Here is a 69821-nt window from a genome sequence, read left to right as displayed (position 1 = left end):
TTTGGCAAGCTCGGTATGATGACTACTTGATAGTTTAGTTCGACATGCTTTATGGCTTGGAACCGGGACTTCAAAAACGTTTTGAACACCACAGAGCATATAAGATGTTCCAAGAGCTGAAATTAGTGTTTCAGACTCATGCCCGAGTCTAGAGGTATGAGACCTCTGACAAGTACTTTTCCTACAAGATGGAGGAGAATAGCTCAACCAGTGAGCATGTGCTCAGAATGTATGAGTACTACTATCACTTGAATCAAACGAGAGTTAATCTTCCAGATAAGATAGCGATTGATAGAGTTCTCTAGTCACTATCACCAAGTTACTGGAACTTCGTGATGAACTATAATATGCAAGGGATGACGAAAATGATTTCCGAGCTCTTCGCGATGATAAAATCAGCGAAGGTAGAAATCAAGAAAGAGCATCAAGTGTTGATGGTTAACAAGACCACTAGTTTCAAGAAAAGGGGCAAAGGAAAAGAAAGGGAACTTCAAGAAAGAATGGCAAGCAAGTTGCCACTCCCATGACGAAACCCAAATCTAGACCTAAGCCTGAAACTGAGTGCTTCTACTACAAAGGGAATGGTCACTGGAAGCGGAACTAGCCCAAATACTTAGTGGACAAGAAGGATGGCAAAGTGAACAAAGGTATATTTGATATACATGTTATTGATGTGTATTTTACTAGTGTTTATAGCAACCCCTCAATATTTGATACTGCTTCAGTTGCTAAGAGTAGTAACTCGAAATAAGAGTTGCAAAATAAACATAGACTAGTTAAGCGCCAGGTGACGATGTGTGTTGGAAATGATTCCAAGGATGATAAGATCACCATCGCACACTCCCTTTACCTTCGGGATTAGTGTTGAACCTAAAATAAATGTTATTTGGTGTTTGCGTTGAGCATGAATATGATTGGATCATGTTTACTGCAATACGGTTATTCATTTAAGTCAAAGAATAATTGTTGTTCTATTTACATGAATAAAACCTTCTATGGTCATACACTGAAAATAAATGGTTTATTGAATCTCGATCGTAGTGATACACATTTTCATAATATTGATGCCAAAAGATGCAAAGATGATAATGATAGTGCAACGTATTTGTGACACTGCCGTTTAGGTCATATTGGTGTAAAGCGCATGAAGAAACTCCATGCTGATGGGTTTTTGGAATCACTCGATTATGAATAACTTGATGCTTGCGAACCATGCCTCATGGGCAAGATGACTAAAACTCCGTTCTCCGGAACAATGGAGCGAGCCACTAACTTAATGGAAATAATACATACTGATGTATGTGGTCCGATGAGTGTTAAGGCTCGCGGCGGGTATCATTATTTTCTGACCTTCACAGATGATTTGAGCAGATATGGGTATATCTACTTGATGAAACAAAAGTCTGAAACATTTGAAAAGCTCAAAGAATTTCAGAGTGAAGTAGAGAATCATCGTAACAAGAAAATAAAGTTTCTATGATCTGATCGCAGAAACGAATATTTGAGTTATGAGTTTGGCCTTCAATTAAAACAATGTGGAATAGTTTCACAAACTCATGCCACCTGGAACACCACAGCATAATGGTGTGTCCGAACGTCAAAACCGTAATTTATTAGATATGGTGCGATCTATGATGTCTCTTACCGAATTACTACTATCATTTTGGGGTTATGCATTAGAGACAGCTGCATTCACGTTAAATAGGGCACCATCTAAATCTGTTGAGACGACACCATATGAATTGTGGTTTGGCAAGAAACCTAAGCTGTCGTTTCTTAAATTTTGTGGTTGCGATGCTTATGTGAAAAAGTTTTAACCTGATAAGCTCGAACCCAAATCGGAGAAATGTGTCTTCATAGGATACCCAGAGGAAACTGTTGGGTACACCTTCTATCGCAGATCCGAAGGCAAGTTATCTGTTGCTAAGAATGGATCCTTTCTAGAGAAGGAGTTTCTCTCGAAAGAAGTGAGTGGGAGGAAAGTAGAACTTGATGAGGTAGTTGTACCTTCTCCTAGATTGGAAAATGGTTCATCACAGAAATCAGTTCCAGTGATGCCTACACCAATTAGTGAGGAAGTTAATGATGATGATCATGAAACTTTAGATCAAGTTACTACCGAACCTCATAGGTCAACCAGAGTACGTTACGCACCAGAGTGGTACGGTAATCCTATTCTGGAAGCCATGTTACTAGACCATGACGAATCTATGAACTATGAGGAAGCGATGATGAGCCCAGATTCCGCGAAATGGCTTGAGACCATGAAATCTGAGATGGGATCCATGTATGAGAACAAAGTATGGACTTTTATTGACTTGCCCGATGATCGGGGAGCCATTGAGAATAAATGGATCTTCAATAGGAAGACGGACGCTGATAGTAGTGTTACTATCTACAAAGATCGACTTGTCTAAAAGGGTTTTTACAAGTTCAAGATGTTGACTATGATGAGATTTGCTCACTCGTATCGATGCTTAAAGTCTGTCCGAATCATGTTAGCAATTGCCACATTTTATGAAATTTGGCAAATGGATGTCAAAATTGCATTCCTTAATGGATATCTTAAAGAAGAATTGTATATGATGCAACCAGAAGGTTTTGTCAATCCTAAAGGTGCTAACAAAATGTGCAAGCTCCAGCGATCCATCTATGGACTGGTGCAAGCATCTTGGAGTTGGAATTTACGCTTTGATAAGTTGATCAAAGCATATAATTTTATACAAACTTGCGGTGAAGCCTGTATTTACAAGAAAGTGAGTGGGAGCACTACAGCCTTTCTGATGAGTATATGTGAATGACATATTGTTGATCGGAAATGATGTAGAATTTTCTGGAAAGCATAAAGGAGTTTTTGAAAGGAGTTTTTCAAAGAAAGACCTCGGTGAAGCTGCTTACACGTGGGGAGAAAGGAAAAGGAGAGGAGGAAAAGGAAAGTATGAAGTAGGACTCCTACTTCCTTCCCCTCCCCCATCCTTCCTTTCCCCTTGTCCAAATATGGTAAGGGGGCCGAATTGGACTAGAGGCCCAAGTAGGATTCCTCCTACTTGGGCGCGCCCTAGGCTGCCCCCCTCCCTCTCCCTCCTTTATATACGTGGGGAGGGCACCCCTAGAACACACATCAATTGTTCCTAGCCGTGTGCGGCGCCCCCCTCCACAGCTAACACCTCGGTCATATCATTGCAGTGCTTAGGCGAGGCCCTGCGCCGGTAACATCATCATCACCGTCACCACGTCGTCGTGCTGACGAAACTCTCCCTCGGCCTCAACTAGATCAAGAGTTCGAGGGACGTCACCGAGCTGGACATGTGCAGATCGCGGAGGTGTCGTGCGTTCGGTACTTGGATCAGTTGGATCGCGAAGATGTTCGACTACATCAACCGCGTTACTAAACGCTTCCGCTTTCGGTCTATGAGGGTACGTGGACTCACTCTCCCCGCTCATTGCTATGCTTCTCCTAGATAGATCTTGTGTGATCGTAGGAAATTTTTGAAATACTACGTTCCCCAACATATTGATCATTCAGTTTATTGCTATTGCTTTCTTCATGTCAAATACATATTCCTTCGACTATGAGATTATGCAACTCCCGGATACCGAGGAATACCTTGTGTGCTATCAAACATCACAACGTAACTAGGTGATCATAAAGATGCTCTACAGGTATCTCCGAAGGTGTTTGTTGAGTTGGCATAGATCGACATTAGGATTTGTCACTCCGAGTATCGAAGAGGTATCTCTGGGCCCTCTCGGTAATACACATTGTAAGCTTGCAAGCAAATGACTAAGGAGTTGGTCACAAGGTGATGTATTAAGGAACGAGTAAAGAGACTTGCCGGTAACGAGATTGAACTATGTATGAAGATACCGACGATCGAATCTCGGGCAAGTAACATACCGATGGACAAAGGGAATTACGTATGTTGTCATAAAGGTTCAAGCGATAAAGATCTTCGTAGAATATGTAGGAGCCAATATGGGCATCCAGGTTCCGCTATTGGTTATTGACCAGAGAGGTGTCTCGGTCATGTCTACATAGTTCTCAAACCCGTAGGGTCTGCACGCTTAACGTTCACTGACGATATAGTTTTATATGAGTTATGTATGTTGGTGACCGAATGTTGCTTGGAGTCCCGGATGAGATCACGGACATGGCGAGGAGCTCCGGAATGGTCCGGAGGTAAAGATTGATATATAGGATGATATGGTTAGGCCAAGGGGTAAAGCCCACGGGGCTTTAGGTCGGTGCAAAAGGAGTTTTGCGGAGGCCAGGGGGCTAAATGCTAGAGACCTTGGCGTCTAGCCCTGGGCCAGATGCCGAGGCCCATGGCATATGGGCCAGACGCCAAGGACTATGGCGTCTGGTCTTGGAAGTCCGAGAAGGACTCTTGCTAGCGGGCAAACCCGACTTTGAGGAGGCTTTTACTCCAAGTTTCGACCCCGGGGCTCAACATATAAATAGAGGGGCAGGGCTAGCACCCAAGACACATCAAGATACACCAAGCCGTGTGCCGGCAACCCCGTCCCTCTAGTTTATCCTTCGTCATAGTTTTTGTTGTGCTTAGCGAAACCCTTGGGAGATTGTTCTTCACCAACACCATCACCACGCCATCGTGCTGCCAGAACTCATCTACTACTTTGCCTCTCTTGCTGGATCAAGAAGGCGAGGACATCATCGAGCTGAACGTGTGCTGAACGCGGAGGTGCCGCATGTTCGGTACTTGATCGGGACGGATCGTGAAGGTGTACGACTACATCAACTGCGTTGTTAAACGCTTCCCCTTAGCGATCTTCAAGGGTATGAAGATGCTCTCCCCTCTCGTAGCTATGCATCTCCATGGATAGATATTGCGTCTGCGTAGAATTTTTTGTTTTCCACGCAACGATTGCCAACAGTTAATGGGTTATCGGGTCCAAATCGGAACCTGATAGCTTAACGGCGACCCGTTACGGTGGATGCCACATGTCGGTTACCCTTGACGAAAGCAATTCTATGATGTGCGATTTATCGTCATGGAAGTGGACACTTCCGTGATGGTAATTTTGGTAATGTCATGGAACACTTCTACGACAGCACAGGTATGACTATCTTGATTCTGTCATAAAATCGTCATGGATGTACATGCATGATAGAAAACGTGACCTACTATGACAAACACGTATCATCATGGAGGTGTATTTTTTTGTAGTGCATGCTCTACTCTTCCTCGCTGTCGGCGGCGCCCGTGGACATGTCGAATTCATGGTCGTGGCGGCGGGGCGCAAGCATGGCAGAGCTGGCAACAGTGTCCTCGTCCTCGCTCTTGTGTAGACTTCGTCCGCCACCTCATCGATCTCCTTGAAGGCGGCTTCTAGCTCCGCTTGATGCTGGCAGTACCGCCAGCGGTCGCGGTAGCTGTCGAGGCAGTGCGATATGAGTTGACCAGTGCCGACTTCTCGGTCACGTCCACATCCGGCGTGATCGCCATGTCGGCGACGAGTTGCTCCCCTGCTCGTCAGTGCTCGTCGAGGAGGCTGAGGTTGTACTCCTGGTCGGCATGTGCCTGCCGGAAGAACGCCTCCCTCTCGGCCAACACCATTTTGATGTAGTGAGAATGGGCCTCGCCCATGGTGATGCCGGCATGGACCAGCGAGGAGGGTGGCGCCCGCTCGTTGTTGGCGCGTCCTCCATTTGGACGTCCGTAGGGCCGCCTTCGTCTGCCTGCCAGCCGGCAGTAATGGCGGTGATCTCCTTATTTTGCTTGGACGAGAGGCTGGCCCAAATGGCAACAAATTTGATCCATATTTAAACAACCCGAACAATATTCATCCATACTTAGAAAATTTTGTTATAAAACCGGATGGTTTTCTACATATTTGAACTAGACCGGACTCTAAACCTAGCCTAAAATGGCTCTCAACGCCCGTTCCACATCTTCGGCCGGCCATGAGCCCCGAAAAATGAAGCTCCGCATTCGCCTACGCAGCCTGCCAGTGGCTAATCGGACGACGATGACGAGCCCTTCAAGCTTGGCTTCAGCGGGAGTGAAAGAGTGGTGGCCTTCCTCGGACCTAAGAGCGGATGACCTCCCATGCTCTACTCTTCCTCATTGTCAGCGGCACCCATGGACGTGTCGACTTCATGATCATGGCAGCGGGGCGCGGGCATGGAGGAGCTGTCAACGTTGTCCTCGTCCTAGCTCTTGCATAGACTTCGTCCGTCGCCTCATCGATCTCCCTGAAGGCGGCTTCTAGCTCCGCCTGATGCTGGCAGTACCGCCAGCACTCGCGGCGGATGTCGAGGCGATGCGATGTCGGTCGACCAGTGCCTCCTGCTCGGCCACGTCCACGTCCGACGTGATCGTCGTGCCGACAACGAGTTGCTCCTCCGCTCGTCGGTGCTCGTCGAGGAGGCGAAGGTTGTACTGGTCGGCATGTGCCTGCAGGAACAAGGCCTCCTTCTCGGCCAACACCATTTCAATGTAGTGAGCATGGGCCTCGCCCATGGTGATGCCGGCATGGACCGAAGAGGAGGGTGGCGCCAGCTTGTCGTTGGCCGCGCCCTCCATTTCAATGTCCGTAGGGCTGCCTCCGTCTGCCTGCCAGCCTGCCAGCCGGCAGCAATGGGGGTGATCTCCTTACTCTGCTTGAACGAGAGGCTGACCCAATTGGCTTGCGAGTGGTTTGAGAGCCGGTGTTGGAGATGCCCTTACTACATACTTCCTTCCTTTTTATTTAGTCCGCATATTAGTTTTGTCTAAAGTCAAACTTTATATACTTTTTTTTGTCGGAAAACTTTCAATGTATTCATCTTCAATCATGGCAGTACAACGAACACCAGAAATAAAAATTACATCCAGATCCGTAAACCACCTAGCGACGACTACAAGCACCGAAGCGAGCCGAAGGCGCGCCGCCGTTATCACCCCTCCATCGCCAGAGCCGGGTATAAGTTGTTATAGTAGACAGTCGAGAAGTCGTCGTGCTAAGGTCCCATAGGACCAGCACCCCAGAACGGCAACCGCCGCCGATGAAAAATAACGTAAATCGGAAGGATCCAAACCGAAGACACACAAATATAGACGAACAACGACGAGATCCGAGCAAATCCATCAAAGATAGATCTGCCGGAGACACACCTCCACACGCCCATCAACGATACTAGACGCACCGCCGAAGCGGGGGCTAGACAGGGAGACCTTTATTTCATTTTCAGGGAGTCGCCATCGTCTACTTTATATACTTTCAACAAGTTCGTAGAAAAATATATATACACCATCAAATATATATCATTGAATTCATTACTGCATATATTTCAAATCATATAAATGTGTTACTCTAAATGTTCATATTGTCTTTTTCAAACTTGGTTAAGCTTTATAAATTTGGCTTCAATCAAATCTAATATGGGGAGTAAATAAAAAGAGAGTGCTACAGTACCTTCCATCGGCCTGTTTCTTTTTTCGTGTTTCTTCCGTGAAATCATTCGCCCGAGACAGGGCATGTGCCAATGAATGCGCCTTTGATCGATGCAAGGTGCACATGCAACACGGCTACACGAGGCCCCGCGGGCGGAACGCATAGTCAGCATGCGACCACAAAACGACCCTATATCGATCAACGAGTAGTAGTAAATGCGTAACCCGTCAAAAGCATCAGCAGTAAAAGTGTAAAACATCGTCTACTCCACCAGTTCTAATCTGATCCCTGGGAGTAGTACTACCGTAGAAGGTACTTAGCGCATTCTAGTACGGCTAGTTATGCTAATAACCGCTCGACGTTAACCTAAAGGTTAATTAAACGAGACGATCTCTCATCCACCAATGAACCAAAGTAGGAACGCAGAGTGTTAGAGTAGGTGGCATCGCCTGGCACCGGATAGCACCACGCGAAATAAACTGTGTGATAGCAAGATATGATATGTTTGATCCCAAGGCTAGGGGGTGATCGCTTCTACGTGTGCCATCTTCAAAAAGCTGTACGGGGGATGCGCGCGGTTGGCCGAGCACTTGATTGCCGATTAATATAGGTGCGCCCCCAAGGGCCCGTTCTCCGGTGGATCCGATCGCCACGTACGAGCTGAGCCGGCGTTGTCCGTCAAACGGCGATACAAACTCGTGCTCGCGCATGTGCTTGTGCTTGTGTGCATCATGTGCCCACTTTTTTTTGCGAAAAATGATGTGCCCACTTTGGCGGCACGTAGTACGTACGAAGAGCTTAAATTATTTGGACGCGGCGCGCGCGTGGAGCACGACCCGGACGGACCACGTTGCTCGTCGCGCAGGAGCTACGCGGCGGCAAGGGACGGAGGCTCCCTGCCCACAGAGGGTCCACACATGCATCATGCACGCCGGCTACCCCCGCGTGTTGCACGGCGCTACATGGAACCCGTTCCCGTAACCACCATTGGGTTGTCAGTTTTTTTCTTCTAATTTCCAGATCAGCCTATGGTCATCTTAACGCTGAGATTAGGACTCACTTGACATGGTACGTGGCTAACTATTATCTAGATGAAATTTAACTAAGTCTCATTTAAGACGTGTTTTATTTTTCTTCTTTCATTTTTATTTTCTTTGTAGTTTTTTTTTGTTTCCTGATACGTAAATATTTTTTTGACTCCCTCCATTCATCAAATCAAATATACTAAATTAAGGATGTGGCTGGCTGTTATCTAGATGAAAATTAGCTAAGTCTTACTTAGGATATGTCTCTTCTTCTTCTTCTTCTTTCATTTTTATTTTCTTTATATTTTTTGTTTCTTGATATGTAAATGTATATTTACGTATTGTGTTTATTTTCAAAAAAATACATAAATGTAGTTGTGCTCAGCCCGCGGACACGCAATCGGTGAACATGCGGCTACAGTACCGGTGGACGACATGCGGTTACGGCATAGGTACACGAACATGCAACCTTAGTTGCGTGCATCCGATGGACAGTGGTGGAGGCAGGGGTGCCAGCAGGAGCCTGGCCCCCCCTAACATCCTTGAATTCAAGCTAATACGCATGTCAATAAGTGATTAATTCCTGCTAAAATAGTGTAATTTGACGGGCCGGCCCTCCCCAACAAAGCTAATCAACGCTTGGCCCCCCTTATTCAACTTTCCTGGCTCCGCCACTGCCGATGGATATGCAGTTGCGCATATCTAACGGACATGCAATAGCAACTACGCATCTATGCATGGGCGTGCAACTATAGTTGCATATGATCGGTGAACATGCAGTTGCTTACAAATTACGGAAGAGCAATTGCAGTTGTACGTAACCAATGGACGTGTGGTTGCGCGTCACAGTTGCACCTCGCTACACAATTGGGTGCTGCTAGGCGGCGTGAAAAAAGACAATAATGGAAAATAAACAATAGATGAATGTGGAACTGTAGTTGTGCCCGATGTAAAAGTCGACAAACATAAGATCTAAATTAGAAATGGAAATAATAAATCAATCCAAAAAATCGCATGGATCTTTGTGTAAAATAAACTAGTGTAGAAGTTAGATGAGACTTTATTAGTTCTTATTAAATCTGATAATTTAAATAGTATATAAGACCTTTTTTACATCAAAATACTCTTTATTTCAAGGTGATCATCATAGTATCTTTTACAAGAGCATCAACAATCTCTATAGATGAATCATCCATTCACCCCACACACATCTAATACAGTACTCGTCTGTTTGGGTCGGTGAGTTGGAGTTGCTCAGCCGTTGAAAAGGACCATGTTATACACCCGCAAAAAAGAAGAATATGTTATAGAGGAGCAAAAGTACTCCTTTAAAGGGTACTCGGCCGTTTCCTCAAAATTTCAGGGGATCGGTTGGTGACAACAAATTCAAACTAGAAATTGATCTTCTCCAGACTCGAAAAGCCGCTGCTAGATGTAGCTTCACATACACAAACCCAGTGCACAGAGTAAAACGGATGGGATGGACGTCGCAAAACTAATGCCAAGAAAAATGGGAGGAAGGCCACTCCATGCATCTCCCAGCTGCCCGCCTGTCACCAATCCATCATCCTCTGTAGTATGTACACAATCGTAACCGATGCATTTGTCTTGATGGCACAATAATCAGCCCACTGCCATCCCGATGCACGCAGCACATACACACTGAGATCTTATCTTGATCCCCTGAATTATCAAATCGAACGGCCACTGTAGACCCCGGCCGGAATCCAACGCCCACAGTGCTCAGTCACACCCTCCCTCTCGCGCAGCGTCTATAAATAGCCTCCGTGGTGCTCTCGGAGCTCTCACACACCAGCACCACTGACCACAAGCGTGCCACAGTCAGCCCCAGAGTGCCCCCGTAGATCGACCGAAGATGTTCGGCGTCGGCGGCATCGTGAGCGACCTGACGGGGGGCCTCCGCGGCCCTCACCTCAAGGGCTCCGTCGTCCTCATGCGCAAGAACGCGCTCGACTTCAACGACTTCGGCGCCACCGTCATGGACGGCGTCACCGAGCTCCTCGGCCGCGGCGTCACCTGCCAGCTCATCAGCTCCACCCACGTCGACCACAGTGAGCACTCGCCACTCGATCCATTGATCTTCCCACGTTGCAATTCATAGCTCGTTCCTACATAAAAACGGCAGATCACACGAACGAAATGAGTGAAAAGCAGAGGGTAATTGAACATCAGAAGAGAAAAATGACATGCAGCATCACCATGTATGTATGCTTGACCTTGAGAGAGACGCGGGCAAAAACGGACTCCACACTCTTCTTGAGATGAAGCAGAACGATATAGATATACTACTGCTCAAGAGTACTTTATGTCGTAATGTGACATGACGCACGCATTTAGTAAAATTTTAACTGATAAGAGACGTGTAATGCAGACAACGGGGGCCGCGGGAAGGTGGGCGCGGAGGCGAACCTGGAGCAGTGGCTGCTGCCGACGAACCTGCCCTTCATCACCACCGGCGAGAACAAGTTCGCGGTGACCTTCGACTGGTCGGTGGACAAGCTGGGGGTGCCGGGCGCCATCATCGTCAAGAACAACCACGCCGCCGAGTTCTTCCTCAAGACCATCACCCTCGACAACGTGCCCGGCCGCGGCACCATCGTCTTCGTCGCCAACTCCTGGGTCTACCCGCAGGCCAAGTACCGCTACAACCGCGTCTTCTTCGCCAACGACGTGAGTATCCCATCTCACTCTGAGTAGTATCCATGATCCCATGGATTTTCCTTGCTCATTCTCTAACTGGCCGGCCGTGTCCGTTGGGGAGCGCAGACGTACCTGCCGCACCAGATGCCGGCGGCGCTGAAGCCGTACCGCGACGACGAGCTCCGGAACCTGAGGGGCGACGACCAGCAGGGGCCCTACGAGGACCACGACCGCGTCTACCGCTACGACGTCTACAACGACCTCGGCGACACCCGCGACGTCCTCGGCGGCTCCAAGGACCTCCCCTACCCGCGCCGCTGCCGCACCGGCCGGAAGCCCTCCGCCACCAGTGCGTCCCCTTCCTTTCCCCCGGTAATTAACGTCTGTGCAGTGTGCACTTGATCTGACGATCCGCATGTATGGCTGGCGCAGAGCCCGACCACGAGAGCCGGCTGCTGCCGCTGGTGGGCAACGTCTACGTGCCGCGCGACGAGCTCTTCGGCCACCTCAAGCAGTCCGACTTCCTGGGCTACACGCTCAAGGCGCTGGTGGACGGCATCATACCGGCCATACGCACCTACGTCGACCTCTCCCCCGGCGAGTTCGACTCCTTCGCCGACATCCTCAAGCTCTACGAGGGCGGCATCAAGCTGCCCAACATCCCCGCCCTGGAGGAGGTGCGCAAGCGCTTCCCGCTCCAGCTCGTCAAGGACCTCATCCCCATGGGCGGCGACTTCCTCCTCAAGCTCCCCAAGCCGCAGATCATCAAAGCCGACGAGAAGGCATGGATGACCGACGAGGAGTTCGCCAGGGAGATGCTCGCCGGCGTCAACCCCATGATGATCAAACGCCTCACGGTCAGTCACCCACTCCATCTACCCACCATTGAGCAACTTCAAGTACTATTCAAAAGTACACCTTGCTCACTGGTCGTTCGTACCATTATTTGACTGCGTGCAGGAGTTCCCTCCCAAAAGTACACTTGACCCGAGCAAGTACGGCGACCACACCAGCACCATCACGGAGGCGCACATCGGCAAGAGCCTGGAGGGCCTCACCGTGGAGCAGGCGCTCGCCGACAACAGGCTCTACATCGTGGACCAGCACGACAACCTGATGCCGTTCCTGGTCGACATCAACAACCTCGACGGCAGCTTCGTGTACGCGACCAGGACCCTGCTCTTCCGGCGAGGGGACGGCACGCTGGCGCCGGTCGCCATCGAGCTGAGCTCGCCGCTGATCCAGGGCGACCTGACCACGGCGAAGAGCACCGTGTACACGCCGCATCACGCCGGCGTGGAGGGCTGGATATGGCAGCTCGCCAAGGCGTACGCCTCCGTGAACGACTACGGCTGGCACCAGCTGATCAGCCACTGGCTCAACACGCACGCCGTGATGGAGCCCTTCGTCATCGCCACCAACCGGCAGCTCAGCGTGACCCACCCGGTGTACAAGCTCCTGCACCCGCACTACCGCGACACCATGAACATCAACGCGCGGGCGCGGGGGCTGCTCATCAACGCCGGCGGCGTCATCGAGATGACCGTGTTCCCGCGCAAGCACGCCATGCCCATGTCCTCCATGGTCTACAAGAACTGGAACTTCACCGAGCAAGCTCTGCCCGACGATCTGATCAAGAGGTGGGTAAACTAATACTGACAAAATAGATAATGAGAAATGACGTGGACCTTACGTGGTGCTAATGATTAATCGATCTTGATGGTGCAGGGGCATGGCGGTGGAGGACCCATCGAGCCCGCACAAGGTGCGGCTGCTGATCGAGGACTACCCGTACGCGGCGGACGGGCTGGAGGTCTGGCACGCGATCGAGCAGTGGGTGACAGAGTACCTGACCATCTACTACCCGGACGACGGCGTGCTGCAGGGCGACGTGGAGCTGCAGGCGTGGTGGAAGGAGGTGCGGGAGGTCGGGCACGGCGACCTCAAGGACGCGGCGTGGTGGCCCAAGATGCACACCGTGGCGGAGCTGATCAAGGCCTGCGCCACCATCATCTGGACCGGGTCGGCGCTGCACGCGGCCGTCAACTTCGGGCAGTACCCGTACTCAGGCTACCACCCCAACAAGCCGTCGGCGAGCCGGAGGCCGATGCCGGTGCCGGGCAGCGAGGAGTACGCCCTGCTGGAGCGCGATCCGGAGAAGGCCTTCATCCTCACCATCACCAACCAGTTCCAGGCGCTGGTGGGCATCTCGCTGATGGAGATCCTGTCCAAGCACTCCTCGGACGAGGTGTACCTGGGGCAGCACGAGACGCCGGCGTGGACGTCGGACGCCAAGGCGCAGGAGGCGTTCAGGCGGTTCGGGGCGAGGCTGGAGGGCATCGAGAAGCAGGTGATGGCCATGAACGGCGACCCGCGGCTCAAGAACCGCACCGGGCCGGCCAAGTTCCCCTACATGCTGCTCTACCCCAACACCTCCGACCACACCGGCCAGGCCGAGGGGCTCACGGCCAGGGGCATCCCCAACAGCATCTCCATCTGAGGACCTCTATCTCTGCTTGCTTGCTTGCACCGGATACTAGCTACTAGCTAGTGTGAGTGTTCTTGCCATGATCTCAGTAATAAGGCAATAATGCGTGTGTGCACGACGGGTCCGATCGGCATGCGGAAGCTCAGCTGGCTACTGCCTACCGGTTAATGCATCGTCGTGTACAGAAAAATTCCCTTCTTTTTTGTCCAATAATGAAGTCGATGTTGCGATGCTCCCTCTGTTCGCCAAAAATAGTATCCAACCCTCCGTTGTTTTTTTCTTGGCAAACCTCCGGTAACTCCTCTGTTTGCTCTGTTTTTGGGTCAAGTTCAAGTTTTTTTTATTTTTGAGACGGAATCTTATCTACTCCTCCGTTAGCCAAAGAGCTCGGCAACATCGCTGGCCACCAAGTTTTGTACTCCTCCAAGATATAAGTCTTTCTAGAGATTCCAACAGATGACTACGTACAAAGCAAAATGAGTAAATCTACACTCTAAAATGTGTCTACACATATTCATATGTTGTAATCCATTTATAAAATGTCTAAAAAAATTATATTTAAAAACGGAGGAAGTAGTACAAATTCAGGGGCACCATCCGGCCACACGGCTGGGGATGTGAGCCGTGAAACTGCACCAAAAGGCACAAGTGTACTTTATTACACGCCCTTGGGCAATAGGAAATCTGGGAAGAACTAAAAGTTTAAATGGGCAAAACACTTTATCTTCTTGAAAAGGATACCATTCAGCGCCATATAATCATCATCATAGGTGATCGCTTGAACCAGTTTGATAGCGTCTGTTTTGACGTGTACTTTGGTGAGACCCCATGCTTGTGCAGCTTGTAGACTCTGAAGACAGGCCATCATTGCCTCTGCATGTAGGGGATCTTGAACGTGACTCATAAAGCCTCTGCTCCTGCTCCTCTTGCTTGGCCTTGCTCGTCTCTCATAATAAGAGCATCTAAAGTCAGACTTGGCAAATCTGACCTTTCAAACGTCTGCAAACGCGTCCAGACCTCAAATTAGAAACCTCAAATCCATATTATTACATGCAACGTGAAAACTAAACTACGTAGAGCTCGTCCAGTTCCGCTCCCCGCTCGCCCGGCTCCGCCCTGGCCATGTCCGGCGGCCGGCTGCGCTCCTCAGAGTGTTGGACTGGTCGCCGGCAAGGTAGGGTAGGGCATGGGATACGAGCTGGCTCACAGGACACAAGGCCCCGTCGTCTCCCATGCCCTACTCTTCCTCGTCGAAGACCAGAACCCGAACGGTGCCGGTGGACGTCAGATTGATGATGGATCCATCCGAGGACGAGCCGCAGACGTCCACCATGACGTGGTTGCGGCGCCCGAACTCATGCGCCATACGGGGCGCCGGAGAATGTGACTCTGCCTCGCCGACATCCGCCGCCGCGAGGGCTGCCGCCGCCTCCCGCGCCCGATGCCTTGCACGGCGAGCATGCCGTGCCATGGCCTCGTCAAACAAGACCCATGGTGCGTCCCGATGCTCGGCGCGTCACCAAAGGGGTTGCGCGTCCGCCAGCGTATTCGGATGCCAGACGGACTGCACGGCCTCTGGCGAGGCAGCTATGGCCGGCCTAGCGCAGGATCAATGCCCCATTTGGGCAGAAGCAATGGATTCCTGACGAATGAAGTCCGAGCGCAGCCGTCCACGGACCTCCTCCCGGGCGCGGCGGAGCGCAAGCCAGACGGCCATCTCCTCCTCAGGGCCGCGCGGGATGAGCTCAGGGTCGACGGATCTAGAGGTGAAGGACTCGGATCCGCTGCCCGCCATGCCGGAGAGGACCGGAAGGAGCCAAAGACGAGCTTTGGATGGTGGAGTGGAGGGGAGTGAAGTGGCTAGAGTTTGGTCCGGCGAGTGGATGGGGAGGATTTTATGTGGGGTCAGGTGGACCAGCATCGGCCGGATCTGACGTGGCGGACATGCCCAGGCACGCCCGGGCACCCCATATTCGCTCCATATTTGGGCTGGATATGGAGGGTGTCGGTCAACCCGAGCGTTTGAGAGCCGTTTGAGAGGCTCGTCTGGGTCAAACAATCATGACCGGATGGCTTGCCAGGATGTTTGAGACGGGTCTGAGGGACCGTTGTAGATGCTCTAAAGCCCCGCCATCCAATCGCTGTGGCTGATTGCATGCTGCCGTCAACATTAATTTTGATAGCTTCATGCCCAGGGGCAGCCCATGTGTTCTCCATCACCGTTCGGTTCAGATTCTTTTCCTTCAGAAAAGTGCAGTCTCGCGACTGTGCGCTAATTCTCTTCATAACTGGGATCGTATTTCGCATTGGCTCTCCTGCATTTCTCTTATTTCGTGTGTCCCACCACACCCAGATCATTGCGATGCAATCACTTTTCTGTTTGTCCGGGAGGGCCAATATCTTAGTCACCACCTCTTTTGAGTCACAACACAGTAGCAGTTCTTGGCGTGTCCTTTCTAGATTCATTTCTCTCCACACCTGTTTCACATTCTTGCATCTCAGAAATGTATGAGCACCATCCTCATCAAGCCGCAAACAAACTGGGCATCTCGTATCAGGTTCCATCCCTTTCCTGGCAATATTCAGTAGATGAGGCAAACTGTTGTGAGCTAGCCGCCATAGAAAATGTTCCATTTTTGGCGGGCAGCAACACTTCCAGATTTCACTCCATTTGAACTTTTCAATTTGATCACTCGCCTCTCCTACCTGTCTTTTAGCTTGCTGCTCTTGCTTCTCACGGAGCATGTGGTACGCAGATTTTACTGAGAAACGTCCCTTGTCATCAAAATGCCAGGCCCAAATATCCTCGAAATCCTCCAACAGTGGGATGGCAAGGATAGTACGTGCATCTTGCTGCCAGAAGATTTCATTCACCAGTTCGCTGTCCCATGAACCCGTTACCGGGTTGATCAGTTCAGCCACATGCTGCAGGATCGTATGACCTCTTTGGGGTAACCCGTCCAGAGATCAGTGTTCTTGCCGTTACCAATTCGTTTGACCAGCCCCTCTTTCATTACCTCCACTCCCCGTAAAATGCTTCGCCATGCATAAGAAATACCCGCCTTCTGTTGAGCTTGTAAGATGTCACATTGTGGGTAGTAACGCGCCTTTAGGACGCGCGCACACAAGGACTCCGGGGCCGTTAGCAGGTGCCATCCCTGCTTGGCTAGCATGGCCATATTGAAAGTATGCAATTCCTTGTACCCCAACCCACCCTTATCCTTGGATTTTGTCAGTTTCCCAACTCAACCAGTGGGTTTTTGCTTCATTATCCTGTTGGGACCACCAGAATCTACAAATCATACTGTTTAACTCTTCACAAAAACTTTTTGTTAGATCAAAACACATCATGGCAAAAGTGGGAATCGCCTGTGCACAAGCTTTCACCAGAATTTCTTTCCCGGCCTTTCACAAAAACTTTTCTTTCCATCCTTGAAGCTTCTTCCAAATTCTGTCCTTAATGTACGCAAATGTGCGTTTTTTGACTTACCCACATGCACAGGCAGTCCCAAGTAGCGGTAAGCTCTTCCTTCCTTATTAACTCCTAGTGTTGCCATCATAGCTCTCCTTGCTGGTTCTCTTGTATTCCTACTGAAGGTAATGGATGATTTATCTGTATTGATGGTTTGCCCAGAACAATCCTCATAAAGGTTTAAAATATTCTGCATATGATGTGGACTCTCAGGGGTTACTTTCAGTAGAATCAACGAGTCATCTGCGAACAGTAGGTGATTGAAACTCGGGGCTTGACTGCATATCTGAACACCTTCCAAACTTCCAGTGCTCTCCGCATGATTCAACAGGCTTGAGAAAGCTTCCATACAGAATAAAAAGAGATAGGGAGAGATGGGATCCCCCTGCCTTAATCCTCTCTCCGGGATGACTTCATCAGTAAGCTTTCCATTAAACCGGGATTTATACTTCACTGCCTGACAACATTTCATAATCAATTGGATCCATGCTTCCACAAAACCCATTCTTCTCATCATAGCTTCCAGAAAGGGCCATTCGACTCTATCATAGGCTTTACTCATATCAAGCTTCAATGCCGCAATGCCTTCCTTACCATTCTTCTTCTTATGCATGTAATCTGTTACCTCATAGGCTAAAAGAATATTATCGGTAATTAAGCGACCTGGCACAAATGCACTCTGATTTGGTGCAATAATCTCTGGAAGAATCACCTTCAACCTATTGGCAAGCACTTTCGAGATCAACTTATAGAGCACATTGCACAAGCTTATTGGACGCAATTCCTTCATACTTTCCGGATTTTTTACTTTTGGTATCAGCACTACACATGTGTCATTCCCTTTTTCTGGCATAGGAGCACCATCAAGGACTTGCAAGACTTCTGCTGTCACTTTTGGACCAACCAACGACCAATATTTCTTGTAGAAAATCGCTGGCATCCCATCTGGTCCGGGGGCTTTGATGTTACCAATACTATCAAGTGCATCCTTCACTTCGGCTTCGGTGAAAGGGCGTGTGAGCTGTTCGTTCATTGCCGGTGTGACCTGAGGAACGACACGCTCTAGAAGATCAATTCATTCGGTGACCTGCACATGAAGAAAACAAATTGATGAAATACTGAGTCACCACCGCCGCCATCTCCTCCTCACTCTCCACCACTCTTCCTCCTTCCACTTTCAACTTCTTGATTTTATTTATTCTCCTCCTTTTTGATGCATAGGTTTGGAAAAATTTCGTATTCCGATCTCCCTTCTGCAACCAGTAAACATGCGCTCTTTGGCGCCAATAATCATCCCCAAGTTCAAGTTGCCCAAATAGTATCCGACTTGTTTCCAAAAAGAAGAGCTCCCTCTCTAATTTCATTTAACTGAAACAGTGTACATAGACAGAAAAAAAACATAAGCGGGTGATACTATATACGACATCAAACATTTTTGTACCATGAAGTCTAAACGAGCCCCTATGCTGAGAGCAGCACAAAAAAAAAACAATGAAAGACCTTCCACCTGACCTCAAGACTGCTATCATATCACATCAAAAGGACACTATTTCAAGCAACATAGTTCAGTAAGGGCATCTTCATCTTTCATCTTCAGGGTTGCCATCAGTCGGCTGCAATTTACCTAGTCCCAAAGTGTCAGCCATACACAAGATGAAGTAATTCATTTGCTATTAATTTGAACATTTTTGTTCCCCGCCTCAGAACATCTCGGTTTATCTACTTTGTCTGATAAACCAGGATGTAAACCAATGATTTATCATGTTAATGACCACACAAGGACCATCCACTTGCTTGTTCCAAAACACGTACTATTCCTTTAAACTTCCAAATTGTCGAGAAAACAGCCGAGACACCAACCATCAGCAGGTGTTTCTCTTTTTTTTTCTAAACTTAGGTATCCATACATGAAGCGTGTCATGCACATTATCAGGAATATCCAAATGGTTAAAACCACATTCAGCCGTTGTTCATACTATTATTATCTACTCCCTCTGTTCCAAAATAACTGAATTTCCAGGTTTGTCCTAAGTCAAACTTCTTTTAAATTTGACCAAATCTATAGAAAGTATATTAACAACTAGAACACCAAATTAGTTTCACGAGATTGTTTATAAAATATAGTTTCGTACTCTGTGTATTTGTTGTTGTAGATCTTACCACATTACTCTATAGATAGAGTTGGTTAAACTTAAAACAAGTTTGACTTAGGACAAGCTGGTCACTTGTTTGCCGGGAAACAAGATACTAGTGTAACACTGCAGGAATCTGAAGAAAATTCCATGTAAAGCCTAATGACTACATCTCATACAATCATGCAGGTTCAAACCATTCTCACTAGCTTAAAACATTGTAAAAGGTCCCCTCATTGGTATCTGAAGTGACCATTTGCATAAACACCCCATGGCTTCTGCTGGACAATCAGCCTGAACCTATTTGAGTCCAACTGAGATCAACCATGCCAATGCATAACGGGGAACAATCCTCTAGAACTTAAAACTCCCATTTTACACTAGCCAGAATCATGAGAAACAATGTAACGAGGCTAACAAAGCACCTGAACAAGAACAGGATACGATGCGACACTTAAAAAGGCAGCTCCGGTTCTCGACGTCAATCTTCCTCCAGGTTGATGGCCTCTCCAAATTTCCCGTAGAGGATCTTCTTCAGCTCGGCCATATGTGTGAGGATGGATTCCTTCTCTTCCTCCAGCCTCTCCAGCTTCTTGGCTGCATCCTCTTTCATCTGCTCTAGCTTAGCTTCCACATCATCCACTGGCATGTGGGCAAACACTTCCCCAATTTGGAAACGCACCACATCTTCATCAGACAAGATGAGTTCATTCCCAGCATCTTCAAGGTTTTCGTTTGCTTCCTGGTACATAGAGGGAAATGGCAAATGGCATTTAGCGTGTGGTGCTTTAAGCAACGGTTTGGTTTCAGGTGCAAATGCAGCATCTAAGATTCTATCAGAAATGAGCCCACTGTACAGTACAAAAATATTGGCAGCCAACTCTGGTAGCAGAAGATCAAAAAACTGGGAAGATGGCATTGCAAAGATTTAAGTTCTGAAAAATGCCACTGGATGTCTCAATGCCATGTCAGATCTATAAACAAACATGCCATTGTCACAGGCTCACAGCCAATGGAACTTCTCAAAAAAAACAAATTGGCTCACAGCCAATGGAACTTCTCATAAATGTCAACTTTGCAGTCACATTGTTTTTATTTTCCAAATGAGTAAATATCCTTATTAGGCAATCTTTCATTGCCCATTTGCACATGCAAAACACTGGACTGCAGGTCAATTTGAGAGCAAGGTAAAAGCATAAGTCATACTCCCTCTGTTCCATATAATTCTTGATGTGGTTTTACTTCAAATTGAACTAAAACCACGACAAGAATTATGGAACGGAAGGAGTACATAATAATAATTTCATAAGGCATACTGGATATTCAAATGCCTTGATGGCTAGATATCTAACGAATAGAATGGCCTTTCGGTGGCATTTCGAAGTCTACCACTCGTGCCATTATTTACATGGCACCTCCGAAGGAACATTAGATAGACCCAAGGCATTGATCAAAACAATTTTCTAACAGTTATTCCTATTTATCTAGAGGATGAGTTAGCAAAATCATGAGGAGCATAGTAACACATGTCAGGCCATGATGTCGCTGGAAAGTTCACAGACCTAAAAGGAATGACAAAATAAAATTTTCTGATGGATTAGAGGATCTCTCGAGACCTATTGGGTCATTGCTCAAAACTATGTGAAGCTTCCACAGCTGTATTAAAAAAACAAACCCTTGATTTGGGACTCTGTTCAACCAACTGTTGATCACAGGTGTATGAGACAGAAACAAAATATTTAGGCTCCAAATCCACAATGTTCAGTTTCGTGGATGTATTAGAGTTCATTCATATTATAAAAATAAATAAACATATGAAGCTAAACCAGGGGAGCTGGCAATGGTAAAAAAATAAGAAGACATAGGTAGGACTTCTTTTTGTAGTACACTGAATCGCCCTAGCTTCCCAATAAGGTTTAGTTCTTTGGTCAACACTTTGCAAATAATTAGGTACTATCCTTGGTTTTTAATGTTACTGTTCGTGGTTGCATAGTTGATAATCTACAAACATATAAATCTAACCTTAGCAAATTTCATCACCTGAACTATCGTAACCATGAAAGCCCATCAAATGACTAAACCAGATTGTGATGCCACACTGCAACGAAGGAAATAATCTAGAAGACATATAAAGGAGGAGCAATTCAGATGCAGCGAATCAAAGTTACAAACAACAGACCGCAAAGCATGCATTTGCAAGTCCCTGGAATCATGTTATTAACTCTGTCCCCATAACCCCAAGAACCATGAGAGCCCCCTATACCATAGCCCTGGACCCTAGCGCCTCTTGCAAAGGGCAAAAGCCCTAATCTCGTAAGTATTTTCTCCCAATGGAATTGAACAATTCATAAGAACAAGAGCATCCGAGGAACAAAAGGGGGCGGCGAAGGGGAAAGAAACCTTGGCGAGCCTGATCTCGTCCGCGAGCTCGTGGAGGCGGTTGTTGAGGCGGCCGAACCGGTTGATGTTCTGCTGGTCGTCCCACGTCACCTGCGCCTCCGTGCCATCGCCCTGCAGGATTAATCCGCCCAACACCGCAAGAATCGCATCAGATCGGAAGCACGCACAAGAACAGATGGATCATCGACAGAAACAGCGCTCTCTTTATTTGCGATGAACAGAAACAGCCCCTGACCATGGGTAGATCTGGTCGGCCTACCCACCTGCTGCATCTCCGGCTTCCTTGGGGATTCGTCGGTCTCGGCCCGGGGTGAGATGCGCCGGCGGTCGCTGCTGGATTTCGGGCAGTAGGGGGCTGAGAGAGGACTGGAGAAAAGCGATGAAAGAGAGAGATGGAGAAATATGGGCCGTTGGATTTGCTTGTGATGGTACAGAAACACAAATGGACTGCAGCTAGGTTAGAGCATCCAAACCCCCCTCGTACGTCTCGAGCGCACTCCCGCTCAGAAAAAACCCGACTTAGACGGATGCCTCAAACGGATCTTAAATATTCAGACTAACGGGCACCCCTCATATCCAGCCTAAATGTAGGGCGGATATGGGGAGGCTCGAGCGCACCCATCACATCGGAATGATGGTCGGGTCCCACACGCAATCGCCCAGAAATCCAACAGTCCGACAGGCGTCTCCTCCGGTGGGGGTGTGAATGTCGCATGGCGCCGCTCCGGCTAGCTGCCCAAGGCCAAAGTCCGGCTATTTAAGTTGGCTAGCGTCCTCAACCCTAGCCACAACCTCTTCCTCCCCCTCTGTGTCGCCAGCCCGAGCACATTTCTCTCCGTCTCCACCTCCCTCTTACCTTGCCGTCCGACATGGCCCGACAAAAGAAGACCACCTATGCTGCTAACGCCGGAGCGCCGCTTCTAGATCAAGGAGGAGATACGGGCCAGGCGTGTTGCCTGCATCGCAGTCAGCCTGCCTCCAGACTAGCCGGAGCCGGAGGAGGGAGAGGAGCAATTGTCGGTTCTGATGGAGGATCCGGAGGAGGACGAGGCGGAAGAGTTGGTGCTGGTTGTGGGCTTCTGCATGGAGGACGCCATGGTGGACTTCGCGGTCGCCCAAGCGGCGGAGATGGCGGAGCAGCAGGCCATCCTGGAGCCCATCCAAGGTAAGGCGTATGTCAAGGCTAACCGGTGGTTCATCCGGTAGGAACGGGCAGCGACCGACGCACTTTTTGCCGAACTTGATGCGGAGGCGGAGGCCGATGCAGAACTGCCAGATGACAAGAGTCAGAGTTGTGGTTGACGCCCATGTACCCGAAGCTAGACACAGAGATAGCGGACATCTCCGATGAGGATTATGAGGATTCAAATCCTTCCGAAATTCTTTGTTTGTGGATAAAGCAAAACCTAAGACCAAACTACGCTATAACAAGTGGGGATGTGGCTTCTAGAATTGGGCTATTTGAAGTCTCAAATCCCATAATTTCTAGGAAAAAACAAATATTTATATTCTACAATCAAATTGGACGAAAATATAGTTCACGCGCGAAAATGTGGTCATAGTATATGGAGATTTTTGTGGTGGTGGCAACATGGACCTTATGAAAATTCGTTGATGTGACTTAAGAGGTGGAAATGATATCAGTGAAGGAAATATGCCCTAGAGGCAATAATAAAGTTATTATTTATTTCCTTATTTCATGATAAATGTTTATTATTCATGCTATAATTGTATTAACCGGAAACATAATACATGTGTGAATACATAGACAAATAGAGTGTCACTAGTATGCCTCTACTTGACTAGCTCGTTGATCGAAGATGGTTATGTTTCCTAGCCATAGACATGAGTTGTCATTTGATTAACGGGATCACATCATTAGGAGAATGATGTGATTGACTTGACCCATTCTGTTAGCTTAGCACTTGATCGTTTAGTTTGTTGCTATTGCTTTCTTCATGACTTATACATGTTCCTATGACTATGAGATTATGCAACTCCCGTTTACCGGAGGAACACTTTGTGTGCTACCAAACGTCACAACGTAACTGGGTGATTATAAAGGTGCTCTACAAGTGTCTCCGAAGGTACTTGTTGGGTTGGCGTATTTCGATATTAGGATTTGTCACTCCGATTGTCGGAGAGGTATCTCTGGGCCCTCTCGGTAATGCACATCACTTAAAGCCTTGCAAGCATTGCAACTAATGAGTTAGTTGCGGGATAATGTGTTACGGAACGAGTAAAGAGACTTGCCGGTAACGAGATTGAACTAGGTATTGAGATACCGACGATCGAATATCGGGCAAGTAACATACCGATGACAAAGGGAACAACGTATGTTGTTATGCCGTTTGACCGATAAAGATCTTCGTAGAATATGTGGGAGCCAATATGAGCATCCAGGTTCCGCTATTGGTTATTGACCGGAGACGTGTCTCGGTCATGTCTACATTGTTCTCGAACCCGTAGGGTCCGCACGCTTAAGGTTTCGATGACAGTTATATTATGAGTTTATGAGTTTTGATGTACCGAAGGAGTTCGGAGTCCCGGATGAGATCGGGGACATGACGAGGAGTCTCGAAATGGTCGAGACGTAAAGATCGATATATTGGACGACTATATTCGGACATCGGAAAGGTTCCGAGTGATTCGGGTATTTTTCGGAGTACCGGAGTATATGGGCCTTATTGGGCCATACGGGAATAGAGGAGAGAGGCCAAAAGGAAGGAGGCGCGCGCCCCTCCTCTGATCCGAATTGGACAAGGGGTGCAGCCCACTTTTCCTTGTTCCTCTCCCCCTCTTTCCTTCTCTCCTACTCCAGAGACACAACAGTTGATCATTGATCTCTTAGCCGTGTGCGGTGCCCCCCTCCACCATAGTCCTCGATAATATTATAGTGGTGCTTAGGCGAAGCCCTGCGACAGTAGAACATCAAGATCGTCACCACACCGTCGTGCTGACGGAACTCTTCCCCGACATTCTGCTGGATCGGAGTCCGGAGATCGTCATCGAGCTGAACGTGTGCTAGAACTCGGAGGTGCCGTAGTTTCGGTGCTTGATCGGTCGGGCCGTGAAGACGTACGACTACATCAATCGCGTTGTGCTAACGCTTCCGCTTTCGGTCTACGAGGGTACGTAGACAACACTCTCCCCTCTCGTTGCTATGCATCACCATGATCTTGCGTGTGCGTAGGAAATTTTTGAAATTGCTACGTTCCTCAACAATCAGGGCTATATGCTTCTTTGTGGTCAGAGGCAAAACTATGCACATCTCACATATCAAACAGGGTAGTGGTGAACCAACATGTGGTTGGATGATTAGAGGGACTGTGGTATCCCCAGCCCATCAGGGTTCAAATCCTGGTGCTCGCATTTATTTCTTGATTTATTTCAGGATTTTTGGTGATGCACATTCAGTGGGAGGAGACGTTCCTGTTGACGACGAGGTGCCTACAGTGACTTTGTAAATTTCAAGATGACATGTCGGCTCAGTCTTTCGGAGGTGCTCATAAGGGTAGGGTGTGCGTGTGTGCGTTCATAAGGTGTATATGAGCGCTTGTGTCTGTACTATGTTAAAAAAAAACAGGGTAGTGCTCACTTTTATGACGGCATTGAGTTAGGAATGCGGAGAAAAAAAAATATTCAGCCGTTTTGTTGCTCATGCCTTAGACTTTTCTCAATGTATGGAAGAGGAAGGAGAAACATTTGTACTCCCTAGTTATCAACTAGAGCAACGCTACACGGACGACAAAACTCGGACGATTCATGCACGACATGAGAATCCAGCCGTGCATGCATGTGTACAGCGTAGCAACGGCGGCTGGATTGGTAGTCGTCCTCACATCGTCCATCTTTTGTCGTCTCTATAGCAGTTTCGTATAAACTATTTTGAACGAAAAGAGTTAACTAGATAACTTGTTTTATAGTGCAATTACTAGGGATCCAACGCCTATGCATTTCTGGTGATTGGTACTCTAATTATAATCACACTTATGTGCACGCTCGATTATCGAAGAAAAGAATGTGTGATTTCTGTTGTTGCCATACAATATCTACCGAGCTAGTGAACAATAATGTACAAAAGCATGGACTATTTTTTTACAGAGGAAACATATATATTCATTGTTGCATATATTACAAATGTAACAAGTCTACTAATATATCATAATGAGATGAAATCGTTTCTCTCAATTGTCTCTTTTGCAGATGCATCACTTAGAAAAACATTGTCGTGAGTCGCTCTCGTTTCTTTTCATCGTCCTTAACGCCAAGCAAAAGGTTGGTAAACAACGTGAGAACATGTCACTATGCCTTGACCATCTAAATATGCGAACTTTGAATCATGGTTGCAGTGTTCATATTGTGCTTGTTGCTCTTCCTCTCTTTAGAGAGAGTGAGAAGAGGGCAAGGCTGTCAGCGATGTGCTGGATTGCTGAGCCACCAACCTTGGAGCTCCAGTGGTCTAGCTCGCAATGGAGCCATGTCGATATTGCCTCTAGAGGCCTCCTACGTGGCTCTGGTGCTCCCGGTCTTCAACATGCTTGTGAGTAACAAACAATGGTTGTTTCTAGGACGAGTATTGTATTTGATGTGGTGCATTTTTATTATTAGTATTTTACTTGCAGTGAGAATGGATTATTTGTGTGAGTCTCTTTTTGAGTTTATTGCAAGTGTTTTGTTTCTGTCACATTAAAGGTTAGTTTATGTTCCACACAACTAGTAAAACTGTTGCATAAATTTTTGTGTAATTGACATATATGTACTTTATTTTGTTGCATTAGTTTAGCTTTTTCCTGCACTCCGCTTCCATGCTATTGGTTTCCCTTGAACAATGCATAAACTATGCTATAGATTTCAACCATATATTCTGTTTTTACCACATGAATTACAACTTTGAGCCCCTGTCTGTTGTTTCCTGAAACCTCCATCCATGAGTACGGAGTACTTCATTGCCATGCATGAAACATTGACAAATTAATTCTTGCTTTCTCAGAAAGAAATAAAAGTAGCACATCTATATGATTCAGGATACTGCCCTCGAAAACAAACATGGTTCAGGATAAGAGTTGACTTGTCTGGCCTCTCGAGATACTGTAAAGCTAGGAAGACAAACATTGTACAATCCAACATAACACCAGTACCAATTCGACCTTACATCTTTATAACAGCATTTAATTCCATGCAGGTCTTCTTTAGGAGTACCCATTAAATACATGTCGTGCTACAACAAGTCATGACACAACCAAATGGCAATTTTCAATCCACTCATAGTCATAGTCACCTCTTACAATCAGAAGCATCAATGGTTGAGACCGTTCCCTCTCTTTATATCCAATCTAAAGATCATTTTTCATCTATCTTTGGTGTATAATAAATAAGAAAAAAATATGTCATAATGGAATCGAAGAACAACAACAACACCTACCAACATGAATGAATACATGAATATGTCGACGAGGGTTGGCTGTCGAGGGAGCCAGCCACATCGCGACGTTGTGTACCAACGGGGACTTCATCTTTCGACAACCTCTTCCATCGGCCCAGCAAATGGCTGGCTATGGCAGAAAAGACCCCACCTTTCAAAAGGAAATGGGTTGAATCATTACTGTGCACTCAAAGGTTCCATGGGCTTTGGCCGTCCATAATTTAGCACCATCACAAACTCTTCCGCGGGGGAGCCTACAATGGCCTGTGTTGCCTGTGCTGATCGCCCCCTCAGCCACAACTCTACTAAATTGCGCAGAGGTTGTGTAGGGTTCACTGGCTGCCCGCAGCAATTTATTTCCACCTGTAAATATGAAGATTAAGTACTATTCATATGAGCGAACATGACCAGTTGTGCTTACAGGGGCATGGCTTGTTCAAAAAAACTGGCCTGATATATCCTTGTGCAAAATGTTCTTGAGAGCCAGATGTTACATATATTTCTTATGAAAAAGATATAAGCAGCATGTAGGAGGAACTACATGTTCTTTTAGTAAGTAAGCACATGCCGCGAATTCAAACTATTAGGTGGTGGGACTCTACATCCACTAACTGAGCTAGGCTTGGTTTACTATTATGAGAGTGAAAAATATAATATGCAGTGAAACTATTGCATGGTAATGTGTGATGAGCATATGAAAGCCGACAGTTTCAAAAAAAGTTCAAGCAAAGTTTCAAGTTTTATTATTGCTCGGCATATTTCATCAAAACACCTAGACGGCAGACTCAAGCTGTACGAATTTTACTCCCCGTTATCAATATAACATGAATTTTGATAGGTGTGCTTTACTGTTCAAATGGCAAGAAGCGAACCATATTGGAGAACAGATAGCAGAAATGAGATCACTCTCCTACATCCAGACAAGAAAAGAAACTTATATTTCAAATCCCAGTCATTTATACAAAAAATATCCAGCTGTGCATAAAACAGTAATTTATGCATCATATATGGCACACAGATGTTGCTCTTACCTCGGACTCACTTGGGAGACTGAGTTTCTGCACAAGGTACTTTTGGATAGATGAAGCAGGTATATTTGCATCTCTGATGTAAAACAGTTAGTGCATTAGCCACAGGGAACTCTCACAGGGATATAGTTGAGAAATAACACAAACGCATGCTTATGGTGCTGTTTAAAAGGTTAACGTCTGATTTCAATGTGAAGCGATCAACATTTCAAGACATGGCGAAAAAAGGTTACTGAGGTTTGTGCTTATTTATCATTTATCTACTGATAACCCAGCTTGTAAATTTAAACAAGACTTGTTAACGTCAGATTTACAAAAAACAGGGTAGAAATACAAGCTTACTTTATTCGCAAATAGTGTGAAGGTATCTGTGGTAGAGGCGAGTCTCCTTTCCTGACAAATATAGTGGCACAGGAAGATAAGATACAAACATGTACGAGTTGTTGCTTCTTCTGAATTTAAACAAAGTGATGCTATGACAGTGTGATAAACTGATTATGCTTACTGTTCGAGTGAGGCAACCAACGAAAACCATATGCAGTTGAATCTCTTTTCGTTCTGCATAAGTGCCCCATCAGGGTCCCCATCGGCTGCAGCTCGAAGTCCGCTCCTTCTCCGCCCAGCCCCTTTAAATTTCCTTTTTAGCGTCACTGGTGGAACTGGAGCATCTTTCTTATCATCCTCAGTTTTGGGTCTCTTCGGATGCTCTTTTGGGCTTTTTATACCATTTGTGCTACTGGGAGAACCATTAAGCTGCTCTCTTTTAACACCTGAACCTTGTAAACTCGACCTAAAGGATTTTGTCCTGTTTGCAGCTTCGACCAAACAATTTAAAGGTCTCCAGAGCTCAGCATTATCTGCCATGTCCTTACTATCATCTTCAGTATCTTTATTGCTGGAATAGTTAGATGCCTCCTCCGCATTTGACAATATCTGGACAAAAAAGGTTCAAGTTACTGCAGAGGTGTACAGTCTTCTAGCTAATACCAATTGTTGTTTTGAGAACACGGTGCACATTCCACAGCTAACTCCAATGCAACTATTTTCTAAAAAAACTAACGCAACTAGCATGAAGATGCTAATGTGTCGTTTGTTTACCTGTCTCTTTGTTTTTGGCACTTTGCCCAAATTAGCAGGCAAGCTTGAGCTATGAGCACTCTTGTCACTGTTTTCCTTTTTCACAGGATTGTCAACGGTAGGACCAAGGCTGTGCAAGGCAGCAGCAGCTTTCCTGGTAACTACCTTTGTCCGCCGTCCAGTCGATCCTGTTGGTGTTAATCTAGGTGTATGGACCACTAATGAAGAGATGGATCTCTCTTTCCTTTTATTAGGAGGTGAATCAGGAGATGCAACATCTTCAGCCTTAATCTTCTTTCTTTTGAAGGGGAAGATTTTGGATCTTACATCTTGCAGACTGTGGTCAGCTCTGAATACAGGAAATGTGCAAATACAGGTATAAGGAATACATATATTAGAAGAAGAAAAATACTGTTAGGGTCTTTTTTAGAAACACTAAGTACAATGTAAGCACCCACATGCACACCACCACACACTCCCACAGCGGGTACTGCAGACTGGAATCACGGAACATCAAGATTGGCATACTATTAGGGTCTTTGCAAAACTATTTAGGTGTATATTATGGTAAATATAACAGCTTGTTTTAACAGGAAAACTATGAGTATGACAAACGGACTGTTTTCGCAGGCCATGAATGAACTTGACATCAACCAACACTTTCACAGGCTACCAATAGTCCAATATAGTCAAGTGAGAGGGAGAAAATCGGCATCAAAGCACTGAAAAAGACACCGCAGCAAAACAAGAAACAGAGCAAGCTTTCTTTTAGAGTATTATGACAAGTGGGAATCTCTGTTTCAAATTACTTATCCCGAAGGGCCCAAGACCCAATCTTTATTCAGGTTGGAAGAGTTTAGGCACAAAACCCTAGTCTGTATAAAAGGCAACAAGTGTAGCCAATCAGAAACACAACAGCCTACCGCTGAAATAGGCCCTTATGATTTCAAATTGCAGTATCATTAGCGTAGAAACTAGATAGCATACAACTGAAGCAAACAGTATTGGTGTATTACAGCATTCATATAAAGTTGTGGCTGTGTTGCCGACAATTCTAAGATGCGAGGGGCCTTAAAAATCTATGTGTTCACCGCATTTACGCAGATCGTTACTAAGTTCCAGGGCAGGTTGCAACATTTGTACACTTTATTCCAGTGTGTTACCTCCTATTGTGTTCAAACTTTGGTAGCAAAAAATTGAACTGAGCTAATAAGTTCTACATGTAGTACTAACTACTGCAAAGTTATTTTACGATAACAAAAATATCCAGAAAAGCTAACAATAAGGTGAAAACTGACAGTACCGCGCACAAAGTGGAAACAATGGAGTACATAGTCGTAAGCATAAGCATACCTGAGCTTCTCGACTGGAGTGCAGCCAAGATCAATGTCACATACTGGGCAGGACTCTACCTCCTCGTCATTAAACTTCTTGTATATACACTTTCTACAAACTGCATCAAATACAAAATTAGAGCTCTGAAATAATGAACAGAGTAAGATAAATTCAGTAACAAGTGAAGTAAATAGAGGAAACATAGTTTCCCACTACTGTTGTACACTCAGCTCAACAGTTAATGATAGGGTCAGACACCTATCTGTAGAACATACTCCCTCTGTAAAGAAATATAAGAGCGTTTATATTTCTTTACGGAGGAAGTACCGTGGAATAAACAATGAAAAGAAGCATCACGGTTACCCAGGAAAGAAGGAACAACAGAAATGCTGCAGAAGCAACTCCGAGATCGAGATCGAGATCGTATGGGGTGACAGTGTGATAACTTCCATGCTGAGTAGGCGTCAGTTATTTCTAGTTAGCCCCAGAATAGGCAGAGACGTAAGGTAATGAAACAGAGAGTCTACATGGACGAATAGCAGAAGCATTTCAGGAGTGTGGACAATAAATAATGGCTAATCAAGTCTTGGTCATGAATGAGGCGTCATGGCAAGCACTCGAACTGGGTGAAGGAGTGGCAGCGATCCAGGGCGCGGCAGGTTTAGGATTGGCATAGCATCCATGCAGATCGATGACCGACGAACAGAAGCAGAGGCCACGTAAAACAGAGCGGGCGGCGACGACGACTCATGCGACGTGGGGTGGGAGCCAGGCCCTGCAAGCTGTAGTAAATTAAGCGAAATCCCAGCGCGCGCGAGGCGTCAACGCGCCGGAGCGGACGAGCGCCCACGTCCAGGGGCGACGGCGGGGGCCGAATCCCACGTCCCGGATGCGCCGTACGCGCTGGCCAGATCAGGGACGTCGGGGAGAATCGTGGCGCGGCGGAGGCAGAGGAGGAGGGAGGGAGGCGGAAGGGGAGGAGAATTTGGTGGCTCACATGTGTGGAGGCACTCGGAGACGGTGGTGGCGTCGCGGAGGAGGCGGTTGCAGAGCGGGCACGTCATGCAGCGGGCGAGCAGCTCCCGCTTCACCATGACGAGGCCCCTGGGCGCGCAGGGCCGCCTCCCTCGCTTCCGCCCCCTGCCCCTCCTCTCCCCCTCCTCCTGCTCGTGCCCGTCCTTGGCCTCCTCCTCCTCCTCCTCCCGGTCCACCGCCTCCTCCACCTCCGCGGGCGCGTCCTTGGCCTCCTCCGCATCCGGGTTGGGCTCGGGCGCCGCCTCCTCCGTGGGCATGGGGTCCGGCGGGGGCGGCGGGGTGTCGTCCTCGTCGTCCTGGCGCGGGCGCGGGGGCGGGGGCGAGGCGGGGTCCGGGTGTGGCTGCATGGCTGGCTAGCGGCGCATGGGTCGTCGATGGTCGTTGCGGGATGGTGGAAGGGAGGGGAGGAGAGATCGAGGGGGGGGGGGGGGGGGGGGGGGGGGGGTGAGGGAGGCGGAGAAAGGATGCGTGGTGCGGTGCGAGGCCGAGAGCGACCAAGACAGGCAAAAGGGAGGGAGAAAAAGGGAAAAAAGAAAGCGGGCGAGCCGCGACGCGAGCGCGAGCTGGCGGTTCGTTAACGTGTCGTCCCAGCTGGGCTGGCGCGTCGTCTATCGTTGGTGCTGCTCTCCTCGCCTCCGATTGTTCCGTCTTGCTGCTGAAGATTGGTGATAGTATGCGCTTTTTGTGCGGCCGATGTGGATGCGGATGCGATCTCGGTTCATGGTTGGTCTCTTTACGTACGTGCGTGCAAAAAACAGTGGGCAGCAGCGTGGTTTCTGTTCCGGGAAGGATGAAGAACGACATGTTTTCCACACCTGACAAGTGCTCTCTGTTCTCTATCGACAGATAATCAAAGCTCTTTTTGGTCAGAGATTTGAGATGGGTTTGTTGGCTGGGTTTGGTGCTAATCACTGGGCACTGGTAGCGCCCCGCATGTTCGGGCTGCATGTTTATTTTATTTTATTTTTTTATTTTGAGGGTTCGGGCTGCATGTTTAGAGTAGTACTTTGTTCGCTGCTTTGCTTTAAGCCGGCTCTTAACTAGCCCCGAGAATTACATGCGGCCGTTCAGTGCCCGTGCCAGATCGGGCAAAGAACCCTGGCTCTACTAGTAGTATCTATACATCCCTGGTTGAGTGGTTGTGGCTGGCGCAGTTCCGTTGCAAAACGTACGTACCCGCCTGTAGAAGATCGTATGGTCTGGCGGTGCCAGGCGCATTGTGCTCTGCTATTCCTGAGAACCTGCTGTTGCTGAATGCTGGTCGCCGAGAGAGAGGGCGACGGGGAGGGACGAGAAGTCGTGCACTGCAATCTTATCACGAAAGCGTGAGGCGAACCTGCCACCCGGGTGGAACGGAACACGCGTGCCGTACGTATGCTGCCGGCCATGTACACTCGGTCGTGCTTCTGCTTTGTGAGAGTGAGTGTCTGTGTATGTGTTGAGAGACGCGGTGGCGGGCCCATGGGTTTGGGTCGCGTCGCGCGCACAGATGGAGACGGGCACTGGCACAGGCTGGTGCTGGTTTCCTGGGAGGCCGCACGGGCGTTGCACCCGTACGGTTGGGATGCGTGGGATGAGACGGGACGGCGATTCGCGACGTGACCTGCATTCTTGTGCAACCAAACCAGGGGAGAAATGATTGAAAATAAAGTAGAAAAAATGGATGCCTTGCTCGAAAATATGAGCTACGTGAGCTGGCACATAAGAGCGTCTATCAAATTCGGCCCTCAAACGTCCACGAATACGTTACTGACCGAAGCGGACAATCCTCGATTTATGTCCTTCGTATTTGTTTATCTCATATCTGATACACTATGTTCATACCAAGCATGCAAAGTGAATAAAAAGTACGTAGATCATCACGCCGACTATGAGACGGGACATGGATACGCACATTCCGATCACCAAGGAATCTCGAAACAAAGTTTACATAATCTACATTCACGACGGGCGGGTTCTAACTATAGTGCTAAAAAACTAGAAATTAATGACATGCACGGCAGCAATTCACCACTTCCTCCCCAAGTTCTTTGCCCTTCTAGTCGCCGCCGTAGTTGTAGGTGTTCGTGGCAGGTGGATCATTCGAGTCGTCGGAGTCAAAGCCGTGTTCGTCGTCGTTGTCGTCCGTGGAGGAACCAAAAATGAAGATGAGCCCCTTCATCCGACGGATGGCCCGGTGACGATGTCCAGGACTAGGGGGTCCCAAACTATGTTGGCCCGCAGTCCATCGGCCGAGCTTATGGCCCACCAATTTCGTAAGGAAGGACTTTGGAAGCCTCAAAGTCCTGGCATAGTTAAGAAGGATTCAGATTGTTTCTCCTTGTCTGTCTTGCTTCTGAAGATTGGTGATCTGTGCTTTTGTGCGCCGGATGCGGATGCGGATGCGATCTCGGTTGGCCTCTTTACATATGTGTAAAAAACAATGGGCAGCAGCGTGTTTTCTTTTCCGGAAAGGATAAAGAACAACATGTTTTCCACACGTGACAAGTGTTCTCTGTCTCTAGATAATCAGTGCTCTTTTTGTCAGACAAGAGAATTGAGATGGTTTGGTTGATTTTTTGCAATTAATCACGCATAGCCTAGCCTGGCCTGGCCCACTAGCAGTAGAGTACGTGCCCCGCATGTTGGGGCTGCAATGCATGTTGCTGCCTTGCTGCTCACTTTAACCCGGATCTTAACTAGCCATGAGCCTTAAATACAACCTACTACAGTGACCTGGGCTCTTCGTGTTTTGTTGTGTTTTTTTATATTTTTTTTGCCTCGAGATAAGAATGGGTCGCATCCCTGGCGCTGGCGCAGTTCCGTTGCAGAAAGTGCATGCCCGTGCCAGCCTGCCGGCCGCATTATGCCCTGCTATTCTGAGAACACACTGCTTGATCCGAGAGAGAGGAGAGGGAGAGGGCGACGGGGAGGGAGGAGCAGGAAATGGTGCAATCTTATCACGAAGGGAAAGCGCAACCTGCTGCCCCACCCCGGGTGGAACGGAACACGCGTGTCGTATGCTGCCGGCCATATACCTACCTAGTAGCACACTCGTGCTTCTGCTCCTTGTCTTTGTGGTGAGTGAGGGACGATTAGCAGAGCAGAGTAGCGGAGGAGGAAGCCGGCGTCGCGCGCGTAGATTGACATGCCGGTGTTTGTTTCCTGGGAGGTCGCGCCTGCGGGCGGGTGTTTGGATGGTCGTGTGGGATGGGACGACGATTCGCGATGTGACCTGCATTCTTGCGCGGAGAGACTAAAATTTCATGTTTTGATCATTTTCTCGAATCTATTTGAGATCTGACCCTAGTTTGAATTTTTTTCGAGATTTGACCCTTTTACTACCGTCAGGGACCATGGCGGTATGGTATAACAGGCTACCGCCAAGGACCCTGGCGGTAGGGTTGTATGCCCTACCGCCAAAAACCTTCTAAGTATTGAACACAGTGCGTGCTCGTGCCTACCGCCAAGCACTTTGGCAGTAGGGTTGTGCAGGCTACCGCCAGCCTGTTTGGCGGTAGCGATGTTTCCAACCGCCAAAGTCTCTGGCGGTAGGCTGTTAGACCCTACCGCCATGGACTCTGGCGGTAGTAAAAAGGTCAGATCTCGATTTTTTTTTCAATCCAGGGTCATATCTCGAATAGGTTTCATAAAAGGGTCAAAACACGAAATTTTACGAAGCAGAGCAATGATGAAAATAAAGAGAGAGAAAATGCAAGAATATCGATAAACCTTAATTTTACATCAAAGTACTTTACACTTACCAATTGCAATCTTATCGTTTCTTCATGTGTCTGGCAGCAATTGTTCTCTATGGGGAAACAGTCAGTAAAGAATTCCAAGAAATTTTCAATGTATTCATTTTCAATCATGATAGTAAAAAAAACAATAAAGGTAATAAAATTTACAACCGTGTCCGTGGAGCCCCTAGCGACGACTACAAGCACTGAAGCGAGCCGAAGGTGCGCCGCCGTCATCGTCCCTCTCTTATCGGAGCCAGACAAAACTTGTCATGGTAGATGGTCGGGAATTTATCATGCTAAGCCCCATAGGACCAATGCACCAGAGCAGCAACCATCACAAATGAAGAAAGTCGTAGACCAGAAAGATCAAACTTGTAAACACTCAAACAAAGACGGACGAAAATCGGATCCAAACAGATCCACCGAAGACCGAACGAATCCCGCGAGATCCGACAAAGACACACCTCCACGTGTTTGATGATGCTAGATGCACCGTCGAGACGAGAGAACGTGGGAGACATTATTCCTACTAAGGGACATTATCGTCGTCACACAGCGTCAACCAAGACACTGCACCTAACAAGAACAAGAACGGGGTCCCTCCCATCTGCGGCCGGGGGAGGGGGGTGAGATCCTCCACACCTCCATGGCCCGGAGGACACCAGAGATGAGGTGGACTGGCGATGGCGCCGACGAGAGTAGAAGGAGCTTTTCTTGTTGAGGAGTAAAGAGATACGGGTCCTCCCCGACTTTACATTCTTCTTGACACAATCTTAACTAATCTTAGGCGTACGTGTGAATCCCTCTAGTTTTCCTCCCATGATCCTTGGCCGCTACGACAAACTCTCCCCTGCAGACTTCATCGACAGGTCCGTGGAATCGCCGCCCTTTTGCCTGCCGCTTTGACGGCCGGCGGCAAGGAGGATAAATCTGATGCGTCCGCTCCGGTGAGTAGTTTAAGTTAGGATTTTTTTTTTAGACCTTGGAGGTGCAGTACTCGGACAGATGACAGTGTTTCTTCTTCAACTTTGTCTTCTGGGCTCCGGTCCTTCTCGAGTTCGTCCGTCTAGACGTAGTCGACGGAGCTCCAGCGCAGATTTTTGTCGTCTCCTTCGGGCGGTGAGGTAAGGATTTCTCGTCATGTGGTGAAATTTTATGCCAGGTGTTTCAGATCTATGCAAGGGTTCAACAACGACGACTACAGCTCCAGGGCGCTCGTCCTTAGGGACACCTGCACAAAGGCTTCTCAGTTGTAATCGACTAGGTCAAACCGGCTTCGATAGGGGAACGGCGACAACATCACGTTGGCGGCTCGTTCTGGCGGCAACAGTGGTCGTCCGGTGGTCTCGGAATCTGGACGTGATTTTCATTATGTCTGAGATGATTTGTACTTTCCGTGAACTTTTAGAATAATACTCCTCCGTCCCGTAATATAAGAGCATTTTGACACTAATCTCAGTCCTCTAAAAAAAACTCTGAACTAAGCTCAAAGGTTTTTGTTTTGTTTTGAAAGGAACTAGTCTCTGAGGTTTGAAAAGCGAGGACGCGCCGCTGGCAAGGCAAGCCGTTGACTCGTTCCATCTTCACCGGGCTGTACCAAGCAGAAGACCGTGATGACATCCACACGCACACAAAAAAAGATAGACCGTGATGACGATGTGATCAAACGGGAGCAACCAAAACACCGCTACTTTCCGGACATCGTCAGCAAAGACCACGCTAGGATGGAAATATACGGAACGTTTGAATCGTCGAAAGTTGGTTTGGTATTTTCACAGAACGTTTTGACTCCCGAGAGCAATTTTCATTGTTTTTTAGTTTGGAGGATTGCGTGCCGAACGTGGAAGTTGCCTTGCATCAACCTCGACGCGGCCGTACGCCTTTCCGTCCAACCCGGCCGTGCAGTGCAGTGCACGCACCGTGGATTGATCGTCCACGAGGCGGGACCTGTCCGGATTCGAGTTAGACACGCCCGATCGACGCACGCACGGAGCCCTCCCGAGCCGTGACGCCGTCGGCCTTCTCGATCGGTTGCATGCCTATTTAATTTGATGGCGGTCATCACGTCACGTACGCCAAACGCTCCAAACCCTAGCCGCCCCCTCTCCGTCTCCGGATCCGTCGCCTTCGTCGTAGTCGGTCGATTCGCGGCGGCTCCACCTGTGAGTCTCCTCCCCTGGAGTAGTCTTCCAAGAAGTCTCCATCCGTAGCGTAGTAGCGTTTGCTTTGCGTCACGTCGCCTTTACCTCGTCGACACCCAAGTCCACCATCAAACCGCCGCCATCGCCTGCCCACGTATTTTTGGAGATAAACAATGTCGCCGTTGTAGTTTGCTTTATTTTCTGACACTTGTGTAACCCTACTCACTATCTACAGAGAATCGATGGCGGGCGCGAAGTCGTCGGTTCTGCTCGACGTGAAGCCGTGGGACGACGAGACCGACATGGCCAAGCTCGAGGAAGCCGTACGGAGCGTCGCCATGGAAGGACTGACATGGGGTGCATGTATGTTTGACTTCCTTCTTTCTTTCGAAGCTATGTTTGACTTCCTTGCTACCTCTTAATCAAGAACTTGATTTTGGTTAAGTATCTGAACTATGCCACCTTGTTCTCGCAGCCAAGCTTGTTCCGGTTGGGTACGGGATGAGCAAGATGCAGATCATGCTGACGATCGTCGACGATCTCGTGTCCGTCGACGACCTCATCGAGGACCGTCTCTGCGCCGAGCCAGTCGACGAGTTCGTGCAGAGCTGCGACATTGCCAGCTTCAACAAAATATGTGCGTGCCTAATCCGGTCGTTCAGAATATTTTAGCTAGCTGCATCTTTCTGCTTTCCCTTCGACTAAACCTGTCTTATTGTCGCAGGAAATTACTCGTCGGATGCGAAGAAGCAGAATGTGATTTCGCAGCACAAGATTTACTAGCTAGTTGATTTTCTGGTTACCGAGTTATTCTTAGTTAGAGTAATACTTTGTTATTGTTTCGTCAGTCGTCATGTGCTTCCTTGTATTCGTTGTTTCGAGGAAGCCCTCTTTCCTCTGTGCAAGACTCTGTTTTTTTTTTTTTTTGCTTCTATGAAAGGTATTTAATGTGGATGGTCAACTCGTTCCTGAGCACGATGAGAATATACGGCATGCCATTGTCAAACATACGAATCCGCGGCTGCGAGATGGCTTGACGAGAGTCAAATAATCAGCATCGAAGTGCCAAAAGGTCACCAGCTTACATTTGCGCGTTCATCAGTTTGTTTTTCTCGCCAAAGGGAAAACAAAGTTTGTCTACGACACCGCGGAGGGGGGATGCTTTGCGGCTGTCCACTCAAATCCCCACTTTTCTTTCATTTCATCTTTGTGTCCTTTCTTGCTTTTCATTCATACCCTCCTCGTCCAATGTCCTCGACATCGTAGGATGTTTGCGGCCCGCAAACGCGCCTCCACTCCTTGGACTATAACGCCGTCACAACCATCCCTCCGCAGGCAGGTACCCCCCCCCCCCTCCTGCCAACGACGTCATGGCCGACACCACAATCGATCAATTGACATTGAGCTTTTTCTTTAACTTATCGTTGTTTTCTGGAGTACATGGCGGGGTACTTGATGATCGAGGATGAGTTGATGTGCGAAGCGTGGTTGGTCATAGATGCGGAGTTTATACGGCATCCATCAACGCAATGTGAAGTCGATATCGCATCAATGATATGCCATCTGCAACTCGGTCATGAAGTTTCACACTTGTCAAGGAGGAGTCCAAACACAAGAGTACGGCTACACAACCCACCAGGAAAGTTGAAGCGGAAACGAAAGAAAGGTGAAGAAGATAAGGTTGTCCATTCACCGAGGGTGGGCATTTGGACCAAATCCGGATATTCGGGCTAAGGCCTGACAAAAGGGCTCCCTGCATAGCTTTCTAGACCTGCTTTTTCGGATCTAGCCTGGGCATCTGGACTTCGGTCCGGACATCCGGCACCTGGAGCACCTGTGGAGCCCGAGCCATGGAGCATCTATGGTCTTTTGTATAACTCCATCATTGTTTCCATTGAAATTCGGGGAGCTTTATTAAAACTAGAAGACATTAGAGCATCTACAAGTGCGGTCACTAAATTCGGCCCCTCAAACGCTCGCGGACATAGGAGGGCGCATCCACGGGCACTTCAAATCTTGTCGTCCACATTCGTGTATCTCATATTCGTTACCCTATACCCATACTAAATCATGCAACGTAGATCATCAAATGGACATAAAATTGGACATGGAAATGCACATTTTGATCACCAAAGGATCACCACGATCTCCAAAACATCGCCAAAGTTCACACAATCCATTTAAACGACGGGCAAGTATAAACTAGATTAATACAAATTTTAAAGTAAAGACGAAGACGTGAGGAGCTTCACCACTTCCTCACCAGCCCTTTGCCCTTCCGGCCGCCGTCGCTGTTGTAGGCGTCCGCGACAAGAGGCGGGTCATCGGAGTTGATGTCGTCGTCGGAAGAAGAGGAGATGATGATGCAACCCTTCAAATGTCGGACAACCTGCTCCTGCTTGTGCTTGAGCTTGGCCATCCTCGCCACCTCTGCCTCCGCCGCTCCCGCTCGGACTGCTCAATGGCTAGCCGGGGTGCCTTGGCGTTCTTCCTTTGGAGCCGGCGAGGTTCTGTCTCCGCGGTCGTAAGTGACGGGCAGTAGACTCGCGCGAGAAGCCGCTTCTTCTTATCGGGCACCGCCGGCAACCCGCAGCGGCAGTGAATAGGTTGCTCGACCGCCTCCCTCTCCCTTACCCATTGCCTCTCGCGGCGGGTGGCGCACACCTTCGATTCCAACATGCGCGCTCGCGGCGTCGGCGGAGCGGGCACAAGAACGCACTGCTGCCCTTGCGGAGCAACAACTGGCGGGGGTGGGGCCGACAGAGAGGTGGCGCGGAGTTGCGCGACCCGGGATGGGCCAGCTCCGGCAGGCGAGCTGTGACGAAGCAAATCCGGAACAGCCCCCCTGTGTGCACTCGCGACTGCTCCATGGTAGTGCAGAGGGCCAGCTCGTCCGTGTCATCGACGGAGCCGTCCGAGCGGCTGCCAGGGTTCAACATGTTCGCCGGCTTGCTGGAGATGGGCTTGGGTGATCAAATCGGATAAGGGGAGAAGACGTGACGGAGCGGAGCAGACTGAAGTGAGTGTAGGTTTTCCGGATTGGGTTTTTTGGTGGGGACTTTTTTTGGTCGACAGTTGGTTGTGCTAACGTGGCGGGCGCGTCCGGCCGCCCCGTATCCGGCCTACATTTGGGCTGGATATGAAGGGGACAACCCGGACTTTTGAGGCCGGATCTTTTTTTTGACGCGTCAGTGACCGGTCCGCTCGTCCGGGTGTTTGAACACCGGTTTGAGGCACCCGGCTATAGATGCTCTTACAATCATAAAATTATTGAAATACCGTCCCACTCACATGCTGAAATTATTGGAATACCATCCCACTCACATGTTGAGTCAGATGAAACTGCTGGCTCTCTTCCCTTTTTCTTAAGATTAGGCGTGACAATTGAACGAGATTAATCGCGACGACCAAAGATTAAAGGTCTCTAAACAATCCCTTTTCTTAACGACATGAGAGTATTATAAGAGAACTGAGCAAAAGATTGAAAATTCACAAACAACCAGCAGCTCAGCCAAAGAGAATCCCCGACTCAGGCCAAAGGCTTCATGCCGTCTAAATATGCTAGATGATACCTAGCATCTCCACCACTAACCAATAACGATTCACTTACATAGTGTCATTGCTTGGTGTAGCACCCGCGCTTGTAAGGGCGTTTTTAACGCCGGCTCTCAAAACAGTCACACTGTAGACTGGTCCGTACCAGCCCACGAAATCAAATACGGAAGCCGGCCATCCAACCCTGCCCTCTGATTGTTTTTTCTTAGGTCCATAACACTCAAAAAATAGCAAGTGAGGGAAGAGACGAAGACGCAGGCTCTGGGTGGGGTTTTGGATGGTCCGGGGGTGTCAGAGTCCTGCATGGGGAGGGTCGGATGCCCGCAAAGTTCCCACAACTTTGCTTCCGGTTTGCGAGATTTCGGACAGTCGGATGATTCCATGGACGTCTGCGGGCTGTTTGAGAGTTCGCATTAGAGATGCCCTAACGACACAACTATTTTGTGCCAAAAAAGCTCAAGTCTTGCTTTTGAAAAAATCATAACTCAAGTTTTGCTTTTGAAAATCCTTTCTACTAGTAGTTTCAATTTGAGTATTCTATCTCCACCAAGGTGACATTGCCAACATAAAAGAGAACTATCACCTTTTGTTAAGTTGTGCCCCTGTGTGCAACATGATCACATCCACTTATGTCTTTGCTATCTCTCAACCCAAAAAATTGTGGCAGTGTCCTTTATAAAAAATATGACAGTGTCCTTTATAAAAATTGTGGCAGTGTCCTTTATAAATTGTGGCAGTGTCCTTTATAAAAAAATATGACAGTGTCGCAACCGTGTGATCTAATCCCTGGCCTATTGACATTCACTAGTCGAGGATCAACTTGTGCCTTTTTCAAACCGCGGTGAACATCCTCGATGTTAACCCTCGATTCCAACTGAGGTCTCCTCAGTGGGCTCTACCTTCGTTGCTGCTTGTAGTGGTTCTATCTTTGGACCCTGACTACTCTAGTGCGATCTCCCTTGTCTCCTCCATCACATTGGTGTGTCGATGACCACCGTGGCTCGCGCCAACCATGTACCCACCCCCATTTTTACTTGGACCATTGACAATGGCTACACTGCATCGAGACATACGTATCAGTCTGTATATAATGTTTTTAGTTATGTCGATTGAGACTTAGTTAATTTCCTTTTTATCATTGTCATCTGAGTATTTAATCAAAAACTACCACATTTCACGGAAACGTGACAAAAAACTATCACTTTTACGATTTTGTGCGGAAAGCTACCACTTTTGTCCTAATTCGTGGCAAAAAATTATCAAGTCCCGAAACCGGTCGCTTCGCCCGCGCTAAGCACCAAACTGACCAACCGGTCCCACGTTTTAGGTGCCATGGTGGCCAACCGACGCCCGCCGCGTGTTAACGGCGCGTCCGCGGTCGGAAACGGCGGTTGTCTGTTTGCGTTCAATGCACCAAAACGTGGGACCGGCCATTTGATGTTGATCCTCTGACGACGTCGTTTCCGACTGCGGACGCGCCGTTAACGTGCGGCGGGCATCGGTTGGCCACCGTGGCGCCTGAAACGTAAGACTGGCTGATTAGTTTGGTGTTTAGCGCGGGTGAAGCGTCCAGTTTCGAGACCTGGTCGTTTTTTGCCACTGATTAGGATAAAAATGGTAGTTTTCCGTACAAAATCATAAAGTGGTAGTTTTCTGTCACGTTTCCCGTGAAATGTGATAGTTTTTGGTTAAATACTCTTCTCATCTAGACTCTTGGTGGATATCAATGTTTTCCTCTGAAACGGTTGAAAGGACATTGCAACTTGGATGTATGATTTTATTTTTTTGAATAATTTCATTTTTAGAAGATGCCAAACCCACATAACCAAAGCTTGATATCCAAGCACGGTGCATTTATTCACATAAAGGCAAAGCTTGCGTGCATTGAACCATGGCACAAAGCCATTCACCACCAATGCTACAAAACACAAATGCTATACAACTCTGGATATTTCAATGTTAGTTTTCGAAGTTCCCTGGCATTTATTTTTCCACATCGACATACTCCTAGTAGCAAGTTTCCAAGCAAACCCTTTCAATTTTGGATGAGGATGGTCATACCAAGCATATGCTCCCTGTTTTCTAAAACCAACCGATGATGAACGAACATGGTTCCAAGACATTTTTTCTTTCACATGACCAAATGGCTTGATGGACCAAAAAATACTTGTCGTGATCCTATCTCTGCACAAACACCAAACAACTTGTTTATTATACCACCAATTGACACCATCTGTAAGATTTTAAAACGGATTGGTTCCATTGCTTACGGTAGATTATGCTTCCCCCTCCCAATAAAATCTTGATCCTCGATATGGAAAGGCGAAGGATAAGAAGACAAAGGCGGTGGTCAACAAAGGTGCAACCTACAGTAGATTATATAAGAAAAAAGAGGCCGCAACGAGAAAATGAAGAGAGAAAATGCGCGAGGCATGTTCCTTTTGCTTGCTAGCTCGAGTGTTGCTACATGCAATACATTTCCAAATTTCGAAAACGCCGATTTTGCCCGGTCAACCGATTCGCGGACGTTCCAAGGAAGTAGGGCCGAAACAGGCGCAACCGCACCGAACCCGAACTTGTCTCTCAACCAAACCAAAAGAGGGAAGAAAAAAGGGCAGGAGCTGCCTGCGACGCAAGCCGGAAAGCCGCACCAGTTCCTTGCATCATCCTCGGTCGTTCGTTCAACTAACAAAACAAAAGAAAAGAAAAAGAAAATCAATCTCGAGCGAGCCAGCCAGCCGTGGGTTGCACCGCACGTCGACGTGGGCGGGCGCTCGCGGCGGGGCTGGGCTCATCTCCGCCACACCCTCCCATCCGGGTCTCCTCCTGCGGTGCCCCAAAAAATGGCGCCAATCCCTCCCCAATCTCCCGCCCCACCCCTCCCCCGCTATTCCCCCTCCGCGCCCCAGCCCTAGCCGCGGCGGGGCAAACCCTAACCCCATGTCCTCCTCCTCCTCGCTGCCCGCCAAGCCGCCCCCGCCGCCGCGCCCCAAGACGCGGGGCAGCTACAACTGCGGCCGATGCGGCCAGCCCAAGAAGGGCCACGTCTGCAACCTCCCCTCCCCGGCCGCCGCCGACGGCGCCGCGCCCCCCTCCCCGTCGCCCTCCTCCTCCGCCGGGGACACCCGCCTCCGCCGCGCCCTCTCCTTCGACGACGCCCCCGCGCCCTCCTCCCCCGAGAAGAAGCCCAGGCCCGACCATGACTTTGCCGGCCGCACCATGGAGCTGGGCGGCCGGGCCGTGCCGGTCGACCTCGTCGTCGAGGTCCTGCGCCGGCTCGGCCCCAGGGGGGTACTGGACGCCGCCGCCGTCAGCCGCGCCTGGCGCGACTGCGCCGACCGGGTCTGGCGCGTCGCCGAGGAGCTCCGCCTCCGCCCGGCCGCTGCCGGCCTCCTCGGCGCGCTGCTCCCCCGGTGCGCCGCGCTCTCGCGCCTAGTCCTCCACATGGAAAGGTGAGGGGACCCGGACGAATCTGAACAAATCTTGTCCCATGCGATGCGAATTTGACGCGATCTGGCCAGATCGATGCTGGATCTTCGATCGGCGCCTGCTCCGGACACGAGCTGTTATGCACAGCTTTTTTTATGGCTAATAAGGCTACGACACAGATGACCACTGTAGTAGTAGTATATATGTTCCTAATAAAATCTTAATATAAACAAATTCAATAATAACAAGTAGTATATCGAGAACCTGGGATTTCTGAACGACTTCCAAGGTGAACGGACGTCGGATCTGATACTCGCTCCAGAATGTTTATTTCTGGATTGCTATGCTAAGTGGTAGGTTATATTTATGTTTGTGCACAGGAACTTGTCAAAGTAGAGGGTATCATGGAAAATGCTGACAGTCTGTGCCTTTTTAACTTCGCTTATGGAAGATCATGCATGTCTTTGTGGATATTGAATTTGACATGCTCTTGGATGAGTTGGTGGCCAGCTGAAACTCATGTAGGGTAATGAGTTTGGAGATTTCAGTGTTTTGGACAATATTCTGTTGGTGCTGCAAGATTGATTTGCAGATTTTTTACCCGTACTTTAGTTTTAAAGCCTCTACCAGGCCTTGGTTGAATTGTAGAAAGCGCATAATGAATGGAGTTGGTCTACAGTGATGCAAAATGCTCAATTACTGCGAGAACAGTATGCTACTGTATTTCCGAACATAAAAATTATTGTTGCTTATCCCTTGTGAGCCTGTGAGGATACAACCACAAACTAATAATTAAAGCACTAGAAACTGGTTAGTGCAATCAGTTATTTGATAATGTTTCTTGTTGCATTTGTCTGCATAGAAGGAATATCCATATATTTGTAGTGCAAACAAAAGGAGCCTTTTCAGGTCTTCTTTGTTGTGACTGATCAAATTTATATTTGACAAGTTGGCTTATACTGACATAGTGACGTGCTGTAGTTGCTAGACCCATTATTCTATATACATGATCAATAGATCATCCCAGGTTGATCATCGATTATCATCCATAATATTCTGGTATAAGATTATACATGCCACTTCTGGTTTTAGAATCTGTGTGCGCAATTGTTGTGTGCAGTTAGGGCCTTGTTAATGACAAGACAAGACTGCTTGTCTTCTGTGTCTCTTAAAGCTTTTCACATCCAGCTGTTGGTTATGTATGGTGAAATAATCATATGCACGTAAGTTGAACCTAAAGTGAAGTAAATGCTTTGTGATATTCCAAATATGGTCAAAGCAACATCGTTAAAATCTAGCTTTGGTGCTTCAGTATATGTTTCTCTGTCCTGCTTATTTACAATGAAATTACTGTATGCACCCAAGTTGATGCGAGTGGATTAGTAAAAGCCATACATTGTTTTGGATCTAGCAAAAGCGACAATTAATATAGTTCCAGTCCTCCCGTGTCTGTTTCCTATGCCGATAAAAGGTGTTCACTGGGGACATGTATCTTATTTGTATATGTTTGATTCAGTGCTGTTGATGCCACCATGCTGTCATGTCTTGCATTTTCCTGTTCAAGTTTGGAAACTCTGGAGATCACCATGGCCGACAAGGCAATCAACAATATGACTGGGTATGTTGTAACTCTAACATTACTCGTACATCCTAAACACAATGTTGGCATCTATACATCTTTTTTGAAATTTAGTTATTTAGTTTACACTATTTTATATCAAATACACTTGCTTTGTTATAATTTGAATCACTAGTTTTAAAGGTGTCTTCTCTTCTCAACTAATAGTTGCCTACCTTGCAAGGTCAGATACAGTTAAGGTGTGATTTTAGTTTTACCTTGTAAATGAGGATTTGTACTTTTTTTTTCATATGTAATGCAGTTGCAGGTTGATTATTTTTGGATCTTTTGTTGGTTGATTTGTCACACCATGTTATGTTATGCTTGCATGAAACTAGTCTATGTTCCATTTTCTTGCCATGCAAGTTGTGTTGAATATGCGTTGATTTTGAAATAGCAATGTCATGCAAATGGATAGAAGGTTCACACAATCTCCGTGTTCAGCTCCTATATTAACTTAAGTTGGTCTATTCTAACAGAGAGGAGCTAAGTCGACTTGTTTCAGAGAAGCGTTCTCTCTCAGTTCTCAAAATCGGTGGTTGCTCTAATCTTGGTTTTCTTAATCTAAGCTCGTCAAGTCTTAGTGTCCTTTGGCTATCAGATCTTTGCTCCCTTTCGGAATCGGTAATATTGTGTGCTATTAGTATTTACAGTTATATCAACTTTATTGTGGGCATGAATTCATTGGACACAAATTTGTTGTAGGTCATAAGCTGCCCTAATATGAGCGAGCTCTCCCTGTGTTTCACACAACAAAGTACTGAATGTACTGACCTGGTTAGTTTGATGGATGGCCTGGGCCGATCGTGCCCTAACTTAAGAAATTTGCACATATCATCAATTCAACTATCTAATGAAGCCGTGTCCGCTCTAGAGGGTGCCAACCTCAGGTATATTTCTACCCCACCATGCTCTTAGCACAATTTTGTTGTATTTGAACTCTAGCGTTATAGTTCTTTTTATTTTATTTGAAGAAAAGGGGTTCCCCCTGCCCCATTTTTATTAGAAACGAGACAAAACAGAAAACAAACTGTTCCCAGCCCTCAGGCTGACCCAAAGTAGCCGAGCCAGAATCTTGTTGTATCTGAGCTATAGCATTATAGTTCTCTTCTCACTATAATTCCAGTTTCATAATATTTCAACCTCTAAATCTCAAATCTCATTATTGCTTCATCAGGGGCTTGTGCATGCTATCCTTGATTCTCGGTTCAAAAATGACAGATGCAGCTGTTGCATCTATCGTCAGATCTTGTGCAAGCTTGGAATTGCTTGATTTAAGTGGGTAAGCTCCAATATATCCTTTTGGATATAAAACTAAAGTTATGGAATTAACATAAAGGTGATGATTATTTTCATATGGCGTGATACTTCAAATTAGCTTATGCAGTTACTTGTTTTTTTATTATATCTCAGATCTAGCATCAGTGATAGTGGTGTTGGTATGATCTGCAAGGCGTTCCCTCATACTTTATCGAGGCTGCTCCTTGCTCTCTGCCCAAATATTACTACATGTAAGCTTTATATGAATTTCATGGTTTTTTATTCCTGCTCCACCGAAAATGAATTCGCCAGTCAACCATTACATGTTCCAGTGTTAAGAATCTCTCTATGTGTTTTCTAGGTGGGATCCAGGCCGCAACAGCACAATTGCCACTACTTCAGCTCATGGACTGTGGAATGAGCTTACGTTCTAACTTGCAGAATGAAAAACAGGGGGCTTATTTTGGTGAGATCAATGGAAGGATTAGATTGTGCCCAAAATTACCCACCTTAAAAAAGCAACCTATGCGCCAAAAGCTAATCATAAAGCATGATAATTTGAAGAAGCTCAGTCTATGGGGCTGTTCAGCAATAGATGTAAGCCTTCAAATTTTGCCAGCAGAGATTCACTCACGTCCTTTATGGATATAGTCTTGTTACTAATTTCACATATGGCAGGCTTTGTATGTGAAATGCCCAGAGTTGATTGATCTGAACCTCAACACTTGTACAAATCTACACCCAGGTATTGTGTCACTTTTTCATGAGGCTGTAAAGTTGGTAGCCGCTTTTATTATTATAAACAATTTAAATATTTTGCAGAGCGGCTGCTACTTCAGTGCCCAAATCTGAAGAATGTACATGCATTTGGATGCCAAGATATGTTGATTGGTGCAATAAAAAACCAGGTATTACTTTGTTAAAACATTTCCTCACCCCTGAAGTGAACTTTCATTTCAGCTTGAGCTTTCTTCCAAAACCCCTTTCTTTATGTGCGCTGGCCAGTAGTTTCAAGGTTATTGGATGAACATGTTTGAAGTGCTAAGCAGTAACCGTTTGCAATCAGAAAGTGGGAACTATAATCTCAAAAAAGAAGTGAGAAATATGCTATCTCAGTATTAGCTTTATATTGTTTAAGAATTTTGCTCACCAGTGTTTTTGGTCCACCCAATGTGTGCAAGCGTGTGCATAATTAGACTGAACCAAACAAACCAGAACTGAACTAAAAAGTTTACTCCTGTCTGAACTGCATTTCAGTTAGAGAAAATAGCGACGTTTTCCTATTTGGTGGAAAAAATAATTTAATTTGGCTCTTGGTTTTTGGCTTGCCTTTTTCCCTTCAGAAACTGATAAACAGAAAGAATCTAATGAAGCAATGTGTATCAACTGGAGTCTAGCAAGGAGTAAGCTGTGAAGCTGAAGGTCTATCAGGCTGTAAGCTTCTTTAGCTTAGGAATCATACTATTGGAAGCAGTGCACCTACTTTATTACAGTCTGCCCTATGTAGCGTGTAACTATGTTGTAGCCTAAGGTGTTGTAACAAACCCCTTATCTCTTATGCACCGCAAAGCAGTTGTTGCAGCCTACCTAAAAAAGTATATAATAGCATACTAACCAACTGCGGATTTTCTGCTGCCAGTTAACAATTCAAAAACATCACTTCAAAGTTGTATCAGTCATAAAAACAATTGTATATACACATTGTATGATGAATTATGAGCCTGAAAATTTCGGATAAAAAATCTGACCATTTGTATGGTATGCAAATAAAACAAGTTAGGAGTGTATACTAATTGTAAATCTACAGAGTATTTGTTACAGAGCACATACATGATCATAAATTTTTGCCTAAAATTGGCAGTTTCAGATATCAACCAAAATAGAACTGAATTTTTGGCCTGGGCTTATATGGACCATGATTTTTCTCCCAAAGTGTCTCCAAAATTATGAACATGATTTTTGTCTGATTGTTTCCAACACTTAGAAGTGAGTTTTTGGCGTGGGCTCATATGGACCTGAATCATTTGAGATGTTCTGTTTTCCTTTAAAAAGGATATAGCAGGCTTAGGTGACATCCTGGGCCCTCCAACTTTGTAGGTCTACAGGCCCAAACAGCACACATGAAGGATACTACTAAAGCCCACCTGTATACGAAAACCTAGGTACTCCCGTCAATCTCCTGATGGTTTTGATTTCTTGCTCCTATCAGGTTGGCACTTGATCTACCATCCATAGTATCGTCACCTTGTATCATTTTTGTCATAATACTAGGCATTACTGGCACCAATCTGGCTATATGTGGATGTTAGATATATCATGGTAGTAGTGATGGCCGTGACTCCGCATTCTATCCATGTGTCAGGCAACATTTGATGGTGTATCAGGTTACCATATAATTTGTTTAAGTTAAAAATGACGAAGTTAGTTGCTTTTGATACTCTTGACATTTCAGAGTGTAGTGGAGAAACATTCTGGTGGTAAACTATGAAATGAAGCCATAATATAATGCTGTTAGCCAACGTTTTTCGCCATATATCATAATTTACCGGTAGTTGGCAATTGGTTCAAGCCTCACACATGGTTATTGCATAGTTAACACAAACATGAACCAGAATAAAATTTAGTTTGGACTTTTGAAACGGAAACAAACTGAAAGAGCTAAATTGAGTTGTAATAATTTATTAATTCAAGCACAGCAGCACACTTACAAAAATATAGTGGCACCCAACAAATTAACCGGTACAAGAAAGAAAACCCGCCAACTTACCTTTACAGTTTTGAGTCAACAAAGGTGAAAGAGCATTGCCCCTGTCTTCGTTTTCCAATGTATTGCCACAAATTTTGCCAGGTTCTGAATGAGTTCGCTGCAGCTGAACCACATCTTCCATGCAAGCGGCTAGCAGACGGTTCAAAACGGGTTCAGCTGTCACAGTTCCCACAAGAGCAGGCAAGCATCATTTCACGCATCGCGTGATATCTCCTAAGCATCCTACCGATGCATGTGCTGACTCTCTTGTTTGTTTCAGCTACCGGAGGACAAAATATGGATTGGATTCAAGCGGTCGGAGTGCATTGTTCATCTTGATTCTTGATTAATAATAACAATCACATAACCATAGCTAGAGAACCGCTCATTGTGCGCACTCTGATTTGTGAAATTAGACAATTGGCGAGTATTTATTTATTTGTTTTGTGCACCTCCAAACCCATAATATATGTAATGTGCCTGTTGTATAAGCTGCTACATGGAAGTGAAACTTGCATCAACTGGTTTTTGGGTTCCCACTGGTGTGCTCCGTTTGGCCTAATTAATATGTAACCATATTATTTTTTGGTGCAATAAAGTTGTGAATCATTTAAACTATTCCGCCAGGCATGTTCAGCTGCATTGCTTAGTACAGACACATATAGAGTCAATCTTTCCTGTTAGACCAGATGCTTGTTGAAATGCCATTCCTTCAGTTGTGAGGGAGAAAGTCTTTATGCCGGCAATCTTTGCTGTCATGCCACTTGATTGGACTTGCGAGACGGAGGAAAATAATGTAAGATTCTTTTGCTTGCTCTAGTTGGAGCAATAGAAAATCACCACACTTCTTGAAGCTTGTCATCATCGCTAGGGGACACAAGATCCTCAAGGAAACATGTCATGCGTAATATAACGTAGTACCTTCAACTCCAAACGCCTATTGGATACTACTTTTTGATGTGATAACATCTTATATTATGGGACGGATGGATTTGTAGCATGAAAGGAGCCAACCAAAGTTGCTGCACCCTTTTAATTGCTTAACCAGGGAGCAATAAATCGCACCCTTGCCATAGAATACAGCTATGCGGCAGTGTATGACGCCACTGAAATTTGTATGAGAACTCGGCTCAAAAAAAGAAGAAAATAAATTTGTATAAGAACATGATCCCCCTATCCGGCCCTACGCACATGGCCTTGTCCCCTGCTTTAGGTGGCTCAGAGATGTAGTACTCCTTCCTTTCCAGTTTATAAGGTTTATCTTAAAATTTTAGTTTTTCCATTTTATAAGACTTAATTTGGTTGTTCCCCATCACATGTTCAGACTTCAAGGTGCATTAAATCATTGCATGCAAGTATTAAGAGAAAACTGACCAATGCATGCATTTTATGCATGCATGCATTGTAATTAATGCATCCGTAAACATAATTTTTTGAGGAAAACAAGAGCATTAATTGGATGCCTTTGCAAATTATAAAAAATATTTCACCACTCATCATCTATCTTGGTTGATGAGATTTTTAAATTGAGCCTTATAAACCGGAAAGGAGGGAGTATATGGAGATGGGCGTTTTGAGTGTGCATCACACCGCCAGCGCATGAAACATTCTTGTGTACACACACGTCTAATTAACACAGAGGAATGAACCTGGACGCCACGGAGCAGCTTCATAATCATAATTAAACAAGGCTGCCGGGCGATTATTTGTCCAACGGCAGCGTGATAATTGAGCGCTGCTGTTGGACAAACTGCAAGATCCCTGCAGTGGAAACTGGTGGTGGTAGGGTACCCACCATCTGACTTCTTTTCTTCTGGATAAAAAATAATGGAAGGGCATCTTCTGCCTTTTCTGTGCGCTAAACGGAAATGACAAGGCATATATTGACTACTGTAGTGCGTAAACAGTGACATGCCGATGACATCTTTCTCACGTATACATACTATACTACATTGTATAAATGACAACAAGTTGGAACATACGTACTTATACAGATAGTAGTGAACTAATCGAGGCGATAACGGAACTTTGACCGGATCGTAGCGAAGTAGCAGTAGTATATTATGGTACAGAGTGGGGGCAAGCAGAGTCGTAATCTTGGAATGGACACTACGTCGATCAGCTCCTGCTCTTGCATTTCTCCATTGCCCTTGGCGCTGAAAAACCGTAAGACAAAGGGAGTTAGCAAACGGCCATCGAGCATGCAAATGTAAATCTGAAAATTAAGAGGGCACCGACCGAGGCCGATGGCTTCTGATCCTTTCATTATCCGGAGGCGCTTGCACGACGCGACGAACATCCTGCCAGAGCGAGAAGAAGAAGAGATTATTAGTAAGTGAGTAGCACCAACATGAGAAGAGAAAACATGCATGCATGGGCTTTAACTAATTACTTACTCCCAGGGGACGTCGCCGACGAGCATCCAGTCGCCGTCCTTGTCCTGGTAGGTGGGCACGTAGTCGGAGCCGCTGAGCAGGTCCACCAGCTTGCTCTCGTTCATGCCCGTCATCCCCTGAGTCGGAGTGTTGCCGATGGTGAAGGAGCTGAACATCTTCTCCAGGGCCTTGGACAGCTCCTGGTAGCTCTTGTAGGTGCCCATGTCCACCTTGCGCAGGTAGGGCGCGCCGTCCATGCTCACCTTCACCAGCGCCGCCGCCAGCATGTTCCTCCGGAACGACCGCACCGGCGGCCACCCCACCGCCTGCGCCCTGCTCCACGTGCCAAACATGAATCAATCAATTAATCAATACTAACTGTTTACTTAGAGAAGTTGTGGGTGGCGGTGATGATGATGATGGCGACGAGCGAGGACATGCAGTGCTAGTGCAGACACAGTTTGCAGGGGGAAATAGTAGGTTCCTTTTCCTTTTTATCGTGTCGGCAGGGCCGGCACTGGCTGCGCTTCTCCCCGTGCCATTGTTGCGCCCACCCCACCACATGCGTCGCTGCATTCATCACTGTACGTACCCTCGTTCCCCCGGAAAACGCCGGTGCAAAAGTGCTTTTTCCTCTTTTCCCCCCTCACACAAGCGTGCATGCCACTAAAATTTGTGTGCTAGAGTGAAGCATGCACGCATGATGTTGTAATTACAAAAGCCTAGTTTCCTTTTCCTAGGCTAGTTCTAAAACATACTGTACTACTCCTTCCGTTTCATAATATAAGAACGTGTTTGACACTAATTGTATCAAAAACGTTATATTATGGGACGGAGGGAATACATTTTTCTTCCGAAAACTAAAGCACATTCATCCTAAGAACTATGAATGATCCTCTTCTTTGAGGGCACGGGAGGGCCTTGAGATTTTTCTGGAGCGAGCTAGTACGTAACAGGGAATCACATTTGCATGCAAAAAAAGTAACGAGGGACGAGGAGGAGGAGGACGTACTTGGGCGCGCGCGGCTTCTCGGGGTCCGCGTCCGGCTGCGCGGTGGTGACCACGCTGCTCTGGCTCGGCGACCGCTTCAACTGCCCGTCGACAGCAGCCGGAGACGGCGGCTGCGCCTCCGCGACACCGTCGGCCACTTCCTCGTCGTCCCCAGACGGCGGCGCGGCCGCCGACGCAGGCTCCAGCTTCAGCACGAGGTCGATGGTCTCGGCGTAGCCCCTCTTGCCGGAGCTCCTCACCGCGGCGGCCGCCTCCTCGGCCTCGTTGCCGCCGCCTGGCAGGCCGAGCCGGAGCTCCGTCTCCTCGAACCCGAGGCCCGCCATTGGTCTCCTGCTCCAATGCACCAGACGCTCCTAGCTGGGTTTCTTCTTCGCTCCTTGTGAGTTTGCTTTCGCGTGTCTGCTGCTGCTTGGGCTTGGCTTGTGAGCAGAGCACAAATAGACGGGAGGATGGCTACAAAAGAGTATGGCTCCCTCTTGCCGGAAGTGGCGTGGTATATAATTGAGATCCCTATATGATATCGGAATGAACAGGATACGTATGCAATTTGGCCATGTCCATGCCAAAGCAGGTTAAATGGTACGTACACGCTCCATTCCTTCCAATGGAGTGCTACCGATGGTTGTGTCAGTGCAACGTCCAACGTATCGTACCGTCAACCCGTACACGCAAACGCAAGTATGGCAGTAGTATTATGTGGTACATGCTGGCAGCGAACCATCTCAACATTCTTTTTTGGACTTGCCATATATAGATTCCATAGTATACTTGTTAGTAGTAGCCAATATCTATACTACCCCCTTCCGTTCTTATTAATGGAAGCTTTCATTTGTTCCTGGTCAAAAAACATGTCAACATCTACTATACATCAAACTAGCTTCATTAGACTTATCATAAATACTCTCCCCGTTCCTAAATCTAAATCTTTGTAGAGATTCCACCGCAGACTACATATTTTCCTAAAAAAATTTGCGGGGGACCATAGACTACATATGAAGCAAAATTAGTGAATCTATACTGTAAAATACATCTATATACTACAACGGTATGTTGTTTATAGTGGAATCTTTATAAAGACTTATATTTAGAAACAGAGGGAGTATATGGATATGGGAGTACATATTTAAAATTCCCCGATAGAGCTGGTTCACTCGACCCGGTGCGTGCACGGGAGCTATCAGCCGACTGTTCTTTGGGTCCCTGACCCGATCGTACCGTACGGATCGGAGTGCCCACACGGCACGCGTACGTTTCACGTACACTTTCGGCTCCCTGCATGCACGTGCCGCTGTTTTTGGTCCCTAGCCCGACCCCGACGTACAGGTAGCGAGCAGTAGCGGATGAATGGGGCTACGAGCTCGTGACTTTTTGCTGCACATCGTGTACGGCCCCGGCCGACGACGCACGCGTGCGCGACTGTGCCGTCCGTTCCATTCCAGTGTGCCGTTGTTGCTTCACGTGTGCGCGCCTTGCGTATTCCTGTGGGACTGGCACGCACGCACGCACACAGTTTGTTTCCTTTTGCAGAGCATTTTCACGTGCATGGATATCCGATCACGTGGGGGCCATCCGCAGCCTGCTTGGCATTCTCATCTCTCCTGTCTGTAGGTGTGTAATCTTTTTCGAATCTACTGTACTTACGAGACAACTATGATCGGTCATTCGTTCTTGTATAGAACCGTTATTCGGCTGGCTATGCGGTGGCTGTACATACAAGATGGAAATTGATTATGTACAATGGTTGATAAGATAGTTTTATTTCAAATTTTGCATTTAAATTAGAGATGACAAAAAACATGTCTACAACGAGTCATCTCTTTGTCTTATCTTCAATAATTAGTTGTTCCTAAAAATATGATGAGACAAATTGTGTTAAGAGATCATCTCTTGTCTTTTTTTAAATAAGATAAGACAAGCTTCTCTTATGATTTCTCTCTCCTCTACCTCATCATTTATCCTACGTGACACTCTTAAGATAGAACCATTATACATGTCCAAAATAGGACCAGACTTTCCGCTGTTTGGGGAACAGTCACGGTGCGCCCGAGTGCCGCAACTCTTGGTGTCCACTCAGTTCGTTGGCACGCCTTGTTATGCCGTCCGTGCCCCGTCTTGGCATCGAGCATCGTCAAGCTTCAAATATGTACACTCTAAAATATGTACACTCTAAAATATGTACATACATTAGTATGTGGTAGTCATTTGAAATGTCTAAAAAGACAAATATTTGAGAACGGAGGGAGTACTTACGAGACAACTATGATCGGTCATTCGTTCTTGTATACAACCGTTATTCGGTTGGTTATGCGGTGGCTGTACATACAAGATGGAAATTGATTCTATATAGGGTATGTATAATGGTTGATAAGATAGTCTTATTTCAAGTTTTGCATTTAAATTAGAGATGACAAAAAACATGTCTACAATGGGTCATTTTGTGTCTTATCTTCAATAATTAGTTGTTCCTAAAAATATGATGAGACAAATTGTGTTAAGAGATCATCTCTTGTCTTCTCTTAAATAAGATAAGACAACCTTCTCTTATGATTTCTCTTTCCTCTACCTCATCATTTATCCTACGTGCCATTCTTAAGATAGAACCATTGTACATGCCCAAAACAGGACCAAACTTTCCGCTGTTTGGGGAACAGTCACCGTGCGCCCGAGTGCCGCAACTCTTGGTGTCCACTCAGTTCGTTGGCACGCCTTGTTATGCCGTCCGTGCCCCGTCTTGGCATCGAGCATCGTCAAGCTTCAACTTCCTGTGAAGGTCTGATGAAGTCCGCACTTCCCTCCGTGGCGCTTTGTCGTGGGTCTTGGGCATCTGTCGTCTTTGGTATCGCTTGCTCCGCAACCCCATCTGAAGTGGAGTCCTAGTTCGCTCTGGCAGATCAGTCTAAGAAGCCGCGAGGCTTGTTGGTGCAGGTTGGGAGCTTTCTGGAGCAGGCGGAGGTTACCTTGAGCATGTTCTTCCTCGTGCCGACTATGTTGCCGACTGCTTCGACGTCGTGTCCTTCTCGTGTGTCTGGTGTTGGTTTCGTAGAAGACAAAGGGACATAGCTCTACGGCTGTTTCTCCGCTCGTGCCAAGGTCAGATCATCGTCATTGTCTGCCTTGCCTCCTATGTCGTCTACCGCCGTAGGCGAGGCCATCGCCGTGGTCGTTGCTCCCGTGCTGCAGATCATACTCGAGCCTCAATGACAACGTGTGGGACCTGTTTCGCCTCTCTCCATGGAGCATATGGAGGCCGCCTCTGTCATGTGAGCAACTGGAGGTAACTGAGTCCATCGTGCCTTCTTCAGTGAGGGCCTAAACCTGTCTAAACTCTTGTGCGTACTCTTATTTTCACATAAAAAATGGCAAGGAAAAAGTCCGAAAGGTTTCCGGACAGTCTCCGGTTGGGTTTGTATACTAGTGGACGTCAACATACAGCGTATATGATTCGCAAAACAATCAAACGCACAGTGCGTGTATATTTGCTGACCCTACAGACCCACGCTAGTCATGGTAGCTGTGGCTACATATCAGGCCTGATAAGCTAAACCAAGTGATGATTAGGGAGAAAACTACACAGTAGTTCCAAAAGCAACTACAGTTATTAATGGCCATCATGTACGAGGGCATTGCAACACATGGCATCTTTTCAGACAAGCCGAACAGGAATATGTGCACCGATCGTGGGAAACCCAGCCGAGGTGACATAATTTATCACCATCGCACCGTCTCGCATCAACACGTACGTACCAGCAGCTAGTCGGTGCACTTGTCAGGAGGATCGTCTCACATGTGATATGTGCGTGCACCCCGGCCCATACCAGAATCCAAGGGGTACGCTCTCTGTGGGCGACATCAACAGTAACGCTCAACAACAATATTCCAATCAAGGACCGTTGAAACACGCACAAATAGCCTAGTTTACTCGCAAACCGGAGAATCTAAACAGCAAGCGTATGTCATTAGTTTACCACCCACAAACCGAAGAATCTAAACAGGAAGCATATGTCAGCCTGTGTGTGCAGGAGGTTGCAGGAACAGATGGTATCTCGTTCTGGAATAGTCAAATTGCTCCTGCATTGATGCAGCCAATCATGCATGCATGTAATGTGCTAGTACTACTAGACCAATGTGACAGACAGACTGACAGACAGGGAATCTGTTGGTAGCGCGTTAATTGGGTGGACGAGCATGTTCATCAGGCAGCTAGATCGGTTGGTTGTTGGCTACCACCGATCGCGAGAATTAAACGAGCAGCTTAGATTCATTGGTTTGGGTTAGATTGGATTGGATTGATGCTGACAAAGTGACAACAGGAAGGTACTGAGCACATACAACTGGCTCCGGCTGCGAAAACAATTACTTAAAGCAAATCCTCTCATGATGCAGTACGATGTGTCGACATATGCAGGGGCATCCCGAGTACTCAGGACATAAAGAAACGGAGGAAGTTTGGGTGGGTATGTAGAGAGTAGAGAGACTGCTAGGCGACGACCTATAACTTTGATTAGTGCCATGCGTTGCCAGGGGGTCTTGTCCTCTGATTAGTGATTCTACCGAATCTCCCTAGATGTTTGGTTCTTTTGTTACTGTATGGCTTGCGATCTTGGCGAAATTGTTTGCGTAGGGGCAGGATATCTGATACTCCCACCGCTCACAAATATAAGGTGCTTTGAATATTTCAATATGAACTACATGCATACTGAAATGAATGAATAAACATACTAAAACATTTCTATTTCCATCAATTCACAAGAAAGTTAGAGCATCTTTTTATATTCGTCGATTGCTGTTTTAATCGCTTGGTTTTTCTTCTTCTTCACTTAGGCATAATTTTGATATCATATGACTTTGCTCTTTACCGGCGTGTTTATTTGTGTGTGTTGACTGGTTGTGTGTATCTTAACTGTCCAGTGACCGGGTGTATGTTTATTGTGTTTCTATCCACTTGATGCTTTATTTTGAGTCCATAAAATCCACCATTTTCCAAGAAAATACTTGTTAATGGAGGGAGTAGTTATAATTGATTTTATTATATCTGATAATGAAACATTTTAAATTTGAGTTATGCTGGTTTTTTAGAAACGATCTAGATATAGTGGTTACTTATGTTTTCGTGTGATGTTTACTGTGGTAGGAGTGTACAGGATAGGATCAGTGGCAAAATAGAGCTAGAATTCTTAGGAAAAGAAACTTAAGGGTTGGAACCTGATTTATGTGTGGTTTTAGAAAAAAAGCAGACATTTTTCTTTGTGCAGGCTATTGATGATGTAGATAAAGAAAGTGAATTAGCAGGCTGAGTAGAGATAACTATCTAGCTAAGAAAAAATAGAAGAAGATTTATAGAAAATTCATAAACAGGGGAAATTAAATGATTGCAAAGGTCTAAGGAGAAATGCTCTAACTTCTTATTTCATGTCTAAAGCTCGTAGTAGGGAAAAAAATTATGTATCTTAACAAAAAAAAACAAAAAATGGAACTACCTATGAGCAACCATAATGATTTGATGCTCACTGCCATTGGATCATGCTATTTGACGACCCCAATCTCCTTGATTATCCCAGAGCGTCAATGGGCATTTTGGTTGCGCTATGACCGAGTCCTGCTCAGGCCACCGTAAATGGGCCACTGCTCCGGAAACCAATCTAGGACGTCTTGTAATGAGGTGATGCATGGAGATAGAGATCTATTCTTATTTGCCACTACATTTTATAAGGATGTATTTGGACCTGCTGATATGCTGAATACTTCACTTGATGTTGACTAGGTATGTGCCCGTGCGTTGCCACGGGGACCAAATATTTTTTAACAAAATAAGATGATCGTATGGGGTAAATTTTGATGCACAACAAGTAGACAAAATAAAATAATGTTTTGGTTATATAAAGTGTAAATTTTCAATCTTGTCTTAAACTGTCAAAATAGGTATGTGCCTGTGATTGATCTGCTTTACTGGATTACCAAAGGTAAGATATTGATTAATAATTGTTTGTTTACATATCGGATTTTTTTTGCTGTTTATTGAGTTACCAAAGATTAGGGATGGAAAACCAGGAAAATCGGTGGTGGGTCGGATGTTGGACGAAGGGATGGTGGGAAGAAAGTGAAAGATGAAACCATACATTCTTTTTAAGTAATATAGATATAGAGATAGAGATGTGCCTGTTTTATTGGATGATCTAGATAGTACACTTTTAGATAGAGAAGTTACTTTAGAACAGATTAGGATTGTAGTTTTTTTATATGAAACATAAGATGGTCTTTGGCCTTCATGGTTTGACAATAGAGTTTTAGCATAAATGTTGGCATATCGTGCGAAGTGATTTTCTTGCTTTGTTTAGAGATTTATATAATGAAAAATAGATTTGAATAGATTTAATTATGGCTTGCTTATATGACTGCCTAAATCTGGAACTAGTACTTTGCAGCAATATAGACCCATTTGCCTGCTCAATGTTATTTTCAAGGTTTTTACTAAGGTCATTAATAACAGAGCTATCATGGGAGCTAATAAATAGTTGCTCTAGTACACGCTGCATCCATAAAAGGTGGACATATACTTGGTCGTGTCACTGATTTAAATGAAGTGTTGCATGAAATTCACAGAAAATAGATGATGCAATTTTCTTTATAATATATTTTGATAAGGCATATCACAAAATTAACTAGAAATTTCTAAAACTTGGTATGGAGAAAAATATATTTCTACTAAGCACATTAATTAGGTCATGCAAACTGCAGAGAGGTAAAGTAGATGTGATGGTAAATGACTAGACTAAACCTTTGTTAGAAACAAAAAAGGGTTTGAGATGGGGTGGGCTCCCTTTCTCCTATTATGTTTAATATTGCAATAGATACATTACACCTACTTATGTAAAAGGCACACAAACATGGTTTAATTTAGAATTTAGGTCAAGATTAATTCCCATGGTGTTAACATGTTGGAATATCCAAATGACCCTGCTTTTATGTTTAATGAATGATGATGGTTTGAAAAGTGCTAAGAATGTAAAGTTAATTATTATTTTATTTGAACTTCTCTCGGGATTGGAAGTGAATTTCAACAAGAGTGTTGTTTTATCCTGGTAAAGCTAGCAAGAAACAAGATAGTTATGCTGCTATTTTTACCTATCCTGGTTAAACGACATGTGTTGCATTCTATGGCATCCAGTGCTTTTGGCCATATGAAATTTCTTTCAATTCACATATATACTCTCTCGGAATATCCGATGAAATATTCATATTATACATACATAGTCCAAGTAACGGTGTTGTCCTTTCCCTTGGCGAAGTTGTGGAGCCAGGGTTGATGTACACCTTGAAAGGATCAAATAGGTCGACCGGAGGAGGGGGGGGGTGAATAGGAGACTACAAAATTTTAGCTTCACTTGTCAATTTTATGGTAGGTGCGAATAAAGTAAGTTCACCATATATGCACTCTACGGTGAGAACAACCTATATGGAAAGCAAGCTAACTCACCAGGAAGCAAGAGAAGCAAGTTAGCTAGCAAGAAAGCACAAGCAAAGGCGCAAGCACATAACAACCATAGAAGTCGGAGACGCAGATGTATCCCGAAGTTCACACTTTTGGGGAATGCTAATCTCCATTTGAGAAGTGTGAAAGCCAAAGCTCCCGAACGCCACCAACTATCTCACACTAGTGTCCCTCTAAGTCACCCCAACGAATCATCCTCACTCATGGTTGGTCCTGAAGGCGACACTAAACCATTACAAACTCCCCGTAGTGCACCACTACTGTCTACTATGCAACTTTATTCTTGTTGTAGGGGAACGTAGCATGCAATTTCAAAAAAATTCCGACGATCGCACAAGATCTATCTAGAAGATGCATAACAACGAGAGGGGGAGAGTGTGTCCACGTACCCTCGTAGACTGAAAGCGAAAGCATTAGGTTAACGCGGTTGATGTAGTCGAACGTCTTTGTGATCCAACCGATCAAGTACCGAACATATGGCACCTCCGAGTTCAGCACACATTCAACTCGATGACGTCCCTCGAACTCTTGATCCAGCAGATGGTTGAGGGAGAGTTTCATCAAAACGACGGTGTGGTGACGGTGACGGTGATGTGATCCGCACAGGGCTTCGCCTAAGCACTACGACGCTATGATCGGATGAGTAAACTGTGGAGGGGGGCACCACCCACGGCTAAGAGAACAATTGATGTGCTATGAGGTGCCCCTTGCCCCCGTATATAAAGGAGGAGAGGAGGAGGAGGCCGGCCAGGAGGGGTGCGCCATGGGGGGAGTCCTACTAGGACTCCACTCCTAGTAGGATTCGCCCCCCCCCCCTTTTCCTTTCTCACCGGAGGGGGAAAGGAAGGAGAGGGAAAGGGAAGGGGGAAAGGGGGGGGGGCTCCCCTAGTCCAATTCGGACTCCCATGGGGGGGAGGCCACCCCTTGTGGGCTGTCCCCCCTCTCTCTCTCTCCCATGGCCCATTACTTCCCCCGGGGGGTTCCGGTTACCCCTCGGTACTTCGGTAAAATACCCGAACCACTCGAAACCATTCCGATGTCCGAATACTACCTTCCAATATATGAATTTGACCATTTCGAGACTCCTCGTCATGTCCGTGATCTCATCCGGGACTCCGAACAAACTTCGGTCACCAAAACACATAACTCATAATACAAATCGTCATCAAACATTAAGCGTCCGGACCCTACGGGTTCGAGAACTATGTAGACATGACCGAGACACATCTCCGGTCAATAACCAATAGCGGAAACTGGATGCTCATATTGGTTCCTACATATTCTACAAAGATCTTTATCGGTCAAACCGCAATATCAACATACATTATTCCCTTTGTCATCGGTATGTTACTTGCCCGAGATTCGATCGTTGGTATCATCATACCTAGTTCAATCTAGTTACCGACAAGTATCTTTACTTGTTCCATAATGCATCATCCCGTAACTAACTCATTAGTCACATTGCTTGCAAGGCTTATAGTGATGTGCATTACCGAGAGGGCCCAGAGATACCTCTCCGATACTCGGAGTGACAAATCCTAATCTTGATCTATGCCAACCCAACAAACACCTTCGGAGACACCTGTAGAGCATCTTTATAACCACCCAGTTACGCTGTGACGTTTGATAGCACACAAGGTGTTCCTCCGGTATTTGGGAGTTGCATAATCTCATAGTCAGAGGAATATGTATAAGTCATGAAGAAAGCAATATCAATAAAACGTAACGATCATTATGCGAAGCTAACGTGTGGGTCTTGTCCATCACATCATTCTCTAATGATGTGATCTCGTTCATCAAATGACAACACATGTCTATGGTCAGGAAACTTAACCATCTTTGATTAACGAGCTAGTCAAGTAGAGGCATACTAGAGACACTCTGTTTTTTCTATGTATTCACACATGTACTAAGTTTCCGGTTAATACAATTCTAGCATGAATAATAAACATTTATCACGATATAAGAAAATATAAATAACAACTTTATTATTGCCTCTAGGGCATATTTCCTTCAGTTTCCCACTTGCACTAGAGTCAATAATCTAGATTACATAGTAATGATTCTAACACCCATGGAGTCTTGGTGCTGATCATATTTTGCTCGTGGAAGAGGCTTAGTCAACGGGTCTGCAACATTCATATTCGTATGTATTTTGCAAATCTCTATGTCTCCCTCCTTGACTTGATCGCGGATAGAATTAAAGCGTCTCTTGATGTGTTTGGTTCTCTTGTGAAATTTGGATTCCATCGCTAAGGCAATTGCTCCAGTATTGTCACAAAAGATTTTCATTGGACCCGATGCACTAGGTATTACACCTAGATCAGATATGAACTCCTTCATCCATACTCCTTCATTTGCTGGTTCCGAAGTAGCTATGTACTCCTCTTCACACGTAGATCCTGCCACGACGCTCTGCTTGGAACTGCAACTTACAGCTCCACCATTCAATATAAATATGTATCCGGTTTGCAACTTTGAGTCATCTGGATCAGTGTCAAAGCTTGCATCGACGTAACCATTTACGACAAGCTCTTTGTCACCTCCATAAACGAGAAACATATCCTTAGTCCTTTTCAGGTATTTCAGGATGTTCTTGACCGTTGTCCAGTGATCCACTCCTGGATTACTTTGGTACCTCCCTGCTAAACTTATAGCAAGGCACACATCAGGTTTGGTACACAACATTGCATACATGATAGAACCTATGGCTGAAGCATAGGGAATGACTTTCATTTTCTCTCTATCTTCTGCAGTGGTTGGGCATTGAGTCTGATTCAACTTCACACCTTTTAACATAGGCAAGAAACCTTTCTTTGACTGATCCATTTTGAACTTCTTCAAAACTTTATCAAGGTATGTGCTTTGTGAAAGTCCAATTAAGTGTATTGATCTATCTCTATAGATCTTGATGCCCAATATATAAGCAGCTTCACCGATGTATTTCATTGAAAAATTCTTATTCAAGTATCCTTTTATGCTATCTAGAAATTCTGTATTATTTCCAATCAACAATATGTCATCCACATATAATATTAGAAATGCTACAGAGCTCTCACTCACTTTCTTGTAAATACATGCTTCTCCAAAATTATGTATAAAACCATATGCTTTGATCACACTATCAAAACGTATATTCCAACTCGAGATGCTTGCACCAGTCCATAAATGGATCGTTGGAGCTTGCACACTTTGTTAGAACCTTTAGTATCGACAAAACCTTCTGTTTGCATCATATACAACTCTTCTTTAAGAAATCCATTAAGGAATGCGGTTTTGACATCCATTTGCCAAATTTCATAATCATAATATGCGGCAATCGCTAACATGATTCGGACAGACTTAAGCATCGCTACGGGTGAGAAAGTCTTATCGTAGTCAACTCCTTGAACTTGTCGAAAACCTTTCGCAACAAGTCGAGCTTTGTAGACAATAATATTACCGTCAGCGTCAGTCTTCTTCTTGAAGATCCATTTATTCTCTATGGCTTGCCGATCATCAGGCAAGTCAACCAAAGTCCACACTTTGTTCTCATACATGAATCCTATCTCAGATTTCATGGCCTCAAGCCATTTTGCGGAATTTCGGCTCATCATCGCTTCCTCATAGTTCGTAGGTTCGTCATGGTCTAATAACATGACTTCTAGAACAGGGTTACCGTACCACTTTGGTGCGGAACATACTCCGGTTGACCTACGAGGTTCGGTAGTAACTTGATCTGAAGTTTCATGATCATCATTATTAGCTTCCTCACTAACTTGATCTGGAACTGATTTCTGTGATGAACTACTTTCCAATTCGGGAGAAGGTACAATTACCTCATCAAGTTCTACTTTCCTTTCACTCACTTCTTTCGAGAGAAACTTGTTCTCTAGAAAGGATCCATTCTTAGAAATGGATATCTTGCCTTCGGATCTGTGATAGAAGGTGTACCCAACAGTTTCCTTTGGGTATCCTATGAAGACGCATTTATCCGATTTGGGTTCGAGCTTATCAGGTTGAAGATTTTTCACATAAGAAATGACAGCTTAGGCTTCTTGCCAAACCATATTTCATACGGTGTCGTGTCAACGAATTTCGATGGTGCCCTATTTAAAGTGAATGCAGCTGTCTCTAATGCATAACCCCAAAATGATAGTGGTAAATCGGTAAGAAACACCATAGATCGCACCATATCCAATAAAGTACGGTTACGACGTTCAGACACACCATTTTGCTGTGGTGTTCCAGGTGGCGTGAGTTGTGAAACTATTCCAAATTGTTTTAAATGAAGGCCAAACTCGTAACACAAATATTCGCCTCCGCGATCAGATCATAGAAACTTTATTTTCTTGTTACGATGATTCTCCACTTCATTATGAAATTCTTTGAACTTTTCAAATGTTTCAGACTTGTGTTTCATTAAGTAGATATACACATATCTGCTCAAATCATCTGCAAAGGTTAGAAAATAATGATACTCGCCGCGAGCCCCAACACTCATCGAACCGCATACATCGGTATGTATTATTTCCAATAAGTCAGTGGCTCGCTCCATTGTTCCGGAGAACAGAGTCTAAGTCATCTTGCCTATGAGGCATGGTTCGCAAGCATCAAGTGATTCATAATCAAATGATTCCAAAAGCCCATTTTCATGGAGTTTCTTCATGCGCTTTACACCAATATGACCTAAATGGCAGTGCCACAAATAAGTTGCACTATCATTATTAACTTTGCATCTTTTGGCATCAATATTATGAATATGTGTATCACCACGATCGAGATTCAACAAGAATAGACCACTCATCAAGGGTGCATGACCATAAAATATATTACTCACATAAATAGAACAACCATTATTCTGTGATTTAAATGAATAACCATCTCGCATCAAACAAGATCCGGATATAATGTTCATGCTCAACGCTGACACCAAATAACAATTATTCAGGTATAAAACTAATCCCGAAGGTAGATGTAGAGGTAGCGTGCCGACGGCGATCACATCGACCTTGGAACCATTTCCGACGCGCATCGTCACCTCGTCCTTAGCCAATCTTTGTTTAATCCGTAGCTCTTGTTTCAAGTTGCAAATATGAGCAACCGAACCAGTATCAAATGCACAGGCGCTACTACGAGCATTAGGTACACATCAATAACATGTATATCAAATATAGCTTTCACTTTGCCATCCTTCTTATCCTCCAAATACTTGGGGCAGTTCTGCTTCCAGTGACCAGTCCCTTTGCAGTAGAAACACTCAGTTTCAGGTTTAGGTTCAGACTTGGGCTTCTTCCCGGGAGCAGCAACGTGCTTGCTATTCTTCTTGAAGTTCCCCTTCTTCCCTTTTCCCTTTTTCTTGAAAGTAGTGGTCTTGTTAACCATCAACACTTGATGCTCCTTCTTGATTTCTACCTCCGCAACCTTTAGCATTGCGAAGAGCTCGGGAATCGTCTTGCTCATCCCTTGCATATTATAGTTCATCATGAAGCCTTTAGGTGACAGTGATTGAAGAACTCTGTCAATGACACTATCATCAGGAAGATTAACTCCCAGCTGAGTCAAGTGGTTATGGTACCCAGACATTCTGAGTATGTGTTCACTGACAGAACTGTTCTCCTCCATCTTGCAGCTATAGAACTTGTTGGAGACTTCATATCGCTCAACTCGGGCATTTGCTTGAAATATTAACTTCAACTCTTGGAACATCTCATATGCTCCATGATGTTCAAAATGTCTTTGAAGTCCCGATTCTAAGCTTTAAAGCATGGCACACTGAACTATCGAGTAGTCATCAGCTTTAGTCTGCCAGACGTTCATAACGTACGGAGTTGCTCCTGCAGCGGGTCTTGCACCTAGCGGTGCTTCTAGGACGTAATTCTTCTATGCAGCAATGAGGATAATCCTCAAGTTACGGACCCAGTCCGTGTAGTTGCTACCATCATCTTTCAACTTATCTTTCTCTAGGAACGCATTAAAATTCAAGGGAACGGCAACACGGGCCATTGATCTACAACAACATAGATATGCAAAAACTATCAGGACTAAGTTCATGATTAATTTAAGTTCAATTAATCATATTACTTAAGAACTCCCACTTAGATAGACATCCCTCTAGTCATCTAAATGATCACGTGATCCATATCAACTAAACCATGTCCGATCATCACATGAGATGCATTAGTTTTCAATGGTGAACATCTCTATGTTGATCATATCTACTATATGATTCAAGTTCGACCTTTCGGTCTCAGTGTTCCGAGGCCATATCTGCATATGCTAGGCTCGTCAAGTTTAACCCGAATATCCTGCACGTGCAAAACTATCTTACACCCGTTGTATGTGAACGTAGAGCTTATCACACCCGATCATCACGTGGTGTCTCGGCATGACGAACTGTAGCAACATGATCATCTCATACCCGATAAATTTTACAAAACATGATCATCTCATACAATAACTTATATCACATCATGTCTTGACCATATCACATCACAACATGCCCTGCAAAAACAAGTTAGACATCCTCTACTTTGTTGTTGCAAGTTTTACGTGGCTGCTACGGGCTTCTAGCAAGAACCGTTCTTACCTACGCATCAAAACCACAACGATTTTTTGTCAAGTGTGCTATTTTAACCTTCAACAAGGACCGGCCACAGTCAAATTCGATTCAACTAAAGTTGGGGAAAAAAACACCCGCTAGCCACCTTTATGCAAAACAAATTGCATGTCTGTCGGTGGAACCGGTCTCATGAACGTGGTCATGTAAGGTTAGTCCGGGCCGCTTCATCCAACAATACCGCCGAATCAAAATAAGACGTTGGTGGTAAACAACATGACTATTATCGCCCACAACTCTTTGTGTTCTACTTGTGCATATCAGCTACGCATAGACCTGGCTCGAATGCCACTGTAGGGGAACATAGCATGCAATTTCAAAAAAATTCCTACGATCACACAAGATCTATCTAGGAGATGCATAGCAACGAGAGGGGGAGAGTGTGTCCACATACCCTAGTAGACTGAAAGCGAAAGCGTTAGGTTAACGCGGTTGATGTAGTCGAACGTCTTCGTGATCCAACCAATCAAGTACCAAACGTACGGCACCTCCGAGTTTGGCACACGTTCAGCTCGATGACGTCCCTCGAACTCTTGATGCAGAAAAGGGTCGAGGGAGAGTTCCGTCAACACGACAGCGTGGTGACGGTGATGGTGATGTGATCCGCGCAGGGCTTCGCCTAAGCACTACGATGCTATGACTGAAGGAGTAAACTATGGAGGGGGGCATCGCACATGGCTAAGAGAACAATTGATGTGTTATGGGGTGCCCCTTGCCCCCGTATATAAATGGGGAGAGGAGGAGGCGGCCGGCCAGGAGGGGCACGCCATGGGGGGAGTCCTACTAGGACTCCACTCCTAGTAGGATTCGCCCCCCCTTTTTTCTTTCTCACCGGAGGGGGAAAATGAAGGAGAGGGAGAGGGAGATGGAAAGGGGGAAAGGGGGCGCCGCCCCCTCCCCTAGTCCAATTCGGACTCCCATGGGGGGCCACCCCTTGTGGGTTGTCCTCTCTCTCTCTCTCCCATGGCCCATGAGGCCCATCACTTCCCCCGGGGGGTTCCGGTAACCCCTCGATACTTCGGTAAAATACCCGAACCACTCGAAACCATTCCGATGGCCGAATACTACCTTCCAATATATGAATCTTTACCTCTAAACCATTTCGAGACTCCTCGTCATGTCCGTGATCTCATCCGGGACTCCGAACAAACTTCGGTCACCAAAACACATGACTCATAATACAAATCGTCATCAAACGTTAAGCGTGCGGACCCTTGATGTCTACTACACAACTTTCTTCTGGTAGACGTTGTTGGGCCTCCAAGTGCAGAGGTTTGTAGGACAGTAGCAAATTTCCCTCAAGTGGATGACCTAAGGTTTATCAATCCGTAGGAGGCGTAGGATGAAGATGGTCTCTCTGAAGCAACCCTGCAACCAAATAACAAAGAGTCTCTTGTGTCCCCAACACACCCAATACAATGGTAAATTGTATAGGTGCACTAGTTCGGCGAAGAGATGGTGATACAAGTGGTATATGGATGGTAGATAATGGTTTTTGTAATCTGAAAATATAAAAACATCAAGGTAACTAATGGTAAAAGTGAGCGTAAATGGTATTGCAATGCGTTTAAACAAGCCCTAGGGTTCATACTTTCGCTAGTGCAAGTTCCCTCAACAATAATAACATAATTGGATCACATAACTATCCCTCAACATGCAACAAAGAGTCACTCCAAAGTCACTAATAGCGGAGAACAAACGAAGATATTATGGTAGGGTATGAAACCACCTCAAAGTTATTCTTTCCAATCAATCTGTTGGGCTATTCCTATAAGTGTCACAAACAGCCCTAGAGTTCGTACTAGAATAACACCTTAAGACACAAATCAACCAAAACCCTAATGTCACCTAGATACTCCTATGTCACCTCAAGTATCCATGGGTATGATTATACGATATGCATCACACAATCTCAGATTCATCTATTCAACCAACACAAAGAACTTCAAAGAGTACCCCAAAGTTTCTATCGGAGAGTCAAGACAAAAACGTGTGCCAACCCCTATGCATAGGTTCATGGGCGGAACCGGCAAGTTGATCACCAAAACATACATCAAGTGGATCAATAGAATACCCCATTGTCACCACGGGTATCCCACGCAAGACATACATCAAGTGTTCTCAAATCCTTAAAGACTCAATCCGATAAGATAACTTCAAAGGGAAAAATCAATCCATTACAAGAGAGTAGAGGGAGAGAAACATCATAAGATCCAACTATAATAGCAAAGCTCGCGATACATCAAGATCGTACACCTCAAGAACACGAGAGAGAGAGATCAAACACATAGCTACTGGTGCATACCCTCAGCCCCGAGGGAGAACTACTCCCTCCTCGTCATGGAGAGCACCAAGATGATGAAGATGGCCACCGGAGAGGGATTTCCCCCTCCGACAGGG

At 46.2% G+C, this 69821-nt stretch overlaps 6 protein-coding genes across 17 annotated transcripts; 3 read left to right on the top strand and 3 right to left on the bottom strand.

Annotated features, from left to right (window-relative positions):
• Positions 1–10213: 10213 nt before the first annotated feature.
• On the top strand, positions 10214–13807 carry LOC125510538 (putative linoleate 9S-lipoxygenase 3). The gene is made up of 6 exons (XM_048675754.2): positions 10214–10495; positions 10816–11114; positions 11211–11433; positions 11517–11941; positions 12045–12724; positions 12813–13807. The coding sequence occupies exons 1-6, from the start codon at positions 10300–10302 to the stop codon at positions 13582–13584; spliced, it is 2595 nt and encodes an 864-aa protein (XP_048531711.2). The 5' UTR covers positions 10214–10299; the 3' UTR covers positions 13585–13807.
• Positions 13808–19313: 5506 nt separating this feature from the next.
• On the bottom strand, positions 19314–22071 carry AIP3 (ABI3-interacting protein 3). Its single transcript, XM_048675753.1, has 3 exons — positions 21840–22071; positions 21577–21687; positions 19314–19918 (listed from the first exon to the last, which is right to left on the bottom strand). Exons 1-3 carry the CDS (start codon positions 21846–21848, stop codon positions 19658–19660), a joined length of 381 nt encoding a protein of 126 aa, XP_048531710.1. The 5' UTR covers positions 21849–22071; the 3' UTR covers positions 19314–19657.
• Positions 22072–26705: 4634 nt separating this feature from the next.
• Positions 26706–31913, bottom strand: LOC125510536 (E3 ubiquitin protein ligase DRIP2). Of its 2 annotated transcripts, XM_087521715.1 has the most exons (8): positions 31439–31913; positions 30460–30559; positions 29128–29455; positions 28535–28962; positions 28372–28422; positions 28033–28105; positions 27874–27911; positions 27222–27364 (listed from the first exon to the last, which is right to left on the bottom strand). In XM_087521715.1, the coding sequence occupies exons 1-8, from the start codon at positions 31821–31823 to the stop codon at positions 27355–27357; spliced, it is 1413 nt and encodes a 470-aa protein (XP_087377841.1). In that variant the 5' UTR covers positions 31824–31913; the 3' UTR covers positions 27222–27354. The 2 variants fall into 2 exon arrangements, with proteins under 2 accessions (XP_048531709.1, XP_087377841.1); XM_048675752.2 differs by lacking the exon at positions 27874–27911 and having other exon boundaries at positions 26706–27364.
• A 5402-nt stretch (positions 31914–37315) lies between these two features.
• LOC125507339 (elongation factor 1-beta-like) lies at positions 37316–38300 on the top strand. The gene is made up of 4 exons (XM_087523752.1): positions 37316–37360; positions 37575–37702; positions 37815–37976; positions 38064–38300. Coding segments are annotated over exons 2-4 (285 nt in total). The 5' UTR covers positions 37316–37360; positions 37575–37581; the 3' UTR covers positions 38066–38300.
• Positions 38301–43607: 5307 nt separating this feature from the next.
• Positions 43608–50565, top strand: LOC125510534 (F-box/LRR-repeat protein 17). Of its 10 annotated transcripts, none has more exons than XR_015602676.1 (13): positions 43609–44346; positions 45840–45941; positions 46421–46565; positions 46647–46831; positions 47119–47223; positions 47355–47452; positions 47563–47798; positions 47880–47946; positions 48024–48109; positions 48545–48635; positions 49299–49363; positions 50050–50148; positions 50228–50565. XR_015602676.1 is itself a non-coding variant. In XM_048675750.2 (11 exons), exons 1-10 carry the CDS (start codon positions 43835–43837, stop codon positions 50099–50101), a joined length of 1566 nt encoding a protein of 521 aa, XP_048531707.1. In that variant the 5' UTR covers positions 43609–43834; the 3' UTR covers positions 50102–50148; positions 50228–50565. The 10 variants fall into 10 exon arrangements, 4 of the variants coding, with proteins under 4 accessions (XP_087377839.1, XP_048531707.1, XP_048531705.1 ...); XR_015602677.1 differs by having other exon boundaries at positions 49299–49410; XR_007284654.2 differs by lacking the exon at positions 48545–48635 and having other exon boundaries at positions 50072–50148.
• Positions 50566–51806: 1241 nt separating this feature from the next.
• On the bottom strand, positions 51807–53852 carry LOC125510535 (auxin-responsive protein IAA30). Of its 2 annotated transcripts, XM_048675751.2 has the most exons (4): positions 53335–53837; positions 52344–52655; positions 52186–52247; positions 51807–52103 (listed from the first exon to the last, which is right to left on the bottom strand). In XM_048675751.2, exons 1-4 carry the CDS (start codon positions 53655–53657, stop codon positions 52066–52068), a joined length of 735 nt encoding a protein of 244 aa, XP_048531708.1. In that variant the 5' UTR covers positions 53658–53837; the 3' UTR covers positions 51807–52065. The 2 variants fall into 2 exon arrangements, with proteins under 2 accessions (XP_048531708.1, XP_087377840.1); XM_087521714.1 differs by having other exon boundaries at positions 51807–52247; positions 53335–53852.
• Positions 53853–69821: the final 15969 nt, after the last annotated feature.

Source organism: Triticum urartu, chromosome 5A (genome assembly GCF_056163025.1).
Source record: "Triticum urartu cultivar PI428250 chromosome 5A, HENAU_Tu73, whole genome shotgun sequence".
NCBI classification, from domain to species: domain Eukaryota; kingdom Viridiplantae; phylum Streptophyta; class Magnoliopsida; order Poales; family Poaceae; genus Triticum; species Triticum urartu.
This window is presented reverse-complemented; position numbering and strand designations above follow the sequence as displayed.

Excerpts from the sequence above, each read along its gene's own strand:
- LOC125510536 (XM_048675752.2), bottom strand. The coding sequence starts at position 31,823 with ATGCAGCCACACCCGGACCCCGCCTCGCCCCCGCCCCCGCGCCCGCGC. Across the intron at positions 28,106-28,371 it reads TCACACTATTTGCGAATAAA|AGATGCAAATATACCTGCTT; the intron begins GTAAGCTTGTAT and ends GTTTTACATCAG. Across the intron at positions 27,365-28,032 it reads GTCTCCCAAGTGAGTCCGAG|GTGGAAATAAATTGCTGCGG; the intron begins GTAAGAGCAACA and ends TCATATTTACAG.
- LOC125510538 (XM_048675754.2), top strand. The coding sequence starts at position 10,300 with ATGTTCGGCGTCGGCGGCATCGTGAGCGACCTGACGGGGGGCCTCCGC. Across the intron at positions 10,496-10,815 it reads CTCCACCCACGTCGACCACA|ACAACGGGGGCCGCGGGAAG; the intron begins GTGAGCACTCGC and ends CGTGTAATGCAG. Across the intron at positions 12,725-12,812 it reads CCCGACGATCTGATCAAGAG|GGGCATGGCGGTGGAGGACC; the intron begins GTGGGTAAACTA and ends TTGATGGTGCAG.
- AIP3 (XM_048675753.1), bottom strand. Across the intron at positions 19,919-21,576 it reads ACGAGATCAGGCTCGCCAAG|GAAGCAAACGAAAACCTTGA; the intron begins GTTTCTTTCCCC and ends TCTATGTACCAG.
- LOC125510535 (XM_087521714.1), bottom strand. The coding sequence starts at position 53,657 with ATGGCGGGCCTCGGGTTCGAGGAGACGGAGCTCCGGCTCGGCCTGCCA. Across the intron at positions 52,656-53,334 it reads GAGAAGCCGCGCGCGCCCAA|GGCGCAGGCGGTGGGGTGGC; the intron begins GTACGTCCTCCT and ends CACGTGGAGCAG. Across the intron at positions 52,248-52,343 it reads GTCGGCGACGTCCCCTGGGA|GATGTTCGTCGCGTCGTGCA; the intron begins GTAAGTAATTAG and ends TCGCTCTGGCAG.
- LOC125507339 (XM_087523752.1), top strand. The coding sequence starts at position 37,582 with ATGGCGGGCGCGAAGTCGTCGGTTCTGCTCGACGTGAAGCCGTGGGAC. Across the intron at positions 37,703-37,814 it reads AGGACTGACATGGGGTGCAT|CCAAGCTTGTTCCGGTTGGG; the intron begins GTATGTTTGACT and ends TTGTTCTCGCAG.
- LOC125510534 (XM_048675747.2), top strand. The coding sequence starts at position 43,835 with ATGTCCTCCTCCTCCTCGCTGCCCGCCAAGCCGCCCCCGCCGCCGCGC. Across the intron at positions 46,566-46,646 it reads TTTGCTCCCTTTCGGAATCG|GTCATAAGCTGCCCTAATAT; the intron begins GTAATATTGTGT and ends AATTTGTTGTAG. Across the intron at positions 47,799-47,879 it reads GGGGCTGTTCAGCAATAGAT|GCTTTGTATGTGAAATGCCC; the intron begins GTAAGCCTTCAA and ends CACATATGGCAG.